This window comes from Calonectris borealis, chromosome 2 (genome assembly GCF_964195595.1).
Source record: "Calonectris borealis chromosome 2, bCalBor7.hap1.2, whole genome shotgun sequence".
Lineage (NCBI taxonomy): Eukaryota > Metazoa > Chordata > Aves > Procellariiformes > Procellariidae > Calonectris > Calonectris borealis.
In genome coordinates, this window is record NC_134313.1 from 136,584,332 (window position 1) to 136,656,420 (window position 72,089).

Here is a 72,089-nt window from a genome sequence, read left to right on the forward strand (position 1 = left end):
GTTACTGATTAAACAAACTAATCAGGTGTAGGAAATTCCCTAAGCTGAAAAATGATTGGAGGCTGGGGGAAACTTGGGGAAGCAATATACACTTGGAGTGCGCTTACGCTTCCCATGGCAGCTTGTCTCCACTGTTGGAGACAGCTACACCAGGCTAGATGGACTCTAGGTCTAAAAAAGTCTGGCTATTCTCATGGGGAACTGGTATAAAAACCAAATACTCTTGTCAGAACATGGTTCTGGTGCTGTGAGAGCACTCGTCACTTCTGTATCCCTAAGTAAGGAAGGCACAGTGCTGCTCGCCTGCCTTGTGAATACTGTAAATGAAAGCCTATTTTAATGTCTTGTAGAGAGGCACCGTGGGGAAGTGAAGTATCTGAAAAATATCATTCCAAGGGACATCTCAAAAAGATTCTAATTTCAAAATAAAAAGATTCTTCAAGCAAGTCCCTCATACAATAATCCTTAGAATTAGCAAGATTTCAGGTATGCTATACTGGTGACTTCAGGAGTAGCTGTGTATCAATTGACTATAAATTTTATATCCAATAAAACTGCAATAACCCAGACGTTGTAATCATAGCAAAATTATAATACTGTCGTCTTTGCCAAAGCTTGCTCAAGAATAACAATTCCCTTATCTCGCTGGTTCAAAGGACATTGCAGACTTCACTTTGTTGGCAAGCACCTGCACGGGCCTACAGAAGCAGTAGTAACTGGGCACTGACCAAGTAGGGAGTAAAATTTGGCAAGGTAAAAGCACTTGAATTCCATATGAACTAGGTCACCATATGTATCAAATAGCTTAAATGATAGCGATTAAACTCAGTAACACACTTTCCTGCAAGACATTTCAAGTGATTTTGACAGCCATTTGTTTTCCTGGGTGATACAGGAATTTACAGTGAATTATATACATTGCATTATTTTCAGGTAGTTCAAATCCAAACTATTTTTTTTGGTGAGTGAAAAGGGGATAAATAGAAAATGTAAGAACAGCTGCTTGCATAAATTCTTTGTATCCAAGAGGGAACATCAGCTAAGACAACAAATAAAGCTACTTATGTTTTGGCTTGCCAAACAGGTCCTGTAAGATACTGGGTTTTTTGAAGAAGAAATATAACACATATTACATTAACATTCCTAATCTGCTATATATCTGATCTCAAAGGGGACCTTATGGACTTGATATTCAAAGATGCTCAGCATGTTCACTCCTCACATGGTCTTCAGCTGAACCGCAAGGGCCCAGCAATTTCACAGAATTGAACCTTGGACAAAATTGTTGAAACCAAAGTTATCTTTTTTTTTTTTTTTTGGTATGGAAATTAATCTACTTGGTTTTCATTTTAGGCAGCATGAAACACTCTCAGTCTGTCATATGACAATAAATCTTCCTTCTGAGAATGCCACTTTTTTGGTTTGCAAAACGATCTAACACATTATCTTTTCTTTCTCTTGACATAAAAATTCTTTCCTTTTTAAAAAGCAAGACCTCACTTTCAAAGGTATGAGGCATAAATTGGCTAAAGAAATATTCATTTATTATTTTTAACATCATGATTAGAACCTATTCGTGAACCAAGAGTCCCTGTGTAAGGTGCTGTGTTTGTCTTCAATGATTTAGGTTTAATGTGCAAGGCAGCAGCCAAAAAAAAGTTAATTTGGATGGAATATGCAGACACACACATAAAGGTATACATGAAGAAATATTTACAAATAGTAAAAATTGTCATCAGAATTGTGGTACTGGAAGGGAAATGTGTCTCTGAGTTTAGAAGCTGTGAGGGTATCAGATTTAAAGGTTACAGCAGGAGAATCCCTGCAGGTATCTGAGGACTGGCTAGTTCACCAAGAAATAGCCCTGACTTCTTAACATTGGAAAGGAGCAGAGAAATGTGACTGCATCTGACCAGGTTCAGCGATGCTCTGTTTAGCTTCACAATACAGACTTTAACTTGTTCCTGTCTGCCCCCAAAATAAAAAAGCTCTCCTCATCAGCTGTTCACTGATGAAGGCCCTGATTCAGTGTGCAATTTTCAAAGAAGGCACAGTAAGGAAATTTTTCTCTGGTAGTCCAATTTAGATATGGAGAGATGCACAAGAAGCTGAGAAAGACGGGAAGTATTTATTTCAGCTGGCTTTTTTTTTTTGCCCAGGAGCCTGGGCACAGCTGCAGAATGATTCAAGGACAGAAGCCAAACCACAAGCTGTACACCTTAAACACTGCTGAAGACAAAGATAATCTAGGTAGAGAGCACCACGTCTAAGTTGTAGAAGTCTTTAAAATTCCTGCTTTGTCTAAAGAAGAGTAAAGCAAAGGTGTGTCTAAAAAACTCTGTGGAAAATCCATCCACTGACATGTCCCCTGTCTCCCCAGCAGTTCAGCCACGTATCTTACAGCCTCGGTGATGCTTTCAGAATGGATGTGTTAAGGTTATCGTCAAAGGCTAAAGAGTCAGAAGGGGGTTTTTGGGAGAGGCTGCTGCTCCTGTGAGCAGCTTTGAGAGCAGAGGAACCCCACTCAGGAACAGGTCCTAGGCTCTCCAGATTGCAAAGGCATAAACAAGAGGTTTAGGATGAGGCTTAAGGCCCCAAAAGGGGGACTTGGCAAGCTGCAAAGCTGAAAGAAATACATCATATGCAAGGATTTCAATAAGCATATGTGACATAACTTGGCAATATTGTGCTTTTGTGGTTAATCATTTAGTTTTATCAGCTTGCATACACATAATCTTTATTAAATAGTAACTGTCCTTCATGATTCATGCAGTTCAAGGCCAAGAAAATAATCAGAGGCCACATTATGCTCTGGGCTGAGTGGATGATAGAATGGTTTGCAAAAAGGAAGACACTGCGTTCTGCCACCCACCACTGTTTCCTTGGGATGAGGGGCCAGGAGATGATAATGTTGGGGCCTCTTTAGTGCTAATAAACCAGACTGGCAGCCTATGTCTAGGTAACATGAATTCTATACAGTCCAACCCAACTTGGACCACCCCAAGACTCCCAAGCAGAAGATGAGCAGCCAGAAGCCCCCGCACCACACTGACAGTACCTGTGCTCTAAACACAGCTTCAGACCATTTGGGTTTCTGTAAAACTAGACTTTTTATTTAATTCATACAATACATTTAAACTGTTTGGTTTTAAACCCAAGGTAGCAGGAATGTATTTCCAAAGTTCTTCTCTTTGTTGTAGACCTGAAAGCAGAAGAAACCACCCACTTTTCAGATTAGCTGCTTACTAGTTAAAATCAGCCTGTTAACAAAGTTTTTATTCTTAATTCTAGTTATTGCCTCCTGGTTGTCATCATGCATATTCAGATCTTCACTCAAACCAACTGTCCCTAATGCCGAACTGTTCTCCTCCCATCCTCTCTGTATATTGGATCAAACTCTGCACCTACCGCAAGGGAATCATGCAGGGAGAGAAATTCTGTAATAGCGTGCACCTACATGACTGGTGTCAAAAAAGTGGCTGAAATCAGGATCTCTTTCCTCCTCCGGCTTTAGAGGCTGTAACTTAGGTTTCTTTCCTCTTTGGAGAGACTGAGCAGCAAGCCTTTTTCTTGTCAATGGTATCTGCAACAAAATAGCAGTTGCGTTACATTAGAGCCAAATTAGTGTTGTGCCCTCACTGACAACTTCGTGGATGTGAATAAGAATTGGCTAAATACAATGCCACTGTGTCAAAAACCCTGTCTGTCATTATCTGGACATTTTAAGATATATAGGCATGATTTAATTGCTGGATTTCAGGATATAGGAAGAAAGACTTCATACAGATCACTTACCATCATTCCACAACATACAGGGTATGCAACACAGCTTGGTGCCAGGATCACTGTCTATAGGAGACTTAAGTGTTAACACTAACCTTAGTTTCAAGATTACTATCAAATGGCAAAATGAAGCCTTATGTCTGTAGCTCAAGTTATATGCTTAAATTATATGTTTGAAATTCAGATCTAGGTTTATGTTTACTCTGAGTTGGTGACATCATTTATGTTCCCTCAATAAAGAGCTTTCAAGGAAAATGTGTATTTCTCAGTTTGTAGGACTGGTTGCGTGTGCTTGCTCTGTGTGTCCGTGAAGGCTGATGGCTCCTCCCTCTGTGAAAGGAAATCTCTCAGCCTCAATCTCATCAGGCATATATTGGGATTATGTTCCTCGCTTTGATAGAAGAAGCAACAAAGATGAACTGATTGTCCTTGTGATACTTACTTATTTTCCTTTCTAGTTTTGCTGCACACCTTTTCCCAGGTTTTTCTATTGTATTGTTAAGTCCTGGACACTAAGTGACGTGATGACCGAGCATGTATAAGTTGTCACTTGATTCTAGCGCTCTCTCTCATCCCCAGAGCAAAAACCGGATCATGTTAGAAGCATGAACAGCTAGTTTTACCAGTGATGTCTGTCAGGTGTCTTAGTGCCACAGCTGTCTCTTACTGAGGCATCATGGTCTTACAGCACAAATTTTGAATGTCCTTACACACAGCACGTCTGAAGTCCTTTTCACGAGAAATTTCGTGGCATTGTGCAAAGCAAATGCTATTACTGATTCTGCTCGAGAACAGGTAAGATGTGTCACCTTCCCAATCTAGTGATGCGTTTTCCCCAGGACTCATAAAGCAGCCTAAGCCTGCAGTGAGTGGCATAGATGAGGCATCTGAGGAGAGATTTACCCATTCCCAGAAAACCAGCTCCTCTACCACCCAACAGAGCAAAGCAGAAGAAAGGCTATAGTAACCACCTATCAATCTATAGATTATATTTCTACAAGAAGCATCTTCTTGTCCCCTACAAAGTGCTAACATCTCCTGGTGCATTCATGTTTCAGTTGGGTTGGGCAAGGTAAACCAGCTCCAAACTGCTAACTGCTATCGTGTTCCTTCCCACCTCCTCAAAGTTCATCCTGAACGTGCATTCATCTGTTTGCCTACATCTGATAAACATGGTATTCTTTGTATTTTATCTCTCCTGACACAGTATTATTCCACTTAAAAACGACTGTAATCACATGCTTCCCTTTGCAGACGCTTGTGCACCTTAATGAAAGTGCTTTATATTTTTAAAAGGAGGTGAGCATCTCTTCCTTAACTTATCACAGACGTATTAAACATTAAAAATATGAAAAATCCATATGGATTAAATATTTATTTTATTTTTTAGAGAGCAAGTACAATGATGTTGCATTAAAATAATGCTATGTCATAGTTGTTACAGCTCTGATAGAAAAATAAACATCTCAATATACTACAGTGTCAACTCATTAATAAATATCAAAATAGAAGTTAGTAGTCAACCGAAATTAATAAACAGCTATAAAAGTATACTATTTTAAATAATAAAATATTCAGTATATTTCCAGACAAACAAAAGTAGTGATTTAAAAGTATCATTTAACATGTAAAATGAACAGTAAGAAGTTATAAATTTATTTAAAACCTCTTCCCTTACTAACATTCTCTATGCATAAAATCTAGAGGAACATTATTTATCTGTATATACTTTTTTTACAAAAGGTAGTATATGTTAAATAGAAAGTTAAAAACTGTAGTATTATTAATAGCTGTCACACCATTGCTAAATAAGACACTTTAAAGTAGCTTTATTTTTTGAAGCAGTAGTAGGTGAAAGTGAAGAAGATGTTAGCACAGTGAATTCATCCAACACTAATGCCTTCCCAAAAGAATCTTTCATCTTTCAATATCTCCCTTCAAAATATAACTAAAACAGCCCAAACACAATATAGGTATCAGGATGAAATGTTAGGATTTGGGTAGAAGCCATTGTTTTAACAAATGCCAGACATTTTAATTTTTTTTTTTTTAATAAGTCGGTACCTTTTTTTTAAGAGTGTGTGCAGAAAAGGAAGCAAAGAGAACATGTAATCCAGAGCAGCATTGCTAAAGCTTAAGATTCTCCTAATTTTAGTTTTTTTTCTTTTTCCGTTCCCCCCCTTCCCCAGAAAGGCCAACCATTCTGAGCTGGCTTGCACTCAGTGAAACCCCACTGATTTGGCTTGCTATAGAAATCCATTCACGCTGGCTAATTTTAACCTTTTTTCCCTCCCCATGAATTTCAATTCTCTGCAAGATCCATGAGATGTCTGTGCATCGGAGCAGTGTCAAGATTATCATTAAAAAGTAGTGTTCTTCTTAACTACTGCTCTATTTCTGCTCAGCAAAGAAATCTTTCCCCTCTCTTGCAAATGGACAGCCAGAACGCTGGCACTGCGCTTCACTCATAGTCAGAGCAGACTGTCACCCAGCACTGACTCAGCACGAGTGCCTCTACGGGAAGTGCCCTTTCCCAGTTACAGCTTACATTCCTTAAGGCTGGCTGGTGGAGATCCTGGGGCTGGTGGGAAGTCAATGGGCAGATGCCCAAAGACTTCCCAGAAGCTTTAATGGAGGTCTGCAGCATTCAGGTTTACAGTACGTACTGGCACAGGCGGTCCCTTGCTATGTTACATGCAAGCATTTTTTGATGAGTAAAGATGCAAAAAGCCTGCAGTGCTGAGGATAGTGTGTGGCCAAGCGCCTAGGACAGAAACTGTACCACCTCTGCCAAGCCAACCTACTTTGAAGAGCCTTCCTGCCCTGACAAATGGGGAAGTGTGGTCTCAGAGCACCATCTCTGTAGGGATGCTGTAGGATCATTCCCAATTCTGGGAATTGTAGGGCACATTGCACCTGCTGAGGATGCCATACCTCTACAAGTCCCTGCAGAGGCAGCAGTACCCATGCACCTCTCTGCCTTGGGCACCACCAGGCCTTATGGCTACTTTAGGACTACAGGTTGCCTGAAGCTGCTTTACACGTTCACTCCCCCAGTTTGCATACGTGTACATTTAGGTATGCACACTGAGCAGGAAACATATTATATATGATCAGACTGGGAAAATAATTTTTTCTACTGCAGTCTGAAGAATACATTACATAGCAAGTTTTCATGACACCATAGAGAGGAAAAAATAAATCCAGTTGAAAATAATGGATAAAATGTAAACTATGTCTATACAAACGTCCTTCCTTTTTAAGGTTCACTTTCAACATTCCTTGTGAACGTAAGGGAATTTCAGCTGGGCACAATGAAAATTCCTTGCATACCATGTGCACGTTTTCTGGATGAAACAGCTATTTTCCCACACGCTTCTGTAGCAATGTTATTAACATACTCACGATGCTTGGAAATAATCAATTCATAGTATTTCTTCATTTTAGAGTCTTTAAAAAAATCTGAAGTAAAAGGCATGCTTTTTAATTGCACAAACATGTCATTTCTGAAATGTTAGACAAATAACCAGTTAAAGGTAAAAAAAGTGAGATTAGAATTTGAAAATTATACATATGGATTTTAACATTAACAAATCTGCTGTGAAAAGTCATGCATATGCTCTGTTTGTGGGAGCAAATCTAAAACCAACTCCCCAAACCAGTGATGAGATGCAACAGTATCTGCCAGCAGATTTTTGGGTATAGGCATGCAGTCGAATTATTTGACTTTTTTTGCACTTTTTGAAGAAGTCTAGTATAAGAAGTTTTATTTAAGAAGTTTGGAACATTCTATTCTGAGGCTAGATATTTTTTCCCCTATTTTTACGAGCATCTTTGACGCACAATACATTGAAAACTAATATGAACTAATTTGTCTTTAATATCTCCCATATTAAGCACTATAGGAAGCAGAGTCCTTCTGCAATTGCTGAGGAAATTCCTTGTGAATTACAGGCTGCTTTCTCATTTAAGGTCATGTGCTGAGGGAACAGAGCTCCCTAAATAGTGAAGCTTTTGTTGGGCTATTCATCTCCTGCAGCAGCTCTTCTGAAAAACATGGTCAAAGGCAGAGGGAAACAAGTACCAAGCAAAGCCAGAGTTTCTCATGGATAGATTCCATCCCTAGAAACAAAGCCTCCTCCCAAGGATCCTGCTCTGTATAAGCTCCCCATGGGCCTTCTAAAAGCCTTGACCTGTCACATTAGCAGCAGCTTATTCTTTTTCACTAGTCTCCTCCACAATACAGCAAAACCATGAGGGAGATGCAAAAAAGCTTTTTTTTCCTTTTTTTTTTTTTTTTTTAATATACTTTTTTTTAACCTCAGGACAGCAAGCAGCTTACAGTGCAATTTGTCCTGTAAGCCTGCTCTATTTGACCAAAGCATTTTAAATATTCAGGCAGGTGTCTGATAAGGAAATACTGGCCGTGCCCCTTCACAGGCAGCGCTGCAGAAGAAAAGTAGTAGCAGTGTGATGTGTGTGGAAGATGGGTGTTACAGCTCAAATCTTTCTCCCACAAAGAACCCAGCTCCATTGTCCTCTACCCACATAATTTAACTCCCCCTAACAGTGAAAAGTAATTTCTAACGAAAAAACATTAGCTATCACTTCAGTAAATGCTTTCAGGGCCATTATGGGAAATACATCTGAGGAAACTTTTTTGCTAAAAAAAAAAAAAAAAAAATCACACTGTTTAAAGAACATAATCACATCTTTTGTAATATATTCTCATATTCTCTGCCGAGCTTTTAAATTTGTTTTGTTTTGTTAAGTTAACAGATACCCAGATACTTTGTTTCCTACTCACTTAAAAATACTAACGAATTGTGACAAGGCCAACAGCAGGTAAACCTTTATTGATCTTTTATCTTAATCCCACTGAAACCAATGGTTTGTAATCTGTTAATTTACATAGGAGGAAAATGGTTCTACGTGTTTTAAAAGAAAATGAAAGTTTAAGGTATACTTGATAGATTACAGAATTAATGTATAAAGATATTATTTAAGCTATCACTAAAATCAGGGTCAGTGTAAGGAACCCCCCTTTTCTTTAAATGAGACACTTTCACCTGTATCGCAGAAAGCTCAGGCACTACTTTGAAGACTGCTTTAGAAACATTTAATAGTCCAGTTTACACTTCTTTTTTTAAAACAAGCCCTAAAATCTAAAGCTTTTATGACAATTTAATGGAAAGCCCACTGTCTGTATATTATTTTTCTTGATCCCTCACTTGATCCACAACTCAATAAATTAATTGTGAACACTCACATACTACTTGTCATTTGTTCTGCATCCTGCCTTCCTTTCACATGTATACTCTTCAGATTTCAGAGGGAGTTTGCAGAAGAAATACAGAATAAGAAATACAGAATATATACTAATTTCTAAAAACTGTATATAAAGAGGTCCTGCTTTGTTTCTGTAACTCTTATCTATGACCAGTACAGACCAATATTTAGTTATCAGTAATTACTGTTGCTAAAATGATACACTGCATACTCTCTTCTGAGACGATTTTTTTTTACCAGCAAGATTTTAGTGCATTAGAGGTTGATCAGATTTTCGTAGGGTTTCGGCAGCATAAAGTTAGTAAATCAGACTGTTGGCTGACTCTTCCAACTAGCATATAACAATAACACATCTTCTACCACTATAGCCGGGTTCAGGCGTAAGAAAATGCTTCTGCTTGACCTTGTAGCTCAAATTCTGCTCTCAGATAAGCTCATATTGGTCCCGCTGTGTTTTGAAGATTTTGCCCATTTCTGAAGGCAGAATTTGATCCCACATTTATGAAGTCAATGAATGTGTTCTCTTGAGAAAAAGACTCCTGTTTTCCTCACCTTATTCCAATTTGCACGTTCTTTTCCACATCACACTGGACACATTTCTCAATGCACAGTCACAAAAAATGAAGTGGTTATGTAAGGATTCACAAAATCTAATCCTGTCAACTAATTTACATAGGAAAAAAGAGCACGTGTGTAAAATCAGACTTATGTCTGACATCTTACAAAAAGAACAAAGCCCTTATTTGGCAAAACACTGACATGTAGCTAGCAAACCAAACACAGCTCTGCTGTAATTTATCTGCTTGCAACGGAGTTGATGCTGCTGACTCCAAAGGTGAAGTCAGCCGGCAGTGATCATCATGTAGACTATGCTGTTGGACAGAGGAACTCTCTTGTTTTCTGTAGCCACTCAGTTTCCAAATACCTTAAAATTCATATATAATTTTTTATGTTGAAACAAGTAAAAAAGCTAAAAATTACTCTTTATCAGATATAAATTATCTTTAAGTGACATAACATATAAAAAACTATATAGATAAAATTTATCTCTGTGTGTGTGCACGCATGTGTGTCTATACACACACAACTATACATCCACACCAGTAAGTAAGCACTCATTTAATCCAGTCATTTTTATTAAGTAATGAGGAGAAGCTAAGAGGTTAAAGCAGACAAATCAGTGGAATTTAGTCAACTGAGAGAACTATAAAAGTACCGTTTACTCTATTTAAGAGCATTTGAATAGTTTTATCTATTGCTATAATATACAGCAATGTTAATATTTCAGTCACAGCTTTTGCCCATTCCCACAGAGCACATCAGTACTAGCTACATGTAGGGTGAGATCAGTGCTTTGTCAGACCGGTTCGTATCTACATTCTAGGCCATAACTAAATAAATTAGAATACGCTAAAGTGCTACATCAACACTAATGTTCCTGAACAGTAGTAACGCACATTTCTCTTTCAAAAATAAAAAAAATACAGCAGCTATAGTTTCAAACATAGTCACATTACGTGAATATGCTTACATGCCACTTTGTTACAGTATTCAACGAAACGCACACCACAAAACCATATGGCAACAGTCAAGACTCTGACAGAGTACAAAAGGTAACTTTTTAAAAGTCGAGCATGTCGGAAATAGACATTTGCAGAAAACACACCGTCTTCAGAAATCACACTTGAAAGTTTCGTTTAATCGTAACTTGCTGATGTCGATATTTATTTCCTCTGGTTTGTCACGTCTGTATGTTACTGTTCTTGTACAAACAGTAGGCAAAAACATCTTATCCTTGAAGGAGAAGATACAATTTTTATCAACAGTTAGCTAACTTTTATGTGCAAGAAAAAGATTACTGAATATGATGGCTCTGAAATCAATTACCTTCTTTGTTGCAGATACTCTGTAATCAGCTGAAGATTTAACTTTATTGCTACTCCCCTGCAGAATTATCTGCCTGATGATAAGGACAACAAGCAACCCGATCAGAAAGGTAACTATAAAGATTATGGAAAAGACTCTAAAGTAGCTTCGTCCAGAGAAACATTCTGCAATGAAAGGAAAACACAAGTGTAAAGCCTAACGTATGGAATAGGCACATCCCTCAAACACAGTCATATCTACCACTGCATAGTAACGTCGCATAAACGTAACATGAACCTGATGAAAGTTAAAGGAAAATAACTTTAAGGAAGTTAAGGGGAAAAGTTGCCATATGCAACTTTTAAAGCAGGGCATATCACGAAAGGCAATTCCAATTAAGATCCACTGTAGAAAAATGGTGAAACTATTATTCCTTTAATCTACAGAACTAAGATTCAGGCTTCATCGTGTTGGCCACCATAAATTCTCGGTAAGCCGGTGAGTTTATAGCTGAAATAGAGAGGATGAATAGTTAGAGATGTATGGGGCCAAGACAGTTTAATCTTCATAAGATTACAGTGCTGATCATTGCCAAAATATGAAAGAAAATGTGGTTTCTTGAATCTTTGTCCAGTGCTCTCCTCACTGGTAAACCTCTCTCACCCAGCAAGCTTTCCTTTAATTAATACTAAAGTTATGAGAAAAGTATTCACAGTTAGTTTTCTCATTTATGAACAACTGTAAGATAAAAAAACGAACAAAAATGTGAAGTGACAAAAGGTAACCATTTACCTGCACTTTTGTTGCAGCGTGGACTGATTAAGCTTCACGAGATTTTATTAAAAAAAATTTATTCTTCCACAGCCCTCAAAACTGTGCAGTTTTTTATACTTGAAAGGAATATTTAAACATTACTGAACGTGAGGTAAGCATTCTACTTCATTCTTCCTCGTTTCTGGTAATGTCAAACAATGTAAGCATATCCAAAGTAATAAAACATACAGAGCCATAACAGATTTTTATAAATATTTCTTTAAGCATTGCTCAGGCAGGATTCATTATTATTAGATGTGACTTTTCAAGGAGCTGGGAAATCTGATTTAGCAATGCTTGCCAATCACATTTCCTGTTATTATTTATCTTTTATTTTCCCTGAAGCGATGAGTGATTTTTCTCTTTTTCTTGCTTTCTTTCTTTGCTATTGTAATAATATGACACACTTTTGAAAGACATTGTAACAGAGGTGAATTCAATTACTAATCCCAACAGATTTTCATCTCTTATTAAAATTATCTAGAAAATGCCACATACCTGAAGTTTGGTCAATATAATGCAGCAGGTAAGCACAAGAGCTTGTGCACTGCTCAAGTTTAGCCTGAGATGCATTGTTAGAATGATGGCACTGAACACAATTCCTGTAAAATAAAAATGTAATTAAAAACCTATGTCTTTCCCTGCACTCCCCTTAAAGAGATTGCATCGACAGGCTGACGTATCACTAGCACATAATGCTTTCCTGTTAGTAAAAACATTGTGACATTTATTTATTTTTTTCTGAAATGTGATGCCTCTCTTGGCATTTTATCCCTGTGATGCTTCTCAGAACGAACTAGTCAGAAGTCGTAAAGTAAAACATGTCTTTGGCTTCGAGCCGCCTTCATCCGGCCCCTGCTCTGCATTTTGTGAAGTGTGCTTTTCAGGGGGTGTAGCGAAGGGTGCAGCACGGGGTTCAGCTGTCAGCCTCTAGTTCGGTCCTAGTCTTTCTTATCTAACAATCTCATTGGGATACACGCTGGAACTGAAGGGAAGAGATAGGTGTAGGAAACACAGCTTTGTTATTAATTTTTTGGATGCTATGTGAAGGCAAAGCCACGTGAGGTCCCGCTGCTGGGCAGTTCAGAGGGTCAGCAGCACAGTGGGAGGCAGCACTGTCAGTCTTGCCGTCTTCACTTCATAGCCTTCCAGAAGATGGACATCACAAGTGGTCCTGAAAAAGCCCTGACTGAATTTTTAACGAAGCTATGCCATCTTCTGAATTTATTAAAAGCACGCATTTCACAGCAACTTTGAACAAGTGTAAGCCAGCAAGGCTAACTGCATTTTATCTAGTGAAGTCTTAGCAGTCACCTTTTCAGACGTAGCCCAGCTTGTCTCTCCGGTATATTCACCAGATGAGCTATAATTCAAATGAATACGAATAAACAACAATTCTGCTTTGATGACAGTTCCCTTTCCAACTAAAGGCTGATCTCTCACCCTCTTGGCCACAGTGGGATGCAGAAGATTACATGTGCTGACGGGAGGGCGCGGAAGAGCCGTGCCCAACGACAGGGCTTCATTGATTCTTTAAGCCAGCAGCTAGGGTGTGACTGACAGCTTGGTCCAGCTTCTCTCCTCCTTGGGCTGCTCATTTCGACCTCCACACTGTCCCTTCCTTTACATGGGTAAGGAAAAATGGCATGCTTTAAGACTAGCACAGCAAAGACTAAGTGGTTTAGAATGGAGTAACACAGAATGTTGTTCTCTGGGTAAGATCAGCTCTGCTCTGCTGACCGATGGCAGTGATAATGCGCAGGTACCGCTCTTGTTCCACACCTCCTTCTTTCAGCTGAGAAGCACAAGAAGTGTGCAAAAACAAATTTGGAGAATATTATTGGACTTGGTGGCATTCAAGAGTAGGACCTACTGTCCATTTTTAAAACTCCAAATTTATGGCTTTATTTCCTACCCAGAAGATTTCATATGAAGAACCATCTTTTAATAAATATATGAAAAAAAAAGATACTCATAGGACACACCTCCTTTGACTTCAGAAAGCTGAAAGTTGGACACAAGTGAACACAGATATGGACATGCAATTCTCTTAATTGCTAGTGTGAACCCCTCAGCTACATAGATAAAAGTCTCAAGTATGAATTGTTTCAATTTCCTACAGTCTAAATATCTAAGAAATATAGCATACATCTAGCCAAGCAGAAATATTTCTCCTTGTTTCAACACTACAGAGTTAAAAAGTCAAGTCTAGCACAAGAAACGTACCAGTTTTCTTCACAGGCTTTGTTACAAGTAGGGCAATATTCACACAAACGGCCAAAGCTTCTTGGATCTGTGCACTCACACTTTCCACATACACATTTTCCTCTTCCACTGCAAATCTGGCCCTTTGAATTCAGGCAGTGCTTTGCTGATTGTAACGAGCACTGGCAACGGTCACCTTCCCAGCCAGCAAAGCATTTGCATTTACCAGCTTCACATTCACCATTACCTACAACATCAGATAGCCTTGAGTCACATGCTTTTATGAAAACACAGAAAGTCCATTTTTATATGCATACATTTGTATTGCTGATGCTTTACATTAAACAGAACTAATTTAGACCTTGGCTTGCTAATTAGTTTTTAAGTTAACTATTTGGGCTGAAATTACCAGCATGATACATATTTACGGCTGCTGTTTGTCAAGTTGAGCAAAAGCTGCTACCTTGATGTCATCCTAAAACATTTTACTAGAATTTTCCCTGTTGCCTTGGATCAAAGTAGCGGGGATTAAAAATTACACAACTAACAGGAAAACAGTCTTCAGGCAAACTAAACAAATTTCTCTTTAGCAAGAAAGCATTCAATTCAAATAAACAGCAAGATTTAGTGGAAGAAGGAGGATCAAGTTCATGTGCACATGCCAGGTTGGTTTTTTTCTTTTCTTTTCAGAAGCATGCATGATAGCACTGCTTTTCTGCCTTTCTAAAGGACAGATGACTGAGCTGGACAGATGAGTATGCTGTGCTTATGAACTGTAGGTTGTTTAATAAGAACTTAAAACACACAGCCTCAAGTGGAGAACCTCTGCTGGCCTTTACGATTTTCCAGGCAAAGCAGTGGGAGCTTTAGGGCAAAATCCATGTGTTTTCCATGTTGTAGCACATTTAGGCAGCTGTACAACTGTACATGCCGATAATGTTTAGCCACATTTTTACAGAGTGGGCAAGCACCTTTAGGAAATATAGAAATAGCGCATAAAGCACAAGCAAATCTCATGAGGTGTCCTCAACTATGCCTCGGCAGTACTTAAGTTTCACACAAACTGTGATGGCCCTCTTGTGCTCCAGGGATCCACAGAGCAGCTGCAGGGAGAGAGTCCCGTCTAACAGATGGGATCCCCTAAACAGGAGTGAAGTCAAGGTATAGGCTGCTCCTTTTTTTGCGTGGGCTGGGCAAAATGGAGGGGGGAAGGGGATCACAGGACATCTCAGAGCAAGGCTCTGCACTGGAAAATATCCCATGAAGAGGCACACTCCTCGGCCATGGCCCCAGGCGGCAGGTTCCCTTTGTGGTACCCTAGGGCAGGACTCCATCACATATGACAATCTATGTCCAACACCTCTTAGACAAAGATCTCCCAGTCTCCTCTGCTGACCAGGGCACCAGATCTCAGGCTTTAGGAGCTTATAATTTTGAAAGGTCTGCTCAGGTTAAGAAATAGTAAATTTGCAAAGTTGGTTGGGGGGGGGGGGGGGAGAAGAGTGAGAAGATGAACCATAATTCTTTGTATTGGAATGAAGTATTTAAAGGGTTAGGTAACATTATTTCTCTTCATTTTATGTAAAGTTCACAGTCACCAGCAGAGCAAAACCAAAATAACTCTACTAAAGTCCATAGAATTACTCTAAATTTATCCAACTGCGGTCGAAAAAATTGGTCCCTCAATTCACTCATTGGTCAGTACACAGTGAAATGAAAGGATGCATGACAGCAGTACGGATTTTAAAATATTTAATTACTTCTGAGGCGAAAAAAAATATTCTGGTAGAGATACAGTAATGATACTGGTTCAATCCCATTTTTCCTTAATAACTCTAACTTAGAAGTACGTGTTTTATATTTTGTTCATATGCAATTTTCATTTGCATGCTTTCTTTAAAAAACATAAAGTAGGCCACAAAAAGAATAAGAATTTCTAACAACTATCTCTGTTTATGTTTCAATTCCACTCTCCTTTTTGGAGCAGGTGTTCTGAACAGCGTTAGCATATATATCAGTATTTGAAATCAAGTGTATCTCTGACAAGACTGATTTAGGGTGTTAGAAAATCAGAAACTCATCTGGAAGTTATGATTCGTCCTAATCTCTTAGTATCTCATGTTCCCATTAGACTGAAATGTATCAACTTACTTTTTGGAATAATGTACTGTTTTACCCACGATATCAGTATCATTACCTCTGAAAAAATTTGAGATGTAAATCTAAAAATAGCTAAACTTAGAAAAAACTCAATAAATACCCTAAAAAGCAGTGCTGAAGTTTAGAAGACAGTGCATTCCTCTGTGGTGAAGAAAGCCCAGGAGCTTTCTGCCAGGCTGTTCAGGACATTTCACACACTAATTCTGCACACACAATTCTTGTACTTGACAGCCTTGTACCATTGTTTTCAGGTGCACCACCTATATAAGCTTCAGAAACCAAACCAAATCAAACCCAAACCCAAACAAAACCAAAACACAGACATAAACTCTGCAGCTTACCAGAACATAAGTTTCCCTGGTGATACGGGCAGGAAAAATCATCCATTTCACAGTACTTGCCATACACCTTGCCTAGCTTGTTTTTGTAGCAGAAACATATTCCATCTATGCAATTTCCTTGACCACTACAGATGGGCTGGTCCTGGTGTCGTCTGCACCTCTGAGAAGGAAGTGCATCTCTGTTAGGGCTACAATTATTGTCACTGCAATGGGACTGTTTGCCATCAGAAGAAGTGTCATCAGCCCATACTCTTTTGTGCCTTGCACTGTCTCCATACTGACAGGCACAGCTTTTCTGCACATTAACGATGGCGGTTTCATTGAAACCAATTGGCTTAAGTATTGCATATTTTCTTCCTCCAGTTGTATCACACCCTTTCATTGTAACTGATACATTGAAAAGTACCTAAGAAGAAATAAAGACAGATTTTACATCATTATTATTTCCTATAAATTGCTTAAAATTTTTAACACGTAAGTAAAACAGAATCTTCCATTACATATGAATGTGCACTAGCTAATAATAACAAAATACACAATGGCCATTTGTCAAATATGATATATTAGTAATGATAGGCATCACAAATACAGTTAAAATCCTAACAATAGAAGATTGACAGCAGTCTACTTTTCATGTTAAGAAAGCATAGTTGCAGAAGACAAGTTTAAGACAAGTTAAATAGTAATAGTATTACCATCATCATCCTCCTGATCTTATTAAATGTGTATATTCTGTTATATTATAGAAATACTGAAATGAGGATTGGGACTAGACTGAGCAAGACAATACACAAACAGAAACAGAGATATTTTTCATAAAAAGAACATATAATGAATGTTCTTGCTGCAGAAATGGTCTGCAAATAGAAACCACACAGTTTTTTTGGATGGCCCTGTCTACTCCTACTAAAACACGGAAATGGCTCAGACCTTAGCATCAGCTTATTTTTTCCCAATTCGTATGACGGGGATGGAGCAAGAGAGTCTTGCTGCTCTTGGTGTGGTCCTGGGCAGACCAAGTGCTGCTTCAGAGTGGACCCAGTGCCTAGCTCCTGGCCATGTCATGGCCATCACCACCACGCCCCAGGTCCTCACCCAGGTAGTGCCCATTGCAGCAGCAGCCCCCGTGGCTTTCCGGAATCCTGGCTCATGGACCCTGGATCATTTTGGTGATTAGGTGACTGCCACAGAGTTTGCATCAATCAATACCAAAACTCTTTGATAGCTCTGACATCTGTGATACTTTCACTGGATAGCAATCTTGTATTTCACGATTGTTTTTTGGTTTTTTTTGACTAGTAGGCTTCTGACAGGGTATTCTCACTAAGGCTATTTAGCCTGCTGGTGGAAAACAACTCTTCCTCACCTCCTCACAGAAAAATATAACCAAGAGGAAAAGGCGAGAAAGAAGCCCAAGAGAAGCAAATACCTTTACAAAGATTTCCAAATGAAAAAGAAGAGAAAACCTAAGAAACTGATTACATATGAGGTTGAAAATACCCACAAAGACCAAGACCGTTCATTTCTCATTGCTGTCTCCCCCTCCCGCTGCACCCCCACACGAGAACAGCCGAGCCCTTGGGGACAATGGTGGCTTTGTGGCGAGTGGGGCTGCGGCTGCCTACACGGACAACAGGAGAAAATGCTGTGCAGAAGCATGCGCTTCTTAATGTTGTATTGAGGAGGCACACAGGCTTTGTCTCGCTCTTTGCTTTTCTTCTTCTTGTTTCTTAAATGCGCCACTATGCACATAACCCCTCAGTTGCCTACACTCTCCGCGCATGAGTCGTCTTCCCTTCGGTTACAGGGCAAAAGTGTGGCTATGCACGAATTAATTCATACGGCAGGTGCGTATCACATGGGGAGGACAGGCTGCAGCTAGAGAATGTGCTTTTTATTCAACACAGAGCCCTGCTAGAAAACATTGTCTTCATGTACAACACACTACTGGAGGAATTGGAGGGAGACGGGAGGGAAGGGCAAATCATGTCTTGCATCCGAGTTGTGAAATTTGATGGGCCTGAACACAGCAGCAGAAAGATTAAACATACTGCGACTAAATAATTACAACACCGTGAACACTGACACTCGCTAATAGCCAAAGTTAATTTTGCACGCTGAGGAGGCCATAGGATACTTCCAGAATATAATACACTTTGTGTTTCGGTAAGAGAAGGAAGGAAGAAGGATTAGACAATGAAAGGAATGTGAGAATTAAGGAAAAGCATTTTGCCTGTAAACAAACACTGAAAGGAGGATTTACGGTTAAAATAAATTAATCTCTTGAGGATGGCTCATTTTCAACAGTAGTAGAGGTTTAGGACTACATGCAATCTTTTACAATCAACTGGCTTGGCTTTTTAATAAAAAGAAACAGATATAAATATTTTTCTTTTCATTAAACAAACGAATTCCAGCCCTATTTCTTATGACATGCACAGGGAACAACACTGAAGAAGATACGAGTTAAGAAGAAAAACATAGCAAATCTCCCTTAAACTGTAGAAGCTAATCAGCAGCAAGTCATGCAGACAAAATTCAGAAGAGCATAAAATGCATCTAAATGAACATATTTAAAATTCACACATTTAATCTACTGATTTGTTTTGCTACTTCTACACACAGAAACAAGTAAAATCACAGCAGCTGAGATGTACGTACATGTCAAGAAGGAAAGAACTCCTTGACCCTGCTCTCCAGAAAGAGAGACCTCTTCCTGGCAAGCTAAATTAATTACTCTACTAGTCCCAGCAATTAAATAGATATATCAAGGCACAGAGAGGTTGTTCTGGAAAGAAAACCATGTTCTTTATATTAGCCAGGCACCTTTCCCCGCATTTTCATGGTGCATGATGCTCCACAGTTTTACAATCTGTTTCATTCAGTAGGTGGCACCGATCCAAATGGAGATAAGCCATTTTATTAATTTGATTTATAAAATAAACAAATTATCCACAACCCTGAGTGTGCACGAAGACTACTAGAGCAAGGAGAGGGAAAGGTGGCGTCTTGTACAGACCCAAGGAACACAAATTCCAGTGATTCTTTTCCACCGGGTGATTAATTTTCAACCTCTTTACGTACAGATTTCATCACAATGAACATGGCCATTGTGCCCAGTGGAGGACAAAGGAGGAGAGTTTTAATGGACATTAGCTTTCAGGAAAAGCTTTGAGCCTTAGTTCCATGAGATTAGTGAGAATTAAAATAAGATTCAGGAAAAATAAAACCAGAGAATAATAGAGAGTCTGTGATCATTAATCACATAAATCCATTTTCAGTTTAAGTAAATCCCTAGAGGATTTCACACCATTGAAACCCAACCAAACAGAAAAATAAGTATTCAAGTTCCTTGAAGAACAAGAACTATCAACATACTTCTTCATTATATCCCACATTTTTACATCCTTCCATGCCAGTTTTTTTACTTCCATCAGGACAGATTGCAGTGATATTGAAATGAAGACCTTGGATCTGGTTATCCACCTGAATTTTCACTTCAGAGATTAGTTTCTGTAAACAGAAAACAAGGTTTAGTCACATTGCATCTCAACATATAATGTGCATTAGTGACTAACACCAAGTATGGCTACTATGCCTGACTAAAAATGAAGAAAGCTTGTGTGAATAAAGGAATGAATTAAAGCATTGTTTCCCATATAAAGACCCGATTACGTTCCAAATATACACAACCAGTGAACTGGTAATTCTGATAAAGAGGATTACGTTTTCCAGATAAAAACATTTTCAGCTTTTCTAAAATGGTTTTGAGACTGTATTTTTGGCAATTTGAAAATCTATTCTAATAACCGTGCACAACAAAAACTGCTTATTGTTTGAGAGACTATACTGCCTTTTAGCCACGCATTTAAAATAAAACAGTAAACATACATACAACTATTGTTATCCAGCAGAAAAGGTTCCTAATTGACTTGACACTTTATAAACTTCTGATACTTTGCATTTGTCTTGGAAGTTTAGTCTGAAGAAACCTTAGGGTGATTTAAAGGCTATTGGGATTATTCTTACTGATTTATTTGGGTCAGCTAGGACTATATAAGTCAAGAATTGCTTGATTCCCATTAGGGCTTTTTACAATATAAAATAATGAAAAAGCCAGCTACTTTGTAACTTGTATTTACTGCATGCTCTAAAATCCTACTTCCTTCCAAGAAGGAATATTGCTTCTTGACCTTTTAAAAATTTATTAAAGCTCTGTACAAAACTATGAGCTGAAAATTGCACAAAGAGATTATTAAAATTCCTGGCATATTACTATTCAAAAAATTAGTTTAGTGGGATATTTTTACTGCTACAAATGGAAATTTAATTACATGAATCTGGACACATGTTTAACTTAGTAACTTTTTGAAAATTAGTGACTCATCTTTGGCTTTTTAGACAGGGATTTTCAGCCAGGGTTTTCCACAACTAAGCCTAAGATTTCCCTGCCCAGAACAAGAGTGCAAAAGGCCCACTGTCATCAAACATCAACACTAAATTTATTTTCTTATCTAAGTACTTTTGCTTTCAAGGAAGCAAAACATTCAAGCCCTGTTCACCGTGTGTTTGTATATTAGAAGCCCCTAAAACTATGATAAAAATCTCAAAGTATCAAATCCAATGAAGTTTACGATAGGACGGAAGATACTGTCTAAAAAATGAAAATAAGGCAAGAGTAAACTGGGGGTGGCTGGAGCAGGAAAGTCCCACAGAATCTTCCATTGAACTAAATAATTATTTTGTAAATTTTCGTTTCCTCTCCTTGAATGTTTGCCCTGCACTGTGCTCTAAAAACCAGGATACAATTTAGGATGGACAGTGTAAAAGTGGCATAGAAAAGGACTATGATCGTCAAAATTTTTTGCCAGCAATTTCCTGCAAACCTCCATTCAAAATGAGATTTCTCGATTTCATAAGAGAAAGTACAATACCAGTGAGAACTTCCCTGCAATTTGATTACACCTAACCTCCTCCGCTTTTGAATGTCTTTGCCTTCTGCACAATGTTTCCAACATGACAGTGAGAAAAATGTGCACAAACCCACTCTGTTGACTAGGAACAGACATGGGACTCAGCTCTTCATTATAGCCAATTTGCCGAAAGCAAATAGCCTGATTTAGATGGTTAACCTAGTACAGTGGATAATTTCAGCTTCCCATGTCCAACTAATTAAAAATAATGTGATACATGTTGATACCTTGCATATAGCTTTGTAACTGATTTTTCAACTTTTGGAACTTGCATGTTTGTGTAACTTGCACACCTTAACAGCATTTCAACCATCTAACCCATCACGTTCATTTTGATGCTGCTCTATGGGCTCCCTGTGCTCTAGTACATCAAATGTGTACTACCTGGCTTCATTTTCAAAGCTGTTTATGCCCCCTCTTACTAGGCTATCTTTCATTCACTATCAAGATACCAACTTCCACTTTCAAGCTGTCATTCCTTGTCAATCATTTGTGGAAAATGACTTTATGCTCTTTCCCATACTATTACTTTCTCTTTCCTGTACTATTACTTTCAGTTGAGAACTCCAGGCAAGAATTCACAAAGCCATTTCCATTGTTCTCTCCCAAATCCCTATCAAAACTTTTTCACTCCCATGCCTCAAAATCCCGAGTCATTACACTGCTTTGTGCAGTGTAAATCCTGCTTTCCACAATACCCACTGTTGTCAAACTACCTCCTTGAAAATTCCCACCTGTTGTCCTTTTTCTAAGAATTATGCTGTAAAACCCTCTACTGCACTATCTTTTTGCTCTGAATTTATATGGTGCCTAGACAGTGGTGTCTGGTCTGTAATTGAAGATCTGAGATGCCAAAATTCAAGTAAGTGAGACATTTCTTTTGAAGTTACATGGCAACAAGTGCAGAGAATCAAACAGCATATTTAGAAGCATCCTTAGAAAGGAAAAAGTGCTGGCTCTTGGCTTTGAGACCCCGACAGCCTGGGAATTTGAGAGCTATCATGGGATAGTGTCACCCACCAACCTGGACATACAGAAAAGTAGGGAACTTATCCTTGTGGACTTCAGATAGAAGCAAAGATCCTGGAAATTCCAACTTTAGGCTATGAAAGGTGAAAAATTCCTGTACAAATACGACATACAACATTGTCACTCTCATCATACCTGATAGGCTTCTACCACCAAATCATTGAGATTTGCTGCTTGTGATTCTATCTGTCTTGCAACAGTACCAGGCAACAGAGGTAACAGATCCTATGAAAAATACAATCATTTATGCACAGTTTTAATTTTTAATATCAATATTGTGCTTTCAAAATTGGAAAAAGAAATCAGGTTTCTAACCTACTTTATACCAATGGAACTGACTTCCTTGAACTGCAAAAATAACATTGATGTTATTGTCAATCAGTTTTTCAGAAAGCTGCCCAAGAGATGGATGCTCCTGCAAAACACAACAGAAAAGAGAAGCCTGCAGATTAGTAGGGAAAACCCTTATATTTCACATATGACACAATACAGGATTCCAAAACCACCCCAATTCTTATTCCTAAATTCCAGAGAAACGCTAGACCTAGATCCAAAAGAAGGTGGGACCAACCAAATAAACAGATCATGACAAAAAAATTCATCAGGGCATCAGCCAGACTATGGACAGGCTTATCTGTTGTCAGCTATGCAGGGGTGCTGCACAGTGGGAGGACTAACTCAGTACTATTTTGTTGGTTTGAGTCTGATGCTTAAGAAATATGGATATGATCTTGTCCATGGTCCATCTACAAGAATAACAAGATTCCTGAGAATGATAGGTGGGTTCTTGTGCAACAGTCAGGGAGAAAGTACAACATGAGGACACTGAGATGAGGTATGCTTTTGGGAACAGCAAGGTGAGTAATTAAAAGTTTGTTTCTCAGAAATGTATTTTCGCACCAGGGATCAGACACATCGGCTAAATGCAGCCACCAGCTCAGGTTCTAGCAATGTCAGTATTCTGCACATACCTTACTTATGGCTGACAGCTTTCTCCTTCTCTGTATATCCAAGACCTGCCTTAGGAGTGATGCCTCCAGTCCTCACCGTGACAACCTGCTACATCTTCTTGACCGCGCTTGCGCTTGAAGAAGATAGCATGAGATGCACGTCTCTCCCCAGTAATGACATTGCTCTATTTGGGGAAGTACCTATGACGGCATGTCCTGTGCCAGTGACCTGCCCCTCTACACTTCTCATTGAGAGATCTGACATGGATTCGAGAACAAGAGGTGCACTGCTATCCCTTCATCCAAGATCTGGGGAAGCACAAGGGTGTCTGTGTGGTGCCAGTGGGCTTTGTACACCTGGGCTATGGGAGATCCTTCCAGCTCCAGCACTCTAAAACAAACTGCATCTGAAAGTCACCGCTTATTTGCCATACATCTGTGAATACTTATCAAGAAGTAAATTCCACACTTAAAATTCATGACTGAACATAGAGAAGTGACTGGGGCCTTGGCCTGTGCCTCTGCTTACAGAGATTTCAGCTGGACACCTCCACTTATACCTCCTTCCCCCATACACTTCTGCTGTCTTTCTCTTCCTGATATTTTTCACCATCTGCCCTATATTGTTTCTCTCTTGCACAAACACACTCTGTTTCCCTGCACAATTCATTTCTCCTCAGAGTGCCACTTGTTACTCAAGGCACCCTGCAAGTCAACTGCTCCCCTAACAGCAATCTGAATGCCAAGCCAGCTGAGAGAAAGTTATGCAAGGGGGCAAAATCCATTTTCCATCATATTGCACCATTATAAAGAGCCTCGTATAGAAAGAACAAAGGAGTTTCTTCCTGCAGTTTGATCTTAGCCAGGGTCCATGCCTCTCTCAACTTTTCTACCCTTTGGTAAGAGATTATATTCCTTAAGATAAGTGATGAAAGGTAGCAATAAATGGGCCTTCTCACAGCTGCAGCTGGGGCGTGTGCCATACGCGAGGGCTCAGTGAGCGTGCATTCCCACTACACAGCAGTTGTGGGCGAACTGCAGCAGCAGTGGCTTTGTTGCCATTCTCAATAGCCTGCAACACAGTGCTACAGCCTCCTGCCTTCTCCATGACCACAGACCACAGTGGTGGGGCCTCCATTGTGCTGCACAACCCTCCAGGCCGCATGCAACTGTCTGGCAGATCACAGACACACCAAGTGGTCCCAGGACACAAGCGAGAGAAGCCAGACGTTCTGCAAATACCTCCTGCAAATGTGTGAAAGATGGGGACAGTGTTGAGGGATCATGAGATGGTGGTCAAATAAGTCAGTCTTCCTGCTTAACACACGACACTAGACATGTCCGAATTCCAGCAAAGTGGCCCTTCAACATCTCTGCAACTAATGACAAAACTCTGGGATCAGTGGTATCAGAAATGGGTTTCCAAGCCCTCATGAAACAAAAACTTATTCAGATCAAAGCTACTGAAGTCAAGAGATGACATGCATAGACATGCAAGGGTTGCTGGTGCTAGATCCCCAAACTAATTAGTCTGCTTACAAGTATACTCGTCAGCTCTAATTCACTGGAGTGTCCAGCTTGGTCAGTACTACATTAAAGTCTCACTTCAGATTAGAAAAAAAAATTTTCTTTTCATTAGAAAAGACTTTAAAAAAAAAGCATCAACAGACCCACACTATCTTTTTCATTTTAAGCATGTGAAGAGATGACATAAGGAACTGTTGGTTACTCGTGGAGCCTCATTTTGCTTGCTGTAAAAACCTTGTTGTATTTTATGTATTTTTATCTTATCTCTTCCCACTACTACTCAGGCAAATGTACTTTCATTTTAGATCATCTTTCTTATTCCAATTACATCATTCATTTTGTTATTTTAACCTACTGTGTTAAGCTGAGAAGATAGCTAATACAGATGTTAAGTATTTCAGAAAGGGAGTTAACCAAGCACAGATCTAATTAAAATGAACTAGATTTCTTTCCTGTCTTATGCTTTTTTGCTGACCTCTATGTGACTGCTTAGCAAAAGTTGGAAAGAAACAGGCAGAAAAGGGACTAACTGGAAACACTTCTGATGTAAAGGTTACGCTTATGCAAATAAATAAAGCAAAGTCCCATTAACTGGCACAAGGAGGAAATAAGAATAAGCCAAAATGCAATCTTCTCAAGACTACCAGAAGCTAAGAATCGAAGTAGGAAAACAATGTGATTACAGACGGCTCTTTAATTTAGCACCACAAAATTGCATTGATAAGGAAAAAAAGGCAAAAATATGTTTCATATGACATATTTTTTAAAAAGCTGACAGCCTTTCATGACATTTCATTTAAATATCAAATAGTCTTTCTTCCCCTCCCTGATTTTAATTGTTCATTTGAAGTTTCTTTATGGATCTCTATGACTAAAATAATCACAGGCTATATACCACTGAGAAGAAAAAAAAGCAGGAAACCAGTACACCTTCCCTTACAGAGACTATTGTGTTATCGTGTCAAATCTGCTCCAGAAAATATCTAATACTGAGAAAGCTTTCCATTCTATCCCTTTTTTATTACTAAGTACATGCCCACCATTACATGTGGGCATGCAAGAATTAGCCCGTGGTTAAAAAAGATATGGACTAACAGCCAGAAAACACATGGGCCAAAACGTGCCACCACAGATCTAAGCATCTTTCAAGGTCATTTCATTTGGGTGGCTAAAAAAACTACCTCATTTCATAAATGGCATCAATAGCAATAATCATGGAGATTTCTTATTCTGTATGGGACAGTAAAATCATAATCTTTCAGCCCAGAATCCAGAAAACACTTTCTTCAGTCAGCCATCAATCTGTCATAGTTCCTTAGAAAGAGATTAATTAATTTTGTCTGTATTTTATATCGGTGAGGTTTTCCAGATGAAACAGAAGTTAATTTATCAAGTTGAACAGAAAATAAATACAGTTGTTTTATTTTTTTCTGAGACAGACAATATTTTTATTACCAAAGGAATCCTGAACACCAGAATAAGATTTGTACCTTCAGCAATTGTTAATAAGCAGAGCAAAATTCCTCTCATTTATAGCACTGAAATTAGGAAAAAAAAAAAAGAAAGAAAAATAGAAATAGGGACACTGTAACCTGTATGCCCTGCTTTGGGAAAGGAAAGTTCAGGATTATTTGCTTTAAGTAGAATAAAGGAAGGGGTTGTTTTTATCCCAGGGACACTGTAGAAATATTGAAACTGAACAGACTGGCTAGAGGGAAATAAATAAGCCTGACATCTGTGAGGGAATATCCAAGAGGTTACAGAGGGAGTATATGAATGCAAGAACATCAGATAATCGGAAATCCAAACAACCTTCCTGTTAGCACACGCTCAGCTCCCTCCTCTGCTCAGCAAGGTCCCGAACACCCACCGATTCCCAGAAACCTCCCGTGTTTCATGATCACACACCATACGGCGGCTGCTTCCTGCTGCCCCACCAACCTTGTAAACACCAGTTGCTGGGATTAAATTCACTACTTACACGTAGCCCTCGTTGCCTTCATTAATACATTGCTGGCTTGGGCTGAACACTGGCTATATACTTTAAGTAAGTGCAGCTAGCACTGAGAATAAAACTGTAATGTGCTCTAACAATATCCCAGTTCGCATTTCTGTTTTCTGATTACATGGTAATTAAGTGTGGTTCATGTTTCTTAAATAAATGATTCATATTTATTTAGGAAATAGCCAAAGCAATTAAAAACGACAAATCTTAGAAAAAAATGCGTCTTCCATCACTCATTCTTGAAGAAATTATTCTGAAAGCTAAAAATACCTGCTGAAGGCATTTATTTTGCTAGAGCGGATTTGCAACTTTTTGCACAGGTATGTATTACCACACATTGGTTTTATACTGTGAGATTCAAATGTATTTAATGCTACATTACCACAGCAAAGCTTTGTGGCACAAGAATATTTTCTAGTCCATCATGGCTGAATTATCCCATTGCTGTTGTATGTCTTCTGTTTTACCAAGTCCTTTCAATCAATGCAACTATGCATCTCCTGACCATCAAGCGTGACCACTACCTTTGTCTCATTAGCACAAGCATGCAATTCTTACATATGCATGTAAGAATTGCTCACCATTATGAAATGGTAATAAAAAACCACACCAAACCCAGTAACATATTCTCCTCTGCTGTGTCTCAGACTCCTAAATACTTCATCCCAGACAAAAACAATGTCAATATTTCCCGGTGATTGATTCTTCATTTCCCATCTTGCCTACCTGGGAAAATACTATTCTAATAAATGAATTAAAAGCAATGCTTTTGCAGCAATCTAAAAACCTCATTTATGCAGTTTTACACTGCTTCTCTGAAGGCAGAATGTATGACATATACCTTACCATACTCGTAGCTTTGATGTACACATTATCTTTCAAATGACAGTTTCCATCATGGGGAATTACGATCCCCGCTAATTTACTATCAAGGGCCAGATGGGAAGTTTGATCTGTCATCACCAGAAGCAGCCGCTTTGCTTCTTTGCGCCATCCAATATGGCTCTAAAAAGAAAACAAAATTAAGCATAAGAAAGCAGTAACTACCTATTTTCTAAAATAATAAATAACAAAGTGAAAAATGAATGTGAAAGTCATTTCAGCTGTTACACTGCTTAGCAGCACTGAGTTTAAACCAGGCTATTTAAAGCATTTTGTGCGGAAACTTATATCATGCCCTACATCTGAAAAGTACTATTGCAAGTCAGAGAACCACTTACACTTTCTTTGCTTTTTGAAGAAAGATCTGTCTAAAATATATACAAGTTATGCATTATATAGTGGGCTTGGGTAGCAGCTGTCACGTTGTGTGTGTCACTATTACATACAAATGCAAATGCATAGCATTTGTGTAATTCTCTGGGATCCAGAAAGCATTACAACCAACAACTATGCATTCATTCATATTGGTACTTGGTGCCCTCTTCTATTTTTACTTTATATTTATTTACTTTATATTCTCATAATTCTACAATTTCCTTTTCCTACACAGCTTTCCAGGAAGGACATTGGCATATGATCAGCCAAGAAACTAAAGTTTGAGTGTCTTCATGCACCTGCAAATTGAAAAATTCTATATTATGCAGCAAAATACTACATCTATCCACCATCCTAAGGGATTAATAGCAAAGTGGCATCCACAAGGGCGAATTTAATGTGTTTTAGGAATTCAGTGATGTGAAGGAGGTAGCAGGGCAAGCTTATATCTAAACAGGGTGAGGTGCCAATTTATATTTCCATAACATTTATTTCCCTGCAAGGAATAAATGGCTGCTTTAAATCAAACTTTAGAGGTGCAGATGAATCACCTCATATTCTTTTTCATTATTCCCTCTCTTGATTATTCCAAGTTCTTCTTCATTAATTCCACTTTTCCTCCTTTTTCCTCCTTCCTTGCTGCTCCTCCGTACAACGCTGTCTCATCTCTACCATTTCCCTTGTATCTTTCACTTCATGTGAAATGTATATCTGCAATACAGTCCATGTATTCAGCCAGGCTTCATGACTTACTCTCTACCTTTCCTTTCCTTGCTTTGCACAGAGCGATTTAGCTCCCTTCTCAGGCTCATTCCCTGCCAGCTCTGACTGGGGAAGGAGTATCTCATAACAGTAGGGATAATAAGTACAGAGGGGTGAGATGTCTTTTCCAGCTTACACGTTAGGCATCAGCCTCCCTCAGACAATCCTAGACAGCATTCCCCTAAAGAAGGGGTATTTTAAGTTTTACTTATCAACAGGTTATATCTTAAATAATCTCAAATTCTCCTCCAGCACCGTAGAAACTTCTTGCTCCCAAGACTCCATCATTTCACTTTGTGATCTCAAGACTCCTACCTACATACGTCACATACGTCACAGCAACCAAAATTTTAAAGAAGCTTCATGTCCTAACCTGCTAGTGCTTGCAACAGGGGTGTATTGCTTAAAACAAGATGGAGCAAGTTATAAAGTTCCATTGTAGGCAAAATGGGTGCACATTAATATAAATTATATTTCATGATGGTAGTTATGAATTGCACATTGTTCTCATCCATTTTGGTTCACAATTCAGTTAGCAGGAAAGCCTCCCCATTCTCATGAATGTTTCCATTCTATTGTTTTTGGAAGCATATATTATTCTAGAGCTCACATGTCATAAGTGTGGAATGTGTCCAATGAGAAACACTGATTCTAAGGAATTTTTCCAAAGCTTCAGAATAATTTTTTAAAACAGCTGTGATCACTGTCTGTGAAGAGTGGCTTTTATTTACCTGTTTTACAGCTCATCAAAATATGAAAATAAAATTGGGTACAAAGTATTCATTTTTAAAACAATTTGGATTCCTTTTTGGCCTTGATTCATTCTAGTGCTCCAAAAGAGTATGTGAAGATGAACAAGATAAAAGAATTGTCCTGACATCATTCCAAGAGATGAGAAACACACCAAGCCTGTGATTTGGAGGGGAGTTGAATTACTTTCTTTAAGAGCAGCGGAAAGAGTATCTTATAGAGCATTAGCAAACCCATGAATCAAACAACTTTCAAAATTTCTATTGCACTACTATGCATAAAAGAAAAACAACATGCAAAAGAGCCCTTTAGAGCAAACAAATTCTTATTATTTAATATGCTTATAGCTTGGGAACTACTGATGCAGATCTTTTCCATCCTTTTCTGCATGGGAGAGATGGTGATGAAATTTTGTCAGTATACAAAAGTTAATTTTTAGTTAATTTGTATTGTTTTTAAATTCTTCAAAAGATGAGATAACACTGAAGTGCATTTGTTTTCCTTATCTATATGAGCAGATATGTAACTGATCCTTTAGTTTTCAAATACATTAAGTAGAAGAAATGTCAAATGGTATGTCGTCACTTAGGAACACAAGGAGAGCTTCAATAATCTTTGAAACGAATTTTGTAATTGGCTGAAATTAATACATGTGCCTGTTCAAGCAAGAAGCAGTTGCTTTCATTGTCCATCTTACGTCGGTTAGGCTGGTTAAAGAACATCATTAACCAATACTGAAAAATATTTCCTTATGCTCTCCTTTATCAGTTTCAATGGGAAACAGAAATGTATAGCTAAAGGGGAAATAATGGAAAAGGAGGAAGAAATCTTACTATTATCAGTCCTAGAACTGACATTTTGAATTCAGGAACACTGAGCACTCTTGTACCTATATATATATATATATATATCTGTGTCTGAACTACCATTTAGTCTTTTGTTAATAAGCTCCTTACCTGGCACACAGCTGCTTGGAGCATCGCATCAAAACCCCCTTCAGGTGTATCAATATTCCCAGAAATCTTTTGTTTATTCACTGCATTTCTGAATTCTGCTATATTGTCAGTCAGGGATAGCACGTGAATATAACCATGAGGAGGCATACAATCTAAATTATAATCACTGTACAAAAACAGAACAAAACAAAAGTCTAACACATTCCATATTTTCCATTTGAAGGAGATGTAAATATTCCCTATCAACCCATAAAATCCTGTTACTAATGAAGATGTATATATGCACAGTAAAAGAAATACTTAAAGAAAGAAAAATAACTTCAAGTGAGATTAAGTTCCATGGGGATTAGTTTGAATTTACTACGAACAACAGATTTTTTTGGGTATGTTATGGAAATGTATGTAAAATAATTTAGTTCATATAGTAACAGTACATATGTAGTGTCTCTGTACAGAACGAGAAGAAACAAGATGTGAGCAATGGTATGATCTCAGAGAGTATATCATCCCTTTTGGAACATCTGTGGAGAGGTACAGCTTTGCTTTTCATTATCCTGAGAAAGGGCTATTACACCGCAGCATTAAGATCCTTTAATAGCTCGACACACGGGCTACTGGATCAAAACTAAAATAAAATTTAAGTTCCTACATCCACTATTAGTAAGTAAATGTACATAAAACCAATGTTGAGATTAGTGACAGCTACCTCATTAAATGAATGGGGAACTCCATTTACTGTATCATGATAGTTGTAAATGATACTTTTTGAAATTATATACAAGGGGAGAAAGGATGAAATCTGATAAGTAAGGTAATGCCATAACACTTGTACAGGTCACTGCTCTGCGACCCATTTAGGGCAGTGGAATTTATGGCACAAGCTGAGGTGCTCATCTGATTCAGAGATGTCTGAATTGTCTCACTCACTCACCTTCTGTTGCATACAGCGTAGGCATCTGGACTATAACCTGCCTCCCCTGGACTCAATTTACAGTCGATGAAGAGAAACTGGCACTGTAAGGATTAATACCTCTGCAGATGTCTACTTTTAGGCAAAATGAATCATGTTCTGGCAGTGCTAACTGATATCCACTGACTATACAGAGAAGTACTTCAGACATAGACATTTATATCTATCTAATGAATTCCACTACTAGTGCCTAATTCAAAAATCCCCGAAATCAAAAAAGATAGGTATGGACTTCACAGAACTTTGGATCATGTCTTCCCAGGAAAGATAATAATGAGCAAGAAGCTATGAATAGTTAATATTCACTTTTCCAAGTATTACAGTTTATACAGACTTGATTATGAATAACCTTGTTCTCCAGGAGGTTTTGGAAACGATCCCTCACTTTACGTAAGCGTTGAACGCAAAGTATAAAAGACATGGCATAAAAAAAGAAATGCAAGCCAGAACACCTTTCTTATTTAAAATGGGAGTTCATTCATATTGTGACTGTAGAATTAGATCAGAGGATTGCTTTTGTTCATTAAATGAGCTGAAAGAAACTGCATCACATCGACAAAAGTAGAATTTTATGAAAAGAGATAATGAATACACAACCACACACCAGAAGAGAAGTCCTAGGTCAAAAAGTACAAAACTTTGTGATGAATCTAGGCAACATATATCCAAAATAACTAAGAACACAACAGTTGACTATAAAATCAAATGCAAAACATATTCAAATATACCAAAGCAGCATGTTGTTTTGCTAAAGAAAATATTGCACATTTTTTCTGATACAGAAACGGTTTTTCTGAAATCACACACCAGATATTTCAGAAGCAATCATTGTATAATAATTCTCAGCATTTTCTTAGGAACTTTGCTGGAGAACCAAGGTATAATGAAACAAAGGCAGATTCTGAAGAGTTTTAAAAATAAATATATATAATGCATATTTGTGTAATTAAATAATTTCTCAGTATTACAGTAAATATACAAAGACTACATACCTGCATTGGTTATGGATTCTACCTGGATGAATGCTAATATAAGGTGACACAGTTTTATCCACATAGGATCCAAATCCAAGTCGAAAATCAAGAGAAATATTCGCCATCTTTTTAGATAAAGCAAATCCAACGGAATTTAGTTTTTCTATATTGTTGTGCATAGAGGCTGAGACATCAACTAAATAATAAAGATCCACAGGGTATTTCTCTAGAGGACGAACTTTTAACATAAAGTTTGCTTCACTTCCTGATTCAAAGGAAACAAATAAGTTTATTTACTATTTTTGAATGGACACTCTTAAAAATACATTTATTTTTGCAGCAACCTCAGCACAAAGTTGTTTGTGTCAGCAAACAGAAAAACAAACAAACAAGAAAACCTCCCACGAGTAAATGAAACTTTGAAGCATCGTTCATAAATAAGCCATAAAGGGGCTCTTTGTAGGACACCTTGCTTTTTTTTTCTTGCAGGAGCACTGTGCGATTTATTGTAAAAATCTGACTTCTCCCCATTTTCTTTTAAATTCCTGGTTATGACGTTATACCAAAAAGCAGTTATGACTCACAAAGGACACAGATCTGCATACAAATTGTGGTCAGTCACTTCAGGGTTGACACTCCTAAGTATGTAAGTGTATCCTGCAAATAGTTTGTCATATGAGTCTAAAACTACATGTGTACCATAAAGGCAGCACAGCCTGAAAAACTCATGCAAATTATGCTTCAAGTTTATACCAATCTACTTCCAAAAATTCGATGAGAAAACTCAGTAGGATCAAAATATTTTTTAAAAAAAGAAGCTTTAATATTAAAAATAATCCATATTTTGGTGTATACAAAACAGAACTCTTATTTCAGGATGATAAATGTCTGTCTCTCCTGCAGAATCACATCATGCTCTCGTACATAACGAAAATGTGAATGCTTTGGAAGCCACTAAAAATAGTCCCCATATTTTTGCTTGCCTAACATTCTGGAGTATGGGCAACGTAGGTAGAGTAATGCATGACTTCAAATTGTTCACCCAAAGTGTGAGCTCACAGAAGAAATGAGGGTGTAGGACCTTCACGTGATGAGTGCAGAATGTAATTCAGTATTATGCAATGAAGATACAGCAAAGGACAGGAGGGAGGAAGACATTATAGAACAATTATGCAGGTTTTCAATAAAAGCTATCTAAACACACTCAGAAACAGATTCAGTAAAAAAACCACCTGAAATGTGACTTATCTATTCATGACGTTTACTAGTGCATATGACACTGCTAGATAGCATGATTAAAGTATATGTAACAAAGATCGGACCCAGAGAAGTTAAACATGCAAAGTACTTTCTTCCAATGGTCTTTGAACATAATCCACCTGAAAATTTCAGGATTTGTCTGTATCAGGTCTTGCATGAAGAATACAGAATTTCAGCGTGCTGTAACTTATGCATTTCCTCTTTGCCAATGTAAATCGAATTATTTTTTGTAAATGACCCTTGCAGGTCTCCAGTTTGCATATAGTGAGATGCTGAGTGCAACTTTTATTTTTTCCCACATAAATCCTGACAGTTGGGTATATGTAAATAGTGACCAAAAAAACCAGTATCAAAACAAAAACATCTTTGTCTGCATGATTATGCTGTATCAAATTTCTGCCTTGAGGCACAACTATAGCTGTATATCTGTGTATTTCCCTGGGGGATAAAATTTGGGCAGGATGTCTGTATATCAAAAGTTATTCTTCTGGAGTCCTCGGAATTTCAGTCTTCTGCCTCTCTTATGTAAGAGCTTCAGCAAAGCATATGGAACCCCAAACTTAATTTCACTATTTACTGGCAAAAAGGTTCATTAAACCAAATCTTAGAAAGCGAAGTGTTTTCTATGAATTCAGTATGCCTTTGGAAATAAATGTGATTACAGACACTTCTAGAGCTAGCTCAGTTCCTGAGACCATTTCTCTGTACAAAACAGAGTATCAGTCATTTCTTTGGAAGGATAGTGGGCAAAGGAGAGGAAGTGCTGATGTTCCTTGCTTAGTTTTATTATTATAAAGATGGAAAACCAGAGTTGTGCTTTACACTCATGCAGATCCATCCTTTTTCCCTTGTAATTGACAGAAAATTATCTTTTACACAGTGAAGATCAGCAAGATACTACGATAACTCAGACTTTTCCTATTCACTTAATGTTTTTCTACAAAAGATTGATCCCTCTTAAATGACATATTTCTTTCTCCAACTATCGTTTGCAAAAGAAAGAAAGAAATTAAATTTTAAGATATGAAACATGCTCTGCATCTCTTTATATCACTTTCCACTTCTGCTGTTGGCTACAGCTCTTTTAGAGAACATACGTTCATTTAACTCGAGTTCAGCTGAGGGCAAATAGAGATATACTAGAAAATCTCAGATCCATAAAGGGACTTGTAGATTCTATTAGAGGCAGGTGTCTCACATTTTATAAATGAAATGTTAGGCAGTGAATACCTAAGTCTCCTTTAGGAATCCAGTTCTTTCTTCTATATTGGCTTTGGTGTCTTCACAGTTGTCTAGTCAATGCACTTAAAAGTAACCAAATAATCAAGAAGCTTAACAAATGATGAATTTAGGAATTCTAACCCAATTTACTTTCAGTAAGTAATACAGTTTATATGCATGTAAGGGAAAACTATTTGTGTAAGTGGCTAAAGAAAAAGAATCAGGAAACCACAACAGAAAAGACTACCTAAAATCCCTTTTCCACTTATTACTTGCATTATTCTGACGTTCAGCTGTGTTTGACAGAAAACATTTCTTGCTGAAGACCATACTTGAATATAGGAGCAACATCATCATAGTCCTACAATATAATGTTATAGCATCATTCTTCAAAATAATTATTCCAGACGCTTCTTCACAAAATATATACTTAATATTATTGTATTTAGTTTAAATTGACTATAATATCAATGTGTTAGAGACAACCCAACCTGGACGCAGTTGGACTGAAACTTTTCCTGGTGTCACTTGTGTATTTGTTTCATGGTCATTGGGTATTGTGACGTGAACTGTGGGATTTTCTACAAAATCTGATTGGCAGCCTCTTTTCATTAAGTTGAAAACAGTGTCACAGCGTCCCTTCTGTGTTGCGTCGGCCATGAAATCCTGTTTTATAAGAGACAAAAAGTACAAAACAATCTGAGCTGGAAAAAAAAACTGTAATATCTTCAAAGGAAAGAGAAAAACAAAATAATAGCCGTTGAAACAATAAAATATGCTACTATAATTGCACGAATTGTAGAACGAGTTCATGGAAGCCATATGTTTTTAATAAGGACAATGACAAAATATTTAAATTAGAAGTTAAACCTAATTGCCACAATGACTTTTTTCTACAAAGGACAAAACTTTTGTATGAGAAAGAGATCTTGCACAATCAGAACAAGCTGACTTTGGATAAAAAGGAAACTATGTGCTGCCACTATGTCACTAAAAAAGTTCTGTGCTATCTATGAGTTAGTTATACTAAGAAAGTGTTATTCACACAACATCAAAACAGGTTAGTTTTCAGAGGAATCCACTGGTAATGTTACTTATGCTAATATTTAAAAGTAGCAGCAGAAGTCAGCTTTAGATTTATCTAACCTGAATTTGTCTATCACAGATGTTTAAGTTTTACCTCATACCCTATACCAAATCCAAAGACCAGCTGGACTATATCATTTCAATCCCCAGAAAGAGGAAGCTATGTAGTACAAGACTGGACAGTTTAAGATGCCACCAACATAAAAAAGCCCCTGTAACAACAGAAAAGTAATTAGCAGTAGGATGATCTCAGAAGCAGCACATCCTTTGTTGCAGCCAAAGGGCAAAGTTGCCAAAATTGTGCCAAGATGATCCAACGCAAAATTCCTTCCTGACCACAAATCTGACGATTAACATGATCCTGATCATGCAAGGAAAAAAAAAGACAAGTTCCTTTGTACTCTTTCAAAGCATTGGTCCATCCCAGCCACAGCTGGAAACCAAACAATGGACAATCTCTGATATTTCAGAGACAGATGGGGAAAATAAACAAAAATTGCATACAGCCAACTGTGTATTAGAGAATAGTCATCCATACCCTGCAAAGACCAGAGAAAGCCCCTGAAGAATGAGACTTAACAGTCATGTATCTTGTTTTCCAAGTTCCAACTCGTTTTTGTAGTCTACCTCTGATGTATTTTTTCCATAACTTTCTTTAACGTAGACAACAGAGACTACTTTTTTAGGTTACTGCTATTTATATACCCTTTTTGATGTATATACATTTCAAAAAGGTAGATTTTTAAACGTATAAAGAACTTAGATACTCTCATTGTTATCACTAATGACTGATAGATATGTAGCATTTTCTGAAATTCACTGTGTGGAGGTATAAAGTCAAAGCATCTCAAGTGTTTCTCAGGGCTGATTTTCTCATTAAAAACATTATTTAGATGAAGCAGGCATGCTAAGCTGAAAAATGCTCGTGTAACTTTACTCTGGGAAATTTCTATCTGCATTAATATGGATTTTGCCATTCCACAACCATGGACGGTGCATAGGTGAACCAGCTATCAAAGCATGGTCTAACAGGGTTTGACAAACCCCTGGCTTCCATGAACAGCTCTCGGGATTGACATGAGAAGTGAAGCAGGAGAAGCGGGGCAGAAGTGAAACCTGGTCAAATCTGAGCACCTAGTTAGAAGGAGACCTAGTGCAGCTCCATAGCACTGGAAAGCTAATAAGTGCTGTTCTGTGATAAATGCAGATGTAGCAGGATGAAATTGTGCCCTTTGTAAGACAGGACATCAGGCTACAATAATGGACCACTCCACACTGTAATCCATTGTGCCGTCTACACATGCCCTAAGGCTCCTCTTGGAAAACACGCCCTCCGTGCCTCTATTGCATTACTTTTCCTTATACTTGTTTCAGACTAAGTTAATCATTCCAAGACACAATATCTCGGATAAAGTTATATCAGTGCCTTACACTCCTTATCTCTTCCAAGCACACCCTAGGAATTTATCTACCTTCTCCGCCAATGAAAGCTACTACAGATAATTTGCATGTGACCTTCATGAGCATATGAGTTTGTAATTGCCAGTGATATTCTTAAAAACCTTGCTCCTCTGAAGTGCTTAAAACGGTCCAGCCTTACTCGTAATCATGTAATCAACTTTTTTTCTGTCAAACAAAACCAGAAATTCCCATATTCTTACAGTTTGCAAAGCAATAACAATTTCAGAATAATTCTTGCTACATAAGATCTATATTCTGTGATAAGTCTCAGAACTGATAGTTTCAAGTGTCAAAATAAGAAGAGTATCATTTTTTCCATTTGTGACAGGGTCATAATATATGGTGAAGTCGAAGTTAACTCTGCTGTTAGTAAAACCTTTTGCTAAATGCAATAGGCATATATGTATAGACTTGCTCTGATATATAATGAGGACTTAATATAAATTACTGATAAGTAATTTTGCTTTTGAAGCCAAAAACTGTTGAACTCTCAAGGCTACTATAAGTCTGCCAAAGCTGTCTACAAAGCAGATGGAATGCATCAAAAAGTTCTCACTTTATTTAAAATTACTGCAATTTTCCAAATAAAAGATTGTATTTTCTCCTTTGGAAACAAAATATATTTCACATGATTTCTCAGGTTCTGTCTCCAGAGGTCATTTAAAGATTTTCTTGCTGTTTCTCACTATAATTTTCACAGTTTAGAAGTCTTTTATCTTTATAAAGATCAGAAGCAGCTAAAATATAAAGTGAAAAGTAAATAAGCAAAATGCCATACCTCTTGAGCACACCATCCACACTCTGGACCCAAAGCAAGACATTTTGTGCATGTTACTGCATTTGAAGTGGCACATCTGTTTTCCGCTGCAACGAAATATAAAACCAAACATTCATGATTTATGACAATATGTGGGAATTGTAAAATACCTAATTTTAAACCAAGATTTCAAAAATTACTTCACCAGATTAAGAGTGATGACAACGTATCCAAACAGAAGTAAAACAGAACAAAGGCAGCCCGGTGAGGGAATACTTGCAGCATTTTTTTTACCTACAGTCTAGAACTATATGTACAGATTGAATAAACTCCATTCTCAAGGCCAAATTTTTACGATCCTGATTTAGAATAATTTTGAAGTGAAAGTTTATCTTTGGCTTGCTGATTTACTGCCTAACAGAAAAAATTTACCAGGTAGCTTATCTCTTCATAGAAATTTTCCTTTTAAGTCATTTACACTTGACTGAGTTATTCATTATTCACTCTGCATGGAACTCAAAATATTTTCTCACCTTCTATAAATATTCCCCCTCTGCATTTTCTGGAATGAATAGTTTCGCAGAAGAGGCAGATTTTTTTTTTCAGAAGCGAATAAAAATTTATCCAACATTACATGTGTCACAGATTGAAGACACATCATTCTGTACTAACAACTGCAAAAATTGTGTCTACTAACAGGTCATCAGCAAAGCCCTTTATAGCCTTTTCACTTGTTTTATAGGTCACTGCTTAAGTTACTACTCTTTGCTACAAAACTTTGGCAGTTGGAATTGAGAAGAAGAGATAGCCTTCTCAAGGGACTAGGTCAGCTCAACTTGAATGTCAGCATTAGCGTATCCTTTCAGCACGTTCAGCACAAGGCTCTTGCAGACCAGTGTGCCTCTACACGAGACAGAATTCGCCTGCCAAGAGCTATGAGGAAGGCACATAATATGACTCTTCAGTGCACAGCACAGTAGTAGTGCTATTTAACAACACTGCTTAGTGGCATATTCAGCATGGCTTATTATACGATTATAAAATATACTGGAAACAAAGTAAAATGAATTGCTGCGTATTGGAAAGGCAACACCTCTTAATTGGTCCATCATGATAACGTGCATATCATTATACCAAAACAGTTTGAAGAAAGTTCGGTTTTCATCCAAAGTTTTGGCTACACGTACTGTCTCTCAGATTATTTCTTCCCAGCCTGCAATAATGCAAACCGTCTCTCTTTTTAGAGTAATGAGAGCAACTTCTCACAGTAAAAAGCTGTATTAGGAAAATACGTACTAAAATATCTTTTTTATCTTTATTAAACTGATTTCAGCTATGGATTCAAAGATGAGAGCCCATATCACATGAGCAGCTGGTCCTCAATAGGTCACTTCAAATAACTGATGACCCAAGGAACTAATCACAGCTTGCAAGTTATTAGTATCAACAACATATGTACCATTATCAGTATTAACAAGATAGAAAAGCGTAGTACAGCACAATTGCAGCATTATACTGATAATATATAGGTTAGTGGCAATTTCATTAATTTCAAAGGTCAGACCTATATGTCTGTTTCATATAAACTGCTGTTGACAATTTTTGCCATGCAGGCAATGTGAGAAAAGAAACATATGAAAAGGAGAGAAACTCTTACAGATATGATAGAAACAATAAGCTGAAAAGCAGCCCAGGAAGGTGCTGGAACAGAGGGAAAACTGATTAAAGGGTGGGAGAGGTGGGCACGGATAAATAAAGGAGGAGTCGCTAAAGAGAGAGAAAAGAACAAGACAAAATCCAAAAGGCTTTTGTTTGTTTGTTATAAAAACAAACACAGCAAGTTTGACTTGGATGTGAAATGAGAGCAAGCTCATTCGGCACTGACACAATAAAACTTCTTTGCATTTATAAGAAGATGGCAACAGCACTTCATGTTCTGCAGTCTGAAAGAGCAGACCTGGAGGCCATAGGAAAAGTCACCGCAAACCGCAGGAGAGGAGAACGAGGGGGAGGATTCCAGGTAGGTACCGACATGCACAGGGTTGTAGAGCTTGCCACAGATCCCTTTCTAGACAGTATTGGTAAAGCGCAAAGACACAGGATGAAAAGTTGTTGAAGGAGTAAAAATAAAAGGAATGCAATTGTTCTTGGCACAGAAACATCACTCCCATCTTCAACTGGATACCAAAGACAGCAGAGATGAAAGACATTACGAGAAAAAGAGTAAAGTGATGGATTCAGTAAAAGTGTCAAAGGACAAGGAATGATAAGAATTGCTGATGTGCAGCATAACAGTGGGTAAAGACCACCATGGGACAAAACAGGGAGGAGATGATGTGAACTCTGAAGTTACCAATCAAGTAACATCCACCATAAGAGACAGAGCTGTTCTGATAAAAATAAATACTTGACAGGAAGAAGTGAGGTCTCTCATCTATCTAGCTCATATACCTAGCTATACAGACAAGGAATAAGCCAAATTAGTTCCTGGTCATCGTAATCAGTTAACCAAAGTAAACCAAATAATGAGTTTGGCCTAATTAATTTCCTGCAGTAATTTCTGAGACTCCTTTCTTAAAATGTATACCCTATCTGCATAACACACATTTCCCAAAATTAAATGCCATTGATCATGTAACAAAACATTCATGTCTTATTGTAACGTGCACTTGCTCAAAAAAAATAGTATGTTGTCATGGAACAACTGTACTATATTTCCAGATGCATCAGAAAACCGACTGAAAAATAATTGTCCCAAATTTTTTTTCTGTATGGTTAGTTTAGGTACTGAATTTATTGAAGCTTGATTTAATTTAATAATACAGCCCATGTGGTAAAATATGGGGGTGGCGAGGAGTGTGTCTTTCTAAACTGCTAAGGCAGAAGATCTTAAAATCCAGTTTGGATCTTCAATGTGATCATGGCAGATGAAATGCTTTAACAAATGAGATATACAGTGTTGCTGAATGCAAATCTCTTTGCTGATAACTCTCCAGTCTCAAGAGCCCCATTTTCACAACATGAAGTCACAGGCTGGCAATTGACAACCTTGGTACCATTGGCTCAAAACCCTGATTTTATTGGACTAAAGAGAAACTTGAAAAAGGTTTATTAATGCCCGAGACACATTCTGGCTACATCACTACTGTAGTTCCTAAGTACATAGTCCCTTATAGCAGTAACATTTATGGACATGCTTTTATTCACCAAATATTTATTATTTAGTTATAAGGCTACTCTAAAACCATAGCTGATTTAGTATAAACATCTCAGTTTCTTCTAGAAATCATATGCTAAAGCAAGAAACATTTTTTTTATGAGTTGGCTGAAAAAAGAACTGAGATTTTTCCTGCCACTTCACCAAAAACAGAGTCCAGACAAGACTGAGTTACTGTTCAGCCAAAGCTAAGGGCAAGTTTCTACTGGCTTAGTTATAACTGATGTATGCCAAAAGGTATTTTCAACAAGGGCCAAATTTTGTGCTGGGAACTGCACAGGCATATGCATATAATAAAAAGTGAGTGCAGCAGGTTAAACTGCACTTTTCCAGCTCCTCCACAAAATACAACCGTGCTCCAACGACTGCAGCTATTTACAGTGATCACAGGTGTGGCAAGCCTAAACTCTCAGCAACAAGAGGGATCAAGGAAAGACAAATATAATGTATGTTATAATCATACCCTGCCTCCCTATCATGAAAATAACTTTATCATGAACAGGGTATTTATCTCAGAGATGGAATAACAGTAACACACACTAGCGTTTGAGAGGGGATGTTAAACAGGTTTTCAAAGAGACAGCACTTTGTTCAAATACAGCCAAGAATTCGGATTTATATCAACTTCACTGTTGGTACACGTTTGTGCTGTTTTTGGAGAGTGTACCATTTGCTTTCTTAAAAGAGAAAGCCAAAATATAACTAGCAGCTTATACTCCCTGATCATGGTCCTCAAACTGTTGAACACTAGTTAAAGCAAGATGATACGAAATTATCTAGCCTCTACAGGGCTTTTTTTCCTTAAATTCTGTATCCAATCTTGTTCTAGGGCAGCAATCAGCCAGGCTGTCCCTCTCCACAGATAATGTGGCCTTCAACAACTTGCATGTAGCACCACTTCTGAGGAAAGTTGCAGCTTTTATGCCGTATACTGCAGTTATCATCTCCTTTCTGTCTTCCCTCAGGAGCTAAAGGGGACTCCTGCAGAGGGGCCAGGCAGTAACTGTCCCAGCTAACACACAGCTTCTCAATCCACTTCGGCTGAATGTGCAGATACAATGAAAAGTATTGTAAAAATGTTACAGAAGGGGAATTTTTTCCATGATTATTGTGTCTGACACTTACTTGCTCAGATTACAAGGAAAAAATGAGTGCCTGTGCTTTAACTGCCAATCCTAAAACTTAACCCTGGAATTAGGGTTTTTTCCCCTCTTTTTCCAAACAAGCAATAATTCTCTCTACCCTTTGTGTGCAATGCCACGCTTTAAAAACACACTTTGTCACCACCAGTTTTTCCAAGAGGGTTGCAAGGTACGCCTTGGATTCAGCTTTAAAAGGTCCTCACCCTTGCCCAGAAAAGGAGATTTCAACTTGAAAACTGTACATCTATTATGCTTTATAATAAATCCCTAAGATTACTTGAGCAAAAATACCAGACAACTTTTTTTCCCTCTCCCTTTTTTCTATTACCTACTGGATTTGTTAATTGGTTTCATTTCTCTATTAATGGTTGTCCACTTTAGTTTCACTATTCAGACAGGAGCTAAACTGCACACTGATTTGAAAATATCCTTTGCCAGCAAGAGAAGCAGCAGTAAACTAAAACTCGGCATGTACGAGACACATGTGTTTGCTAAGAAAAAGAAGATGTGTAAAAGAAAGGTGCAAAACATGACTGGCACTGTTAAATCCTGAGCCCTGGAAAAATACTTCTGTATACTTGGCAAGTCAGTAAAAGGAAAAATACTTCTGTAAACATGGCAAGTGAGTAAAAACACCTTTCCATTAAAAGAAACAAGCAAACAAAAAAAACCCCAAACCAAAAAACACCCTAGACCTTCTTTTTTTACTAGTCATTCAAAAAAAAAAAAACACCAAGTGTTACAGTGTTCCTAAAAAGAAAAATAAGAGTATACTGGAAGAGATAAACCACAATGTGGTTATAGAGAAGATAAGAGATACAAATGAGACATAAATAAGAAGTGCACATGTACATTTGGATAAATGCAGGGAAAAGCATCACTGGCGAACAAGTCCTGATGACTGATAGGGGCTCCCACTCCTACCTCTGCCAATATCCCCCTGACACTTTTGGGGTTCCCCAATTAATCTGCATTACCATATGAACACAGCACCCTATGAACATGGGTGGCATTACTGAGAGCGACATGAATGATATAAAAAGCCATCAAAATACAAAGTAATGCAGCAGTCTGCCTCATTGTATGAGAGTTCATGCCTTTGCAAACTATTCAGCAAAATATCCAAGATCTTCCTTTTTTGCACATGGTGCAAGCTCTGAGTGATGCCCGTCAGGAGAACTGATGCTGGATATCAGCTGAACAAGGCAAAGGCAAAGGGAGAGGAGGAAAAGGGGGACACCTCTGTCAACACAGCATTAGGAAAGCTCTGGTAGATAAAGGACAGTCGTAGCTGATGCTGGAGGACAGCAAATGTATCCGAAGTCTCCTGTGTAATGGCACATGGAGATGGAGTTCCCAAGCATGTATGGACACTTCCATAATTAAGGAATGATACAGACACTAGACTTCAGGGAGGTACTCCTGACACCTCTCTGAGCCTGCATGTGCCTGTCTTAGCCTCATGTCTCTGAAAAGTTCCATCACTTATATGACTGTTGCACATCATTCAAGAGGAAAACTTGGAGGACAGAGGCCTCGCACAGATGCATATAAACTCAAGCTTTTCATGTATATATATCGATTTAGAGGATTTTTTTATTTTGTCAGAAAGATGCATATAGCAGCATTTTGGAAACGGTACTACCCAATATAGCTACTGGTATAGCAGTTAGGACTCACAAACACAACATTCAAACCACAGCCTCAAACATGACCTTGACTGTGGGAGACAGAGCTATTGACTACTCCAGACTGACTTTGTTCCCAAGCCGCAATACAGAATGAAAACAAGCAATGTAACCTTGAAATTTTTCACAACACAATTTTTGTTTCTTGGCCAACTTTACTGGTAGCCTCTCCTTTCTATGAAACTTCCTGCTTTTATGGGAGATGGTTAAATTTTGTTGATGCAATCCATGCCTGCAAACAATGAGTCAAAGACTATTTGGTTTCTGAAACCAACCTATTCTGTCTCTTGGAAATAAAACCATAGAGGACAATTTACTCTGATTATCATTAGAAGAGACTCATTTCCCACAGCCATTAGCTTTTATGGCACAGGTTTGATGTTCCTGTTTGCACAGCTTTACACCAATAAAAATGCAAAGCATATGGAACCAGAGAGCTTAAATCTTTTTTTATTAAATCCCTTGATTTAAAGGGAACTTCAAGATGTGCAGAGCTGTGTTAACTCCCTTGTTTCCTAGGATGGAATCATTATACTCTAGTCATTTCCAGCTGCTAGAATCTCCCTTGGAGTTGACCAGCTTGGATACAGTCATGCTGCTCGAACGAAGCCTGGAACAGCTACTGCCGTATTTCATTGCTAATTTAATTTCTTGTGTATTAGTAAGCACTGCTAGCAAGTAGCACATCAACAAGCTAGAATGGTCAGTATATTCCTGTGTAAAGTCTTTACCTAAATATGAGGTCATGATGAATATAAAAGTAGACACAAATGACTTTTTTTTGCCTGCTTAAGAAGTTCAACCTCAAAAGACAAGTCCAAGCTGTATCTCCCACCATCTTCTATAGCCCCATCTTCTCAAACCAGGCCCTCAACCCCCAATCGCCTCCCTAATCTACCTTTCTATTGCATATCTAGTCTTCTCCAAATTCTTGCTTTCTGCCCCATAAGAGCACTACCTCCTCCTGCCGCTGCGCTTTCATTCACAAACCCAGAAGCAGTACAGAGGATGGGCAACAGCTCAGAGCTATTTCTTCCCAAGGAGTGTCACCATAGACCACCCGATCCACAGGTTCTTAGTTTTCGCAATGCAAACAGCTAAATTCATTTACTTTTATCTGCATATATTGTGAGTTGGAAAAAAACTACTCTGTATTTCAGACTGTAATTCTCAAAGTTGACAACCTGATGGAACCAGTCCCTCAATTCTGAACACAAAATTATAACTGAATTGTGCTTCTACAGAAGTTTTTCCCGAAACAAACCAAAAGCCCCAACTAAAAACTGTACACATGTGTATATTAGGAAGACAAGTCAGGGTTAAAACAAAACATTGAACACATAATACATAGTTTACACTCACAATGAGAAAACCTCAAGAATATTAAATAAAAGCTAAGACTGGTATCAGAGAGGATAATCACCACTGCTTAAGGACTTGTAGTATGTAGCACACAAATTTGGGAGGAGCATTTATTCAGCGGGGCTATTTAAAAAATGTTATTGCCTTCTGGAATACAAAGTGTTTGGTATTTGTTATTTCAGTAATTTGCTTTTCAATAGGGTTTTCAATCTCCAGACATGGTTATTGGCCCTGAGACAAATGGAATGTGGCAAAAACTTTCTGGGATTTTCTTCTAAATTATTTTTGTTACTTTTATGCTCTTTGAATGCAGAAACAGTTAGATGTCATATTTTAATTAACTGTGTGATAACACAGCACAAAAGACTCTTAAGACCCCATTTGATGATTAACAGCTGAATTAAAAGTCCTTCAAAGGTGAATTAAAATACAGTGCTTTTCTGAATATATAGATCAAAAATGGATGAACACAACATCTTCTAATAGAATACTGAGAAATTAGTTTCTCAAATAGGAGATACATGCATTGCTCGCAAACAAAAAAAAAAAGAAACCCAACCATACTGGGCTAGGACAGACACTGGCCAACCTCCATTTTCAACTTACATAAGCCTGTTAGGTTTTTATAATTTGGGGGTGAAGATTACACAAAACATGACTGCAGGCTATAAAACATGCAGACTCACATACCAACTATAACTACTGGTGCACACGTACTGTTTGAATGCAAGCTTCTGCAGGTAAGTATTCCCATATGTGTATGGCCTGCAGGTGCAGTTTAAATGCTCTGTAAGGGACAACCTTCAAACACGCAAATTCAAGATTTTAAACAGGTAGTGACTTATTTAATGTTCTGAAGTAATGCCACAACATTTTTGACAGCAAAATGCAATCCAAGAGTTTCGCTTAGAGTGGAAGAGCATGCTTGCTGATGTAATTAGTTTTATTTAGGTAATTTTGCGTCATTTGTGCCGGAGTGTAAGTTGTCTCAAGTTTTCTTATTTCCTGGGAGTCCTATTTGTACAAGAAGATAGGATCTCGGTTCAGGTTTCCAGCAAGAAGCTCTCCCTGAGAGAAGCAAGTTGTCCTCAGCACAGTGCTAACCCCTGTCACCCTGCAGAGATGACATGGAAATAAATCATTCTTTTAAGTACAGTAGAACAAGTGGAATTCACTTAGCCTAATTCCCTTGAACACTGAGAAGGAACAGAATTTATTTTGGAAAGTTACTGGTTTAATCAGACTTGGACTACTTTTGTGATGCCACCATACATCATGCAGCTGTATTCATAACACAGCTACGACAACAGCAAAATACCAAAAATACTTAAGTTTTCAAGATTTGAACCCAATGAAATACTGCTGCTAACAACTTAACTCCCAAGTCAGCGGGCAGAGAAGGGCCTGAAGAAAAATAAAAATCGAGCATCCAGGAACATTTTTCCACCTGCCTGAAGCTACAAAATTTTCCTCCTCCAATAACTGTGGTTAAAATCTCTGTCTTAATATCTTTTGATAATTACAAATACTTCAGATTCATTACTGTCACCATGGGCAATAGCAGGAAGAAGTCACCGCAGGCACATAACAATGAAGTCATGGGAAGCATAGAAACATATGAAGAAAAAAGTAAATTATGATCTTTGCAAACTTCAATTTAGGCAAATACAGCCTCAGCTAGAAGTTGCTTTTTTGGCAGCTTTCTAATGCTGTAAATTCCGATCATCCTGAAACACTTACATTTTGCTCAAGGGGTTATTCTTGTTCTGCCACAAGAACAAGGGGGAATCCTGAATGGCTGGCAAGAAGCTTACTTTTCTTCTTGAAGAAAGGTTCCATTACAGTGGACAGTGAACTAATTCATTAGAGCCCTACTTCCTTCCCAAAAGCTAAACTAAATAGCCCAAGTCCATTTATATAAACTGCCAAAAGAAAAAAAAAATCTTTTAATAAAGTTCAAGTGCTTAGAAAAGAATAACAGACCATATCCTACTTTGTCCATCATAAATTACGCCTATTTAAGTAGATCAGAAAGAAGTATTACATCTTTCCACTGGTTAGACAGAAGTCAGCAATTAGTAATGGACACATACAGGAGCTTTCAAGACAGATTTTGCTGGAAAGGAGGACGCAAGTAGAAAGAGAAACACCGAGGCCTTAAGAATTTGATTAAAAAAACACAAAAAGTTTATTAACACAAAGGAATCGATATTCTTCTCTGGAATTTTCAGTACATTCAACTTGAGAAGCCAGATTTATACCAAGACGTCTGCACTACCAGTTACAGTAAAAGCACAGGATAGTTCACATATATGATTCTTGAAAATATAAAGTATGATTTTAGTGTCATTAATGTATTTTAAGAACACTGAGCAAACTTTAAAGCTGAGGACACAAAGCCATTCCGCTTGTCCTTCTTACCCTGACAGAACTCATTAAATCCCAGTCACTGCCTAAGATACACCTACCCTGATACTAAAAAAGCATGGTTTTGCTATATGCAGTTTTTAAAATGTACATTGGTGATAAATAAAATAATTCATCTATGTAGTACAGATTTTATTTGTACAACAAGGCTAATGTTTCTTACGTCAGGCCTATTCTAAAGACGTGAGATCCCTAGCTTCTAACTAAGGACTTACTCCCAAAAATAATGATGATGAATCTGACTTTCTGAAAAAGTCTTGATAAATATCAGCAGCCCCTGTCAACTTACACAATTTGTAAATATAATATCTTATGTTTCTCTTCTCATACCTCCTATGGTAGATTAGTAACTAGTACAAATTGTCCTAAATTCAAGATAGAATTAACATGGACATGTCATCATGAGTTCTTTCTAGGGACTTGAAAAATATTACCAGCATTTATGCACTTTGTGAAGTATAAGGGAGATTATAATCTGATGTTTTAAAGTCCTCTTGTTGAACATACAAGCAGATGAGGGCTTATTTGATGAAGATTTTCTTAAGCTTCGATAAAGCTCACATTCTGACATCTTTCTGATGCTCTGGGGAGGTAAACTAAACTTAGATTGTGGTTTAATGGAAAATCAAATTTATTCATTGAGGTCTCTTGACTAATGGGGTATAATCCCTGCTTACTCAGTTGTTGCCGTTCCAGCCCTTGAAAGTTTAAGAACCAGAAAAGAAGCTACTGCCTCTTCAAACTGCTATACAGAGTATTCCTGCTGTATGCAGTCTTCAGGCTGCCTTCACAACTTCCTTCAGCAACAGCAAGTCCTACATGACGCAGAGACAACCTTCCCAGAGCACCAAGAGTATGGTTATTGCTCTTCTAGTTGGTAAACTGCCCATCTCCTCTCTTTTCCCAGTCTCACCTCATCTCAAACATCTGTAGCATGGAAATATTGTAAATATTATACATGCAACCACCAGTATCATTCAACTTGCAAAAACCATAAAATAAAAAAACCCTACCACATAAAACCCCTGAAAAGACATGAAATTGCAACAGATTATGAGAAGTGTACAATCTGCAAAGCAAATTTATGCATACCATTGGCATAATAAGCTCCTTGGGCAATGTGCAGATAAGCAAACCTCCCTCTCGCTATTCCTCAGAACTGCAACCTACAGCCCTCTCAAACACCCAGGCTGGCTTTCCCGAAGACAGTCCAATACCCCTAGGGTGCAGATCACCCACACAGACTCAGGAAATTAAAAATGGGTTTTCTCTTCTTCTTGGATTGTTTTAAGCCTTAGGAAAAGCAGAATTGTCTCGGTGCTGAGTATCCCGTACAACACAGCTTCTTCCACTGAGCTCCAAAAGGAAATGGGCCAGCACAGAAGAGAAATCAACAGACAAACACTGGTTAAAGCTATCATGATGTATCATTTATTTCAGACTTTTTTGTGTGTGCAGGGACATTTCCTGACCACCTCTCTTCAAAAACAGTTCTTCCATGGGTGGTTTGAATGACTTTTCTTATTCCTTTGAGAAGTAACACAGTAATGATTTATGAAACTTTCTAACTAGAGGGAACACACATGAGAATCTGATGCGACAAGACTGGCAAAACACCAAAGACCCAGATGAGGGAACACTGATGAATCTGTTTGGCATCAGAAGTCATGCTATTGGGATAAGTCAAGTAACAGTTGTCCCTGCCATGATCACAGATCCTCTACTTTCCCAAAACCCCTAACTGGTCTTTCCAAATGACACTCTAAAGAAGACTGAAAATACCAACTTTTAAAGGGTCAAGAGATTTGTCAACCATGACTATGTAACAGAATTGTTGTGTGACTGTTCTCCAACTCTTAAATTAGGGATAAAGATTTTCAGGCCATCCCATCCTTGTATGCACATCACAAGTAAACTGTTTACTTGAGCTTCGTACAGGAATGACTATCTAGATATTTCTGAAAGCACCAAATACCTTAGTTTTCAGATTTTAATGTAGTAAAAACTGTTTTTGAGACACTGCTGAGATTTGAACCAATGTCCTCTGTTAACCTTGACCAATCAGTCATTCCTCTGTATTTAAGCCCTACATATTCCATATGCGTATACAGCAGATAAAAACTAAAGAGTTTCAACAGTTTAGTTTCTGAACAAGGCAAGGGAACTGACTGTCTCCACTGAGGTGAGCACTTACACAACTGGTTAACACAATGCATACACGTGCTCTCGCTGTAGAATCCAGCTTTTATTCAGTTCACTGGTTTACATCTTTAGGAGTTTGTCAGGTTTTAGTGTTCAAATATAAATTTGGGATCTGTAGAAATCACTGTGGAACTAGCTCCATTCTTATGTCAGGTATTTGTTTTAGTTGGCTTAGGGAACTGCAAATTTCCTTTGGTGAGACTTACTGAACAAGGGAACCTTTGTAGAAGGCGGCAACACTAACCTTTTTATCTGAGCTTACAGAACCTTTAATTTGGGACTTGCAACTTTACAGCACTGTGAGATTTCCTTTTGCGCTCCTTGTAACTCCAAACCTGGGGCCAAATTCTACCTTTACTTATCCCCAAGCAGAAACTCACATCTCAAACTGCAGTTTGCAGAACAAATACCTGAGGTAGCATCAAACCATCCATTTTTCAATTAGAAGAGCCACAAATGCTCCAACAAGAATGAATACACTTGAGTTCCATGTGCATTTCATATTAATTCCAGTCTCTTTTAGAACTGGAGATTCAATGCAACAGGTATGCAGGTTCTGCCAATTCTGCACATAAATAAACTGAACTTGCTGATGGCACAGGAACAGCACGATGCTCTTCTCCATGCCCAGCACTGTCAATGCAGAAGCAAAGAGGAGTGGCTGCTTCAACAAAGCTGTACTGCCAAATAGGCTGTACATGGAGCTGCTGCCCAGATTCTCTCTCGGAGCAGCCTGCAGACGTTCAAAGAATCCAGGTGGTGCTGCACTGGCTGATAGAGTTATCACAACCAAAAGTAAAAAGCACACAACAACAAAAACAACAACAACAATAATAATGAAAAATTTCATGTGTTCTTTAACAGAAATACAAAACAAACCACTCTTTTCGCTTCAACTGTGGCTCTAGTCTGTAAAGTGATTATGTATGAAGGTAAGAATTCAGTGTGACTTTCAGCTTTCATGAATTAGCAGAGGTTTCAAATGAAGAGGAAAAAACAAGGTCTATCTGAGTTATGGTCTGCCCAATCTGGAAGCTGTTGTCACAATAAACATGTAACCCATGACGTATCACCCATGTATATTTTCACTATCAAGCACAACAAAGAGAGCAAGCAACCTTTGGCACAAAAGCCCCATGCACAGTCTTCCCCTATGGCATTCTGTTCTGATGCATTATTTGCACTAGTGTGTACCCAGGAGCTACACTCATGAGCAAGCACAACACTGCACTCAGGCACAGAACTATCCTCTCCATAAAGTTTCAATTAGCCTTTCAACTCAATTACACTGCATAAAAAGGAATCTGGGATACTAAATACAAGATGTCATGTTTCATAAGAAATTTAATAATATTATATTTTATTTTTCCTATTGACATTTAGTTTGGTTTTGAATTCAAAATATGAAGCCAAAAAAGCAAAATAAATTATCCTATGAAAGTTAACAAATTATTCCACTGTTTTTAATAGCACTGGGCAAATCCCACTGAATTAGGCATGAATTTGTCACACGCAATAAAGAACTTAAGACTAATACATTGTTCCCATTGTAAATCTTATTTTTAGAGGTTACATGTTAACATTTTAAATTAACTCCAGGCTTAAGCTTGGAATATGCAATTATTCCACAAGGGGAAAAAAAATAACGAAAGATGATTGACAACTTGATCTGCTTTTCTGACCACTACTAGTTAAATAAGATCCTTTATGAAATACTTGACTAACCTGATAGCTCTGTCTGATCAACTGCTGTACGATCTAAGGTACCTTTGTACAAACTCCGTTCAGCCTGCATGCATCAAACCTGATGCTCGGGGGTTTGGGAAGCCCTTCCACAATTTGAGGGGTTACCCACATCTACCTGAGCCTTTGCCACCACCAGTACCATAGCTCCCGGGGAACTGTCAGCATACAGGTTACCCCCAGGTAAAGAGAAGACAATCTTCCCGTAACTCTATCCATTTTAAACCCTGCCACCAAATGCCATATAAACGATGTAAAACCGAGTGTTTTCATTCCTACGAACTGTCCGTCCGCAGCGTGTGACCCCCTGGGGGGTCTGTGTGCCGCTCCTCGGAGGCTAGCAGAGGGTGCCGGAGCAAAGCAGGACCCGCAGCGCCCTGCTGCGCGATACTCCCCGTGGGCTCTCCATGCTCCCGGGGAGCCGCCACGGCTCCGTAAAGGCTGGACGCCCTCGGGATGGACAATTAAATCACGGACTCGCACTAGCGGTACTCAAGCGGTGCGAAGTTTGGACAGGGGCCAGCCGCTCCAGCCCGGCTCTCCCCGCAGGTACCCTCCGCCCGCCGCCCGACAGCTCCGCCTGGGCGGCCGGGTCGGTGTGTCACCGCGGCGCCGGGCGGCCCTGGCTGTCAGGGCTGTTGCCCCGCGGGCAGCCGCCAAGCGTGGGCATGCCCTCTGCCCACGCACGGTCCCGCGCGAAAACCGGACCCAACCGCAACCCCAGCCAGCCAAGGGCACGGCGAGCAGCCCGAGGGGCTCGGCAACTTACGGCGCTGGCAGAGTCCCGGCACGGCCGCCAGCAGCCGGGCCGCCCCCAGGAGGGCTCCGGGGCCGCGCTGGCACTTGGGCACGGAGACGATCCCCGCGGTGAGGCACGCCAGCAGCGGCACCCACATCATGCGCCGCGGGCGGCACCGTTCCCGCTCCCGCTCCCTCGCCCTCTCCTCGGGGCCGCGTCTCGGCGCCGCGGCGCGCTCAGTCCCGGCCCCCGCGGGGGCGGCGGCGGCGGCGACGGCGGGGCCGAGGGAGGGGCGGCGGCGGGCCCGGCACAGGTAGGGCGCGCGGCGGCGGCGGGGCGGGCGCGGGCCGCCGCATCTCAGGGGCAGCGCCCGCCGCGCCCCCGCGCCCCGCGAGGGGCGGCCCCCCGGCGGCAGCGGCGGCGGCGGCGGGGCCCCGGCCGAGCGCGGAGAGCCGCTCCCTCCATCCGGCTCCAGCCCGGCGCGCAAGGGGCGCCCCGCCGCCCGCCCTGCCTGGCCGCGGGGAGGCACTTGGCACCGCGCGGGGAGCGGCGGCGGCCCCGCACCTCCCTCAGGGAAACAACCGCACGGCGGTTGTCCCCGCCCCCCCCGGCTGCCGCCCCCCGCCCGCCCCCGCCGCGCACCCCCGCCGGGGCGCCGCGCCGCCAGGTGGGCGCTGCCCGCCGCCGTCCCGGGCCGCCGCCGGAGCCGCTTCTCCGCGCCGCGGGGCCGGGGTGGGGGGAAGGCACGGGTGCGCGGCCGGCGGCGCTGCGCCGCCGCTGCCGCCCAGGCCGCCCGCAGAGCCGTCGGGCCCCGCCGCGGTCGGTGCGCGCCGGGCCCGCGGGTCCCCCCGGTTGCTAGGAGACGGCAGCGGGGCAGGTTCCGCGGCCGGGGGCGGGCGGGGGCGGGGCCGGGCCCGGCGGTGAAGTCACTGCTCCCGCCCGCGCCTCTTTGTTCGGCGGCGGCTCGCGGCGCCCATTGTTCGCTCCGCCGCTGACCCCCGGCCGCGCCAACGGCCGCCGCGGGGAGGCGGGCGAAGGCCGCGGGCATAGCGCTGCGCCGCCCGCCCCCGCCGCCTCGCGCCCGCCGCCTCGGCCCCGCGCGGCAGAGGGCGGCCCCGTCGGCAGCGCTGCGCTCTGCCGGCGGTTGTGGCCCTCTCTCCGTGCGAAGCCTCACCCCCGCCTCCTCATCCTCACCCCCCCCGTCGCTGCCCCCGACCTCAGAAGCACCCCCGCCCCCCGCCCCGGTGCCAGCGGCGAGCCCGGCCCCTCGTGCGGGCCGGCAAACCGCCCTCCCACAGTGCACCCCCTCGCCCCCCCGCCGCCGCCGATTACTTCACGTTACCTCCTTTATCGCTCCTACCGCCCTCCCCGAGTAATTTCTGCTCGGAGTTTCCACCCCTTCGGGCGAAGTGGGAGTATCGCAAAGGTTAACCGTGCCCTGGGCCGGGCGGAAAGTACCTCGCAGTGCGGGCCAGGAAAGCCCCGCCGGGCCTAGGTGCGTTCTCCTGCCCGCCCGCACCGCCCAGCCCCGCTCCGCTTCCCCGCTTTCCCGTCGTTAATGTCATTGCTTTCCCCACAGGGGCTCCGCTCCCAGAGGAGGCGGTGGGTGGCGTTTTCCCGGCCGGTGAAAGGCACCTGGGCACCTCGTCCTGGCACACCGGGCCCCACCGCGGGGGTAGGTGTGCCGGCCTCGGGCCTTGGAGCCTCTGGGCTGAGCAGAGGTAGCGATAGCCATCACAGTGTCATCACTTCGTAACTTCTGTTACAACCGATGTCAGTGCACGCAGGATCCCAAAATAGTATCTTGACGCAGCGTCCAAATCTGCCCGTGCAGGGTACAATGTTAATAGATCACGCAAATGCAACCAGTGTAAATACTGTGCTGTTTCACAGTTTTTACGAATGAAAGGCTGTCGAAGCATTTTCAGACCCTGCGCTATGCCTCACAGCGCTGAGATAAGGATGGTTTATCATCTGCACGTCAAAGGTTAGAAACTGAACGCATGCTGGGTTTGTTCAAGGTCGCTGAGGACAGCAATGGAGCAGTCCTACACTCCCACTCCTGTGAGTTTTTAAATACTGTGTCATTCTTCTGCTTCATCTTGGAAAAATCCCCCATTCAGATATTTGAGTGTCATTCCTCAAGCGGCCACAGCCCAAATGGGGATATGGTATGTGAGAAAGCCATGTGCAGTGATGGTAACATATAAGGGTAGCGTCTACATGACTTCAAATATTGTTGCATTCTTGACCTAAAAGCTCTATGATTTCAGAGGTCACAATTTGAAACTGTGTAAGTGGTGAGCTACATGTCCCATGAGAGCTCAGCTGGGTGCTATTCTTTGAAATGAGATGCACTTGTGACAGGTGAACTAAACTCAATTTACTCCTATTTCACACTATAATGTCTAACTCCTGGGTCACGGTGTTGCAAATTCACAGTGATTCAAATGTATCTGGAAAAAAGGGTCCAAGATGAGACATAAAGAAATTCATGGAAATGTCTTTAAACAAAATCCCTGAAGAAGCAAAAGTTGCTGAAATTAACATCTCTCTACTTTGGGATTTTCACCTGCAGAGTCTAAGTAGTGTTGATGGGAGGAAAAATACAGCTAATACTCCATATGGATATATTCTGTATGAATCTCTTTATCGGATCAGAATTTAAATTATCATAAGCATGATAAAGAAAATGTCTTTGTTCTCAACAGCATGAATTATCTTGTGAATTTCTAAGCATAGGCTGTTCATCATACAAATAGGAAATGGACTCTTTGCACATATCCTTATGAGAACGATGTCCAAAGATTTGGCATTCTGGGTAGAAAGACAATACCTACGGTCTAACATGGAAGAAAAAAAATGGATAATTTTGAATATAAAATCTGAGAATAAGGTAACCAAAACGAACACACTCTGTTCATTAATTTAAACACTGAGGAAAAGGATGCCAGTATTAGGTGAGAACTATGCACCCTGAATAGTGGAAGTCATCAGTATCAGCAGTAACAAAGAAGCCAAGAGCTGAAGGTGCCAACAGTTGAAGCCTCTGTCAGTTGAGGCCACTGTAACTGTTCAAACTATTCTGCTGGTTTATGAAAAATGCAGCTTCTCCCTATTTCTTTAGCTTCATTCCTCCCATGGTGGAAGCCAAAGACTTAAAAATATTTACTTTGCAGCGATAGCATCTTTGAATATATTGTTGTTTCGACAGTGTTTATAATGCAATAATATAAGCCGCATATCAAAGAACGTTATGCAGGAGATTTGAATAATAATTTTAGTTTTACAAACGGAGAAACTGAATCATCTAAGATCACATAAGAGACTTTTAACACAGAGTCTAAGACCACTGGAACTGAATTTAAGTGTCCATCGCTGTCCTATCCACAGGGCCATAAATGCTTGAAGTAATGTGGTTGTGGGATCTCTGTCCTTGGAGATATTTGAAACTCAGTTGAACAAGTCCCCAAGCAGCCTGATCTAATTCGACCTGTTTTGAGCAGAGGGCTGGTTGGGCCTCTGGGGGCTTTTTCCAACCTAAGTTATTCTACGAATTTTTATGGTGGAAAGTGTGTAATTCTCTGTTCTTATATAACATGTATACCCAATTTCTTGAAGTGTTATAACTGTGCTTTCTTTCCAGCATTTATGTTTGCTTTATTGAAAACAAAATATAATTGTCTATCACAGTGCTGGCGAATAGCCTCTCTTTTCAGGAAACAGTTTTGAAAATGTTGCATCTGCAATGATTTCATTGAAGCTGGTCAAAAAACCCAAAGCATTTCTTACAAAAACCACGTTCCTTTTTTGGTTGATTTTTTCCAACCATCTTTGATGTGCCATTTTATGGGGGAGAATCCAAACCGAGATTGCAAAGGGAAGAGTGATGGTGTTTTACAACTTCTAATATCAAAACTTTCTAAAAATGAAAAATGCATTATATGTTCATTAGCCTGTCACGTGATTTCTTACAGTATCATGGCGTCTTAGACACAATTAAAATCCCCATAGAAAGCATTTTGGTATACTTAAATTAATTGCGGTTTCCTCCAACTTCCCTATTTTAATAATTTAAAATCTTGCTGGAGTACAGTAATTGTTTTGGATTTGGTGGCTTCAGTTGGTCCCACTGACATGCAAATTGTATTTCTTTGCTATATAACTAAATAAAAGGATCACATGCTTGTCTGTCAGATGCAATTGCATTTGCTATAGCTTGGGTTCTTTTTTTTACACAACATTGAATCTAAACTGCATCTGTTTCATATAAAGAAGTCTCTGTATTTTGCAAATCTTTCATAACCCATCAATTTAAAATGATGAAACAATCCAAATTCAATAGCTGTTCCCAAGAAACAGATTACCAAGGAATCATAGGCCTTTCCCCCAGCAGTGTGGACTATGAGCAATCCACCTATGCTGTTTTTTATACGCAGTAAAATTCTATATAAAATTCCAACTGCCCTGTGCAATATACAAAATTTTTGTGTAATTTTGTCATTTTGACAAAGTTGTGATGCATTTCCATATAAGACATTAAAACTATGCACATTGTTTCTCATTTCTAGACTCAGATCTCACTGTGAAAAGTGGTAATCTCAACTTTCAAAATAGAATATTTACTCCCCAAAATAGTATTATTCATTATTTTTTTCATTAATGCCTACCTTAGTTACCAGTCCACACTACTGAACTTCCTGATGCACATGGCACAAATAGAAAATGGTGCATTTTAAGGAAAAGCAATAATCCAAAATGACTGATACTCTCTTTAGAGTTTTTCATGAAGGCTTCCACTGATTTCACATGGGCATTTCATGTGGGCTTACAAGTCTTGCTTGGGTTTGCAACTTCAGTGGCTTCAGTAGGCCTGCGACAAACAATCTGGCAACATCTGAAGCATTATCTGTGCATTTACCTTCTTGAGGCTAACGGTTTGGTCAAAGCTATACAGAGACAGGTGGAATAACACCTATTTTCCATACATTCAGCCTGGTGACTTGTGTATACTGTGTTGAACTGTTGTTCTTATTCATCATTTATTTGTATGGGTTTAACTATAAGGTGATTTTTTTTCTGGTCTAAGTGCCAGCAATATTCCCTCCCTTCTGCTTTTCTGTAGAGAATTACTTGCAAACCTCCAGTGGTACACTTCTCTTCCTTTCTTATATAACCAATCAAATTCTAAAATTTGTATATTAAAATAGAGTATGTAGTCCTCTAGAAATCCCAGATCTTGATCTTGTGTGTTTCAGTGCTTGCCAGAAGCTCACTGAGGAAGTATGTGTTATGAGAAGATAAACCTGAGATATTTCACACCATTGCGAGTAAAAAAAAATTGCAAGGTAGATGGATTCTCAACCAAAATGGTCAGCATGTGGTTGAGACAGAGACAGCAGTGGCTTCTCAGGTGAGAAGGTATCAGTCTTTTTAGGGTTTACAAGGCCAAACCCAATGCTAATTTCCTAGGACGTCTGTAGTACAGACAGATGATCTATAAATTAGCATTGAGGGGGGCCTCAGTGAAGGTGCCCTTGACCTCTGTTTAAGAAAGAGTAGGATGATTTTTCTAGGACAAGCAAGCATAAGAAATTATCTATATAATCCAACTAAGATGCTCAAAAGCGTAAAAACATGTATCAAGTGGTCAAAGCTTAGGGTTGTTTATTGAAATGCTCTAATAATCTCTTTCTGGAAATATTTACTGAAAAAACCCCAGCAGTACATTCAGTTGAACAGATGTATTCTGAAAGAAGAACATTTTAATTGTTGTCACATGCAGAGTTTTGAAGAACACTGTTACACTAAGATTTTTCGGTACTTCCACTATGCTTTTTTATGTGACGGAACTGGTATTTCAGATAGAAGTGTTTTCTTCCTTTTGACAAATAAACTTGTGGTGTGCTTTGAGAGCCTTTCTGACTTCAGACGGAAGAGCTCCCCTGTGGCCTGTCTTTAAAGTATAAAATTTACCTGGGGTTCTTCTAAATGCCGTCATTAATATTTTCCAGATACTACATCACAGATTTACAGGCACTGTGGCTTGATTTCTGGAAGGAATAGGATAGAAGAGCAGTAAGCCAGATAAGTTATTTCATTAAACTTATTTCAGTGGGACTTTTGCCTGAAGGACTGAAGACCAGACCCTGTGTTACGAATCTTTGTGCCATTTTCCTGTTTTCCTTCAATGACTAACAGAGAACGAAGAGCATATCGTTTTACTTAGTTTTGTATTCACAAAGGACTGCAGCCCACCCCAAAACAGTCATTACAATTTTGATGCTAACTGTATGGTTTTCCAGTTCCACAGAAGATGGGTGAAGGCCAGGTTTTCCTCTTGGTAGATGTAGGTATAGATCCACGGACACTAAGGCTGGTGAGCTCCTCTGGAAACATACATTTCAAAGGACAGTTTGTGACATAAACAAATAGCATTTTCATTTCTACAGAGGAGCAACAGCCACTGTGAAATTCAGCAACAGTCATGCACTTTTATCAGATTTTTTTTGTATTGTTGCAAGCTGAAACTACCCACATTACACTGGCACTCCATGTGTTTTTCTTTCTTTTACCTCCACCCATCTCCTTCTGTTCTTGTTGCCCGTCTCCTACCTTTCTTTCTGGTACTTGAAAATGGTATGTAATCTCCACTTACTGCTGAGAGCCAGCTTAGGTGCCAATCAAGTGACTGTGTTACACCTCAGGTTTTCTCATTTTCTTCTTCCTCAAAATTTTTTTCCTCTTTTTTGCCTTGAAGACTGTTGCTCCCATTCTGCCTCCCTCCTCACCTTCATTAAAATTATTTTTTTACTCTTTCTTCTCGTGTTTTCTTTTTTTCCCCAGTCACTTCAGACGGATCCTTAGATACTTTACAGGCCTCTTGCTTTCCCCATCTTCCCCCTCTCTGCTTCTCTCACTTCCCTAATGGAGTCCCAAGGTCACGATTGCTGCTGCTGCAGCTATCTCAAGCAGCGCTGCAGTTTCTCCCTCATCCTCTTTCTGTGATGATTTCAGCCCTTTTCTGTCCCGAGGATTTAAGATATTGGGTTACCAAAGGGGGAGATGAAATATTCCATAATAATACAGCAGGCCTGACAACATTTTGGAAAGTTTTCAGAGAAAATTCCCAAGTAAGCCCCTGTCACCATTAGCTCACTCGTATTTCCCAGAGGTTTCCTATGTAATGTTTTACAAGCAACGGGTAGAAAGAAAAAGTGGAGAAATAGTAGGAAATATTTTTTGGGACTTCTGAAAGATTAAAGTTCCTCCTGAGAAACTATTGAGGAAATTAAATATTAGAGGTTGAAAGGGAAAGTTAACTTGTGGTTTAGAAACAGCACTAGTATTGTTTAACAGAAATTAAAGTTCATTTTTAGCATATTATAGCCTCTATAGATCAGACTCAAAAGTATCCTACAGTTACAACGCAGAAGTTTGTAACTAACTGGGTGATTGATGACTACAAATCATTTCTCCCGTCCATAGCTAAGCTGCTCAATCTGGTGCATTGAGTGGTGGCCGATGAGTGGAAAAATCCCACAGGCAAACTCTGTGTGTGCGTAGCAGAGGGGGGAAGTGGGAGGGGTGGGGAACAGGGACAGGGACGGTGTGTTTTTCCCGAATTATCAAAGGTTTTGAGGCTCTCTGATAGGATTTTGTCTGGTCTTGTCTTCAGTCTTGAAACATGGTGTGCACATTACAACCAGGATGCTCTCTGTGGGGTATTTATTGGCATATCCCCTCCACTCTCTCACCAGATCCCTGCTCAAGACTCACTGCTAACGTGACAACTAAAATTAATCAAGAAATGTTTAATGGTGAAATTGAGAAAGAATACAGGCAGACGGGGGCATTTAGAAATTATAAAAAAAAACCAACAAAAACCATTACTTACTTGTTTTTGTAATTGTTTCAAATAGTGTCTGTATATATGTCTCCTTGCCTCTCACATTCTACTTATCCTTAGATTTTTATCACTTTGGCATAGGAGCACCTATGTTTGGGCAGCACCTCATACAAGTTCATCACTACTTCTGAAATTTTTTTATTCACATGAATAAATCTTCCCTTGTCTAATTCCAGGATCCAGTAGAGTAGTTATTGGTTTTACTGTTTTTCCTTCATGCTATAATAAAGCTAAGATTCTTTTTACAAGAGTGTATAATTAACTTGTGGAATTCATTGGCTCCAGATAAGAACTTTGTAGAATTTAAAAATGTATGAGATATTTATATGAATTGTATGTACTTTTACACTAGCCAGGATAAAAGTTCATAGCGGAGGTGAGCTTTCATGCTTTAGAACAAGAACCAACTGCTGTCTGGGGCTGGACAGAAATTTCCCCTGCAGCCATATAGTGATGTGGTCCTTTAAAGATGATTTCTACCTTTGCTGAAGCATCTGGTACTGACTGTTCCTGAAGTCAGGATAAGGCATGAGAGGGACTATGGGATTCATGTATTGCTAAGGGAGAGACTTGGTTTGGGACAGACACTTCTAGCCCGAGTTGAGGCGGTCTAGGAGTAATTGAATTCTTCAACAATATTTAAAGAGCCAGTGTAAACCGAGGACCAAAATTAAGGTCATGCTGTTGCCATATACTTGATAAGAGTACGCAGCTACCTCAGGATTTGCCAGCCCTTGTCTTCTTATCTCAAATGGAAAATATTTTATATAATTAAGTTACAGCCAAACTAGTAATTTTTTCCTTTAGAATTTAGTTAATGTGATACTTTACCAGCAAATAATCCTCATGTGACATGACACACTAATGAACACTGGAAGGTGAGGGGAAATAGAGGCTGCAAAATAATTTAGTAAGCCTAACTGTGTTTGAAGAAAAATGTTTCTGATTAGACGACTTCTTTGGCACCATTTTCCATCACGAGTCGTCTTTAATTCAAGACGCAATGGTTGTATAAGAGACAGACTAGGTTAATGGAGAAATTGCTAGGTGAAGTTCTATAGCCTATATAACATGGGAGGTCAGAAAAGATGATAGTTATAATTCTTTCTCGATTTAAATTCTATCAATCTTCTAAGTGTCCAGACTTCTACAGGTAATTAACAAAACTGTATAACTTGGCCTTTGAAGAAAATGGAACACAAAATAATAATTTGCAGGATATGTGTCCTGGCTGAGTCTGAAACACGTAAGGATTACATTACATCAAATTAAACTAAAATTTCACCACGCTCAACAGAAAAATACAGGTGCAAAACTGAAGTAAAAGAGAGAACAGCCGGCACCATAAGCAATACAAATACCAGTGACGTGCACCTTACCTATGCACAAACCATCATAATAACAAATGCCGTGGAAGGTTATAATCTCAAGAGATGTGATCAAGGTAACAAACTCAAATATAACTGTGTGTGCCACAGAAGACATAGACACATGGACCACTCAAAGGGAGAGAAAAGAATGACTAGATCTTTTGCTCTTAGCCATTAACTCTCTCCCAGGGAATACTGCAAATACATTATGATCACAGCTTGAAAATGCATAGTTATGAATTTACTGATTACTTGTGGGTTTTCATTTTTACAAGGGGGCCAGAATGATGCTGTCACTAAGCTTCTTCCCATGTGTGGGTGGAAACCGCTAGTTCTCTGTAGACTCTTGGTTTATTTTTTAGTGCATCATTGTCAGTTGGTCAGTCCACTTCCCTATAAGAACATGAGAGATGTAATTCCTGTAGGAGGAGAGGGTAAACTGAAAATAAAACAGATCAGATTCTGTGGGGAGTCAAAATGGAGTTGGATGTGTAAATCAGGATTAAACTTCAAAACAAAAAACAGCAGAAATACAGTTCTTTGTTGTCCAGAAATTCTTTGAGCCTAGGATAGTATAGTTTTTTTCTCTTGAATTATCTCCTACTTAATTTGTTCTTTTGTTTGCTGTTTGTGCTCCGTGATGTAAGACATATAGGATGAACATATCACAGAAATGATAAAAAGAGTGAGCATTAGTATTACTCTAACACTAAAAAGTTGAGTACAACTTTATTTCAAACTATGGGTTGATTCTCTCGTAGTTTTACATTTATACTCTGTGGCCACATCACTTCAGAGCCGTCTTTCTCCTTATTCAGATCCTCACTCTATATTCTACAGTCTACCAAAAAGTTTTTATGAGATCCACTTATATAAGGAGCAAAACATAACATTCACTGTATAACATTATGAATTCTAGATACACAGATATATTAGAAAAAGGTTTCCCAACATAAGATTTCATTATGTAAAATTGATAGTTCATTGAAATTCAAATTTTTGTAATAGATTCAAAATATCTGTGCAAGAAGTCAGTATTGACCACCTAGTACAGACACCGTGAGTAAGAAACAATGATTTTAAGTTAATTGATGGAAATTATAGATAGTTGTAGCGAAATAGAGAGTTCAGGCAGAATTCTGCCTGATGATGCAAAAAGGAATCAGTGGCCAGGGTTTGCTTTTCCATCTGAGCTCCTGCTATTTTCAAGTAGCTTGAATTTCTAAAGAGTGCCTAGAGAGAGCATCTCTCCTCTGCAGAGAGCATAAGACCTACACAACCTGCCTGCTGCCCCCGTTGCATTACCCAAATGGTGGCTGGGCACACCACCCCCTTTTGCTCTTGAGCCATCCGTTGTTCAGGAGTTTATGCTTTCTTTTATATTGTTTCTTTGTTCTGGCTTTCTTCTTTTACCGAAAACAAGTAATGTATACTTTTTTTTTCTTTGTAATTTTTAGATTGGCTTTCAACTCCAAAGTGTATGCAGAAAGAAGAAAGCATTCTTTCTGGAGCACTGTTGGACCAATGCTTTTTTTTTCTTGCTTTGTTTTGTGTTTTATTTTTCTTCCAGAGCTAATTTTTTTTTTTTCCCCTTTAATCTCTTTCAGCTATAGCGACGGTAGAGGCTGCCTGTAACAATAGGGGGCAAGCATTTTTACATTCCAAACACAGGAATGTAGTCTGATGGTATCCCTCTAAAGGAGTACATGAAGCCTTTAGGTGGCAGCCGAGGGCTACAGTTTGAATCCCTGGATTTATTGTTGTGTGGTTTATGGTCTCTACTTCAGGTGGCAAAGAGGATATGATGAATAATTAATTTCTAATCCATCCCAAAGTAAAGGAGAAGGAATTTCACCCAGGTGAAACAATTATTAAAAAGCTGGATGTGTATGGATATACAGGAATGCACCTGGGAGCTCCCTCTGTGGTCTGTTGCCCTTCTGCCACCCTCTGTCTCCTTCAAAGTACTCTTAAAAGCACGCCCTGAAGCCTAACATCTTACTCCTGTTGATAAATTTGTTATAAAAATGGCATTTAATATAGTGGGTTTGTGTTGTACTCAGAACATGAATGATAACATGTGTCTGGACCTGGGAGGAGGTTGGAAACACTTGGCAGTCCCCTGGCACTCATCTCCTCTGCCCCATGGCCCGTCCCAGCAGGGTGGTAGGGGCTGCTGGTCCCCTGGCCTCCCTGGCACTGTAATGCCTCTGCAAGCCTCCTGGGCAATTTGGGGCATGCCGTGGGAGACTGCGTGTCCAAAGGTGGTCATTCAAATGATATCTTCACAAATTATATGTTCAGGCTTATTATCCCCATGCCACTCTAAACCAGAGCTTTGTGATTTTTTTTTTTTAATCATAAAATGGACTTATCAAAATCCTGAGGTTAGTTTGCTGCAGTTGTGCAGTAGATGTGTTGAAATTCTGCTGAAATATATTCTTACAATATCTTATTAAGTCATCTAGAGATGTCAAAATGTTTGTTAATGAAGATAAAACTATTTGAAAGAAACTAGACTCCAGAGACTTCCTCTCAGGGAAGAAAATACATCTTTGTTTTTACAAATAACTGCACAGAGATATCTTTTGATACAGAACTTACTTTTTTTTAACTTGCTGTCATTTTCAGGCAAAAAAACCATGACCACATTTGTATTATGTATTTTGGGAGTTAAAACCAGAAAATGAGAGATTTACAAATAACCTCATCTGTTTATTGTACTGTTCCCAAAGTTTTTCTTTGTGTAATTAATAACCACATGCAGCTACAAATCACGTTGTTTACCTCTGCAGGCTAATGCAGCATACACCGTTTCACCATCCCACAGATAGGCTGAAGTATTCAACATTGCGGTGCCAGAAACCTACATACGTGCAGAACAAACACCGTAATTCAGCAGTGAGAGAAGTAATTGTGTACTCTGATTACAAACCAGATGTTAAAAATCAAGTATTTTAATTTAAATGACTGGTGAGTCAATGATTAACAAGACTGGTTTACATCAAGATTTGCATTAGAAAACATAACTTCCTTTTAAACAGATTGTAAATGTAGGTCTGTCTGAGTATGTGGGTATTTATTAGGTAAGAAGATTTGGGTTTTCTTCTCTTTTCCTTCTCTTTTTTTCTTTCATATTCTCTATTTTGTGAGTACCCATGTGAATGACTGGAGACATATGTAAGCTCCATTTCCAGTATTTCTGACCCTTCAGGTACAAGCAAGGGTCTCTCCAGAAGACTTACAGCTGTTTTAACACACCTGGGCTAAGGCTAATACATCTGCCTCCCTGCAGAGCCTGTTCGCTGGTTTGTCTCTAGTTAGCTCTGAGTGGAAGCGGAGTGGAAGCAAGGAGGTAAGCGAGCCTGGCTTTTCCCGCCTATGGAGAGGTGCCGTGCTGTTCTTATTAACGCTGTTATCCACTTACTGCCCTGTGTTACTGCATGCTAGTTCACCTCCTGTTGCATGAAAAGGGCAGGCATCAAGCTTTAAAAATTCTTTGCATTTTAATTGTTCACTCCCATTATCTGCCCCAAAATTCCTCTTATTCAAGTCCCTGCTTGATTGCATTCGTCTCCAGGAAGCAAAGAATAAGGCATCTAATTCACATGATTGAAATTACTTAGTAAATGGAATGGTCTGAGCTGATGTGGAATACAGCCAAGATACTATAAAAGATGCCCTTGTTATTCAGGAGGCACCAATAGATGTTTACATGATAAAAAAAGGTAAAGACAAAAGTCTTCCACCCAGAAGACACCCACTCCTCTTAAGTGTGTATTCCATATTACTGGTATTTTGTTTATTCATATAAGAAGACATTGGAGGGTGACTCACTAGAAGCAGAGTTACTAAATGGTCCGCTTACTTTTTAGTTAAATACTTCATTACTGCATAAATATTTTCTTCAATTAAAAAATGCCCATCCACCTCCTATTCAGCCCTATCTTGGGGTAAAATTTCTTTGGAGGCTTTGCCTCATAATAATGGTTTTCTAAGTGACAGTGACCAGCTGGGCATTTATGTTCTGTCTTGTGCTAAGCTATGCTAAGTTGTTTTGTGACACATTTCCCTGCCCGGGGAATATTTGGGATATAGGGGTGGTTTTAAAATGTTTGTTTGGATGAGATGAGAAATGATCTCTCAAGTTACCAGAAAAAAAGGGCTTAGTGCAATGGGAGGTAAGAGAGGACGTGTCCAGTATGGTGAAGAAGGAATTACACATCAGCTCGTATAAATAATAATAGCAGGTGTGGGTAATTGCACTTTAGTAAAGCTGTATTTGAAAGCAATTAAGTTATAGTTTCTTAGCAACTGCTGCTGACAGCCACGTTTTAAGTGGCCAAGACTCTCAAATTAGGCAACACCCATGGACTGCTATACAACAACATTAAATGGAGAGAAATACTAAAGCAGAAGTGTTTCTACTCTCTAAACAGAAACACAACAGAGGGCCAGAGCCACAGAGGAGGTGATGAAATAGAAAAAGCAGAAATGACGTCTACATTTCTAGGTAAGTCTTTTCAGGAAGAACTGCTTAGGAAGAACTCCTACAGAGAAAGGCATGGTCCATAGCCTACTTAACGCAATGGGTAGACTTTAGGGAATGTTGGCAGGGGCATAATTTGTATTTAGGTAACTTTGTTATTTTGTTAACACATTTTATTAAGTCTTTTTATGTATTTGTCATGTAAAATCTATGTGTGTGCATGTAAAGGATTTTATTTTATGGCAATGAGTGTGAAATGTAAATGTTGTAAGTAATCTTAATCACTTAAGACCACGCTGCTGACAAGATGATTTTGGATGTTGGATCAGAACATTTCATGGAAGAAGACGGTGCTAAAGCCGACCGAGAAGAGACAAAGGATAGTTAAAGAGGAGGAGTCTGAAGGGCTCATCTTTTTGGCTAGTTGATATAAATTTACATTTGGCTAATTAATCCTGTAGCGTCTGAGTCATCTTCAGTTCCTTATGGATGCTCCACAGAAAGCACTATTTCTGATTGTTAATATTATCCTGAGTTAGCTAGGTCCTATCCCAGCAGTCGATAACATGCTTTTAATTCATTATCCGAAGAGCCAGCAAAAAGTTAACTATACTTTTTTTCCTCTTTTGAAACCAGAATATTTTCTGGCAATACATAGGCTTGGATACATTGTCCTGGGGAAAAGTTCTCCAACCCAAGATGGAAAAGCTAATGTATTAGTTAAGGCACTCCCTGGATTAACAAGCTTCAAATTCTGGGCAAGTGCCCTAACTTCTGGCTTACTATTTTGGTGAGTGGGAATGTCAATCTGTCTCTCACATGAATGGTATGGTACATTGTGCCCTTATTCCAGCTCTGTAAAACTCTTCTTACTTTTTTAAAGTAAAACTTATGTATGTAAAAAGAACAGTGGAATTGCCTTCTACAGGTTTTAAAACACCTTAGATATTTCTGTATTTTCTTCCAAGTGCAAAGCATATTTCTCTGAACTGACTTTCATTAACATAGATATATAGAAAAGACGTTTGTGAAAAGAATCTGTTCTAACATGACATGCCACTGTGTCCTTCATGAGGACAGTGTAGTGTTTATTTAGAATGAAATGAGGCTATACAAAATATACACAGTACCAAAGACTGACAAATAGTAAAATGGTGCTGAATTTTATTCAGTTCACTAGCTGTTTAACTTTTATCCTCATACAATGTCTAGTATGACATAGGTTCCCATATAACCACAGTTAAAAGTCATTTAGTTGTTACATGATCCAAAACACATACAGTATTCCCGGGGGCTTCCTATGATGTCTCCACACATTTAGAGGCAGTCCTTGGATTTGAAGAGAACTTATTTATCCATGGCTGTTTGCTATTAGATGGCAAGTCTCCAAATATTTCTTTGTCAGGAAAAGGCATTTAGCCTTTTAATAACATCTCATTGAAGTATCTATCCACCAGCTTTTAAAAAACTGCATGTGAGTCTTGCTGATCACTTTAATTTATTGAAATGAGTCTGATGACATTTTTTCTTCTCACATTTCAGTGTTTTATTCCTGAGTTGCTTATTAATTCTCCTATTTCTTCATGTGATATAAAAAACATCTTTCAGTATTTCACTGTCTTGTTTTTTTAATTTATATTCCACAGAGTAGATGAATGCCCATGATTTTCACTGTGGGATGGTACACAGATGTTACACTGCAGGATATATTTATCAGCTTGAGTTTTAGGACAGAAAACACTAAAACTACATGAACCTGAGTAATAATTTGTCTTCAGTACCTTTAATTCTGATGAACATGCTCCTCTTTCCTTCTGCAGGTTTTCATAGACATTTCAAGCAGAAGTACTGAATTACAAATATGAGTGGACTCTGCAAATGAATATAGTCTGCTGTACACTGCAACCCAAATTTTCAAAAATGGCCTGGGATTCAAAGTATCTTGGTACTGAGCAACACAATTTTAGATATCTGATTTAGACAAGAGCTGATTTTCTCTCTAGTTCCCACTGAAATCAAGTGGATTGCAATCTGAAATCTGAAGATGGTTGACTAGTTCAGTGCACACTTTGCAATAATAAAAGCCACACATGCCACATCGGATTTTTTCTTACAGAAATCCAATCTTGGTTCCAAACAAAGCTGCCACCTTTTTCTGTGTTCGCTTTTTTCCTAGCTGAACTAGGAAAGGTTGGCTTAAATTATTAACAACAAATCATCACAGATACTGCCTAATTTCATATTTTTTTTACATTGTGGAAAAGGAATGTATTTCTTTCGATACTTTTATTCAGAATGAATGATACCATCTTTCTTTACTCAGTAGCTATTTCTCAGTTATTTTTGAATCATTCAAGTGTATTGTTTTGAGTGATACTCAGAAACTACTTCCGTAATTGTACGTCCTGCTTACTTACGCCATGTAAGTTTTTAAAGCTGTCTTCATTGGCTGATGGCAGGGCAACTATCCTGTAAATGAACATGTTTTTGTAGTTTAAAAGAGATAACGCTGTCTCTATACAGCCTTTGTCTATTACTGCCAATTAAATCGTTGACACTTCATTTCTCTTTTTATTGTCTGTAATCTATGATTGAAATGCAGCAGTGACTAACTGTTATATAAAACAGGTCCATACTTTGCTTCTTAACTTTATGCTTCTTTTCAAAGTATGGGCGTGCCAGCTCTAATGTGCATGTGGCATCATTGGGAAGGAATTTGGAGACAGAATAAAAGTATTCATTCCTTTCACCAGAATATTCCATCTATTTAAAGATCATAAAGCAGGCAGATGGGAAATGCCTAAGAAATACAAACCCAGAGGAAGCAGAAAAAGAACAGGTTGGAATGGACCATCTGGGAAAACTTCTTGAGTATCAGATATAAGACTTGAATAGCTGGCATAGAGAATGAAAGCCTCATTACCTCCAGATGATGCAGATGCTGGGTCTGCCTTAAAATATTGCGGAATTGTTCAAACTTCACAGCAGTAATTCTGGTGAGTTGGATGAATGGCATTGTATGAGCTGGATTCAATAGGCTGACACCACCTGAGCAATGAAACAAAACAAGGGTCCTTCCTCTTATGTCAGTTTATACAGAGAATTTTCAGTCTTGCTATATTGTGCAATGTAGGAAAGCTGACTTTGATCAGACAAATTTGGCAATTCCATGAGAATTCCTGAAATTATTTAAGTGAAAAACTAGCTGGATCATTTTACTACTAGACTTAAAAGACCTACCTGTCTATGAAAACTCATGGTAAAAAAACATACTATATAATTAGGGATAATTTTTTTCTTAGTTTTTTTTCCTGTGATTTTTTTTTTTTAATTTATTTTATTTTCCAGTAGGGTCTGATGGAAATATCCTCTCTTTTTTTAGATTTCTCAGGGTGGATACATTTGAAGAAATGAAGAAACAATTGTTTCATTAGCATTAATGCTAAAGAGCAGTAATCTTTTTTTAAAACTATTTTTTAACATTGTTATCTTGTAGTAATAAATACTTCTCAGCCATAGAATCCTTCCCTGAGATGAAAGAGAGAACAGCTACAAACATGAGCAGGAAGTGATACTGGCTATAATTTAAAGACTACCTCTAAAATGACCTGTATTATCTTGAAAGTAATTTTAAAGTCATCTTGCCCTGTTCTCTTCCCCCCTCTCCTCATGAGATTTTTGTTTGTTGGGTTTTTTCTAAGTGAAGGTCCCAGTTTCTGAGCAAAAACTTGGAATGTGTATATATAACATCATAATTAGTGAATACAGTAAGTGAGCTGTTCAAATTGGAATGAAAAATTCCCCACCAGATTTTATAACAGCTGCTGAAGTCATGTGGATAAGCCTGCTCCCAGTCTGAACATCCCGGGAAAAAAAAGATCAAAGGATTGTTCAGAGCTAACCATGTCTACAGTAGGGTAAAAGAAACAAGGGCAAAATTATGGTGGTTTTTTTGAGTTTTTTAAAAATTCCTTTTGTCTATAATTATTTTATAGAGAACAGAAACCTTGTTTTAAAAATTTCAGGCTCAATTTGAAATTATTCACCCAGATTCTCCATAGGAACAAACATGTTGCTATGGAGATGGACCAGAACAAAGACAAAATATAGACAGATTCCCAAGAGGAATGTAATTCGAGGCATAAGTACACTGCTTAAACAGTATAAACACTGTCCTGGTATGCCTTGTTTTCTCCATCAAAAGTAGAATAAAATATCCCTAATCCTAAATGATCTGTTGTTATTTTAGGAATAGCTTTTGAAAGATTAGTCATTCTTCTAATATTTCTTTTACTTTTTTTTTCATAAAGAACAATACAGAAACTTTTTTGTTATTGCCTAAGTGCTATTGAAAGAAAAGGGTAAATCAGCAATAAAATGGATAAAACTTCACAGAAAAAGCAGCGGTGAGGACTTTGCTGATGTAAAGAGATCTTGCTTGCTGTGAGTTCATAACAAACTTGTAAAAATGTATTCTTTTTTCTTCATGGCTATAAAATATGCTGAGCCCATGTGGAACTTCCAAGAGAGAAAGGACGAGTGCTTCTGCTCTGAAACCCAAGCACCTGCCACCTGGCATACACGAAAAATCTTCATTAAGCTTTTGGATAAGAGGACCTCTAAAAGTACAGTTGTGGAGATGCGATTCTGTCCCTGAGAAGCCAGCACAGTACACATGAGCTACCTACCTGGATCATAGTACTCCGAAAGTGATATCCGTGAAAGTATATCAAATTATCTCAAATAACCAAGGAGAAAATATTATAATGATGTTCCTCTCCAGTAACCAGTAATTCAGCAAAGGGAAAACGCATGCTAAGGTCAGCACTACATTTATTCAAGTGTGCTATTTTACCTGCATATGCTATCTAAAATCATAGCTTCTATTTCAGATTAAATATCTCATTGTATTATCATTCTCTTCTAGCTCTCTGTGAAAATAGTAAGAATCCTAGCACATCGTATCAAAAAGGATAGGTTAAAATTGCTCCTGCATTTTTTCTCATAAGAATTATTTTCATAGGTCTCTTATTTTCTGCAAGTAGCTTGTGGAATTCAATACACATGGCCTTTTATAGCATTGCATCACTGTGTAGTACCACAACATGAAGAAGAAAATATTTAAGCTATAAATTAGATAGACCTCCTTCATGGATAACCCATTCTTAACATTACATCTGGAACCTATTAAAGCATGTGGACTTCTCTTCAGGATGTTTTAGAGACAATAAGGCACAGATCTTAAAATATTTCTCTACAGCTGTGACCACCAGCCAGGTTTTTGAGTGAACTTGACTGTATTTTATTATAATTCCTCTATATCATATGTATTACCTAATATAGAGATATATGTATGCTCAGAATTAATCTCATTAGAGAACTAAAATATTTGGAAGACCTTGCAAA

General features: G+C 39.1%; 1 protein-coding gene across 2 annotated transcripts; it reads right to left on the minus strand.

The window, feature by feature from the left end:
• Window positions 1–3,103: 3,103 nt before the first annotated feature.
• On the minus strand, window positions 3,104–53,168 carry ITGB8 (integrin subunit beta 8). 2 transcript variants are annotated; one of them, XM_075143611.1, is made up of 15 exons: window positions 52,946–53,168; window positions 38,417–38,502; window positions 35,583–35,757; window positions 32,629–32,875; window positions 30,667–30,832; window positions 27,788–27,946; window positions 22,779–22,874; window positions 22,595–22,684; window positions 19,836–19,970; window positions 16,458–16,863; window positions 13,978–14,203; window positions 12,250–12,353; window positions 10,960–11,123; window positions 3,458–3,583; window positions 3,104–3,202 (listed from the first exon to the last, which is right to left on the minus strand). In XM_075143611.1, exons 1-15 carry the CDS (start codon window positions 53,073–53,075, stop codon window positions 3,149–3,151), a joined length of 2,364 nt encoding a protein of 787 aa, XP_074999712.1. In that variant the 5' UTR covers window positions 53,076–53,168; the 3' UTR covers window positions 3,104–3,148. The 2 variants fall into 2 exon arrangements, with proteins under 2 accessions (XP_074999712.1, XP_074999714.1); XM_075143613.1 differs by lacking the exons at window positions 3,104–3,202; window positions 3,458–3,583 and adding an exon at window positions 8,058–10,866.
• Window positions 53,169–72,089: the final 18,921 nt, after the last annotated feature.

Excerpts from the sequence above, each read along its gene's own strand:
- ITGB8 (XM_075143611.1), bottom strand. The coding sequence starts at position 53,075 with ATGATGTGGGTGCCGCTGCTGGCGTGCCTCACCGCGGGGATCGTCTCC. Across the intron at positions 22,875-27,787 it reads ACATCAAAGCTACGAGTATG|GAGCATCCATCTCTTGGGCA; the intron begins GTAAGGTATATG and ends TGTGTTTTGCAG. Across the intron at positions 12,354-13,977 it reads AAAGCCTGTGAAGAAAACTG|GAATTGTGTTCAGTGCCATC; the intron begins GTACGTTTCTTG and ends TTTATTTTACAG.